Source organism: Paroedura picta, chromosome 1, assembly GCF_049243985.1.
Source record: "Paroedura picta isolate Pp20150507F chromosome 1, Ppicta_v3.0, whole genome shotgun sequence".
Taxonomy (NCBI): Eukaryota; Metazoa; Chordata; class Lepidosauria; order Squamata; family Gekkonidae; genus Paroedura; species Paroedura picta.
The window spans coordinates 198,205,827-198,277,604 of NC_135369.1; the positions used below are offsets into that span (position 1 = coordinate 198,205,827).

The 71,778-nt window shown below is 47.4% G+C and overlaps 1 protein-coding gene across 1 annotated transcript; it reads left to right on the plus strand.

The window, feature by feature from the left end:
* Nucleotides 1–15,626: 15,626 nt before the first annotated feature.
* Nucleotides 15,627–39,578, plus strand: LOC143826811 (serotriflin-like). Its single transcript, XM_077315909.1, has 6 exons — nt 15,627–16,037; nt 16,775–16,865; nt 19,074–19,219; nt 34,335–34,429; nt 38,221–38,309; nt 39,351–39,578. Exons 1-6 carry the CDS (start codon nt 15,627–15,629, stop codon nt 39,476–39,478), a joined length of 960 nt encoding a protein of 319 aa, XP_077172024.1. The 3' UTR covers nt 39,479–39,578.
* Nucleotides 39,579–71,778: the final 32,200 nt, after the last annotated feature.

Sequence of the window (71,778 nt, forward strand, 5' to 3'; positions counted from 1 at the left end):
AAATGACTTGATGACATTTAAGCCACAGACATGCAGAGACACATGCAGTGCTGCCATGTTTTTTTTATTATTATTATAATTTTATTATTTATTATTATATGAAGCATTTACAGAAAAATTAAGAAAAAAGCGACCAGCTGATATGGTTTGCCATCCTCTTTTTTTATTATAATTTTATTATTTATTATTATATGAAGCATTTACAGAAAAATTAAGAAAAAAGCGACCAGTTGATATGGTTTGCCATCCTCTTTTTTTTATTATTATAATTTTATTATTTATTATTATATGAAGCATTTACAGAAAAATTAAGAAAAAAGCGACTAGCTGATATGGTTTGCCATCCTCTTTTAACATACATATTCAGTTCCCATCACATATTATTCCTAATCTACCATTTTTCTTAGCAAAGTGATTGTTAATACATATGAGAATATGATCTATTATAAGAATATATTCTGTTATTATCTTAAATGATATAAGGTCAGTCCCCTTCATAAATTGGCCCTGACCTAAGTTACTGCTGCCGTCTTGTTAATACCTATGAAGTATAGTTTGTCATTCTCTTTTAGCATACATATTGGCATACATATTCAGTTCCCATCACATATTGATCCTGATCTAGAAGTTATTACCATCTTTCTTAACAGAGTAGTTGTTAATACATATGAGAGTATAATCTATTATAAGGATATATTCTATTATTGCCTTAGATGATATAAAGTCAGTTCCCTTCATATATTGGTCCTGTCCTAAAAGTTACTGCTGCTTTCTTCCCCACAGGAAATCAGGAGAGTACTCCACTGTTGTACTCATCCTTCAGGTGGTCGCATAAAATGAAATTGTGTTTTTTTCCATAGTAGAGTGTTTCTGATTGTCCTTCTGTCAGGGCCAAAGAAGTCTCTTACTTGATTCTTGCTTGCAGTCGCCTTTGAGTAGGCTCTGTATACTTTATCTATCTGGATCTCTTCCTCTGGTCACTCAGAAATATCTCCTGATAGCTTCCTGGGTGCTGTCGCTTTTGAATAGACTCTTTTTATTTTGCTGATCCAAATCACTTCCTGCTCTAAATAGACTTCCAGGTTTTCGGTGCTTTCCTTCCTTAAATCTGTTTTCCCAAGTTCTTCAAAGGTACTTTGAGTTTTTACATCTCTAGCTCTCTCCCTCTCCTGTTGATTAACTTCCAAACATTGAAGTTTCATTTGATTTATTGTTGGCTGAGCTGCGTCATCAGCTGGTCTCTCCAGACCATGGGCTCCGTCCAAAAGCTCCCCCTTAATCCCACGGATTTCCTTTTCCAGCTTATCGACTGCTTTCAGTATCTTTGAGTTTCCTTCGCATAACAAATGGAAAAGCTGTGCCTTAATTAATTCTTCCATAGTTCTAGGCAGTCACAAACTATAAACAGAAAGTCTCGTGAGGTCTCGCGGGAGCACGAGCGATCCCAAATTATCAGTTTGCCGATCTCCGTATCAAGTCAGTTTCCCCCACTGAACTTTCACCAACAAATGTTCAAAGCTCTCTCTTTGTTTGGTTAGTGGGTATAATTAGCTGGGAGTCTCTCACTCGACGAAAGAGGGAATTCACTTGTAAATTGGTTGAGGGGGGGGGGAGAGCTTGTGGGAAAAGAAAAGGAAAAGCCAGAAAGCTTTCAATCCTTACTGTTGTAAACTTCAGCTCCTGTCAGTCTGGTAAAAGATGGTCTGGGAAGAATGTAGGGTCAGCTGGTCGTTTCAAGCTTAGAGAGTTGTTTGCGACAAGGGCGCCATCGTGACCTTGAGCACACGCCGCTGTTGATCTGGAGAGTTTGGTCTCCCTACCTCCCCACGGATCTGTAGGACCCTCAGGATGCTGTTCCCGGTTCCTGGGGCGACCGGCGAGCAGATTTGCGTATCTGCTCAGGTTTGCCAGGTGCAGATGCTCCTGACCCTCGGCATGGCTTAAGAGCTGGATAGAAGTCCAGCAATTACGGCGCCATCTTCAGTCGACTCCAGTGCTGCCATGTTGATGCCAAATGGACCACTGGGTGAATAATGCATCAGAACTCTGGTGATTCCCCCCACCCCAGTGCATAATGCTGGAGAAACTCAAGTAACCTCAAAACTGCCTACAACGGCAGGAAGAGTTCCTCCACACAGCACTCATCATAGGGATAGACATAAACTGGAAAATTCTGGTTTGTTTTGAGGTTCGGGGTGTTCCCACTCAGGACCCCCAAATGCAATTGACATAGCAGTGTCAAAATGACCTGGCAGGGTTTGGGCTGGTCCTTTTCACTCCTCCCCCCACTTAGAAGTGTGGAGGGGAAGGAAATGGTGCCAAAATTCTGTTCCTGAAATGGCTTGATTTTGTAGCCATTTCAGCCTTACAGCAAGTCATATGTACCTGTGTACTGTGAAGCTGAAATGGCTGCCAACCATTAAGAACCTCCACTTTCCTATATTTGAAAGGTGGCAGGGAGAAAAGCAAAATGGAGGGTTTAAATAGCCTGTTCACTGAGCTCAACTGGAGAAATGATCAGGAGAGGCACCTCCTCCAAACCTGGATTCGGGGGGGGGGGGGGCATGTACCATCCGATTTTGTTGCAAACTGGTGCAAGTCCATCCCTACTCATGAAGTCTTTAGGACACTGAAGCCCACTCCAGCTGCCTCATAGTACCTCTAGTTCTCTCTCTCTCTATGGTTGTAGAACATATATGACATGGTTTTTAAAAAACAATTTCTTCACAAATCCATAAAGGTAAAGGTAAAGGTATCTCCTGTGCAAGCACCGGATCATGTCTGACTCTTGGGGTGACGCCCTCTAGCGTTTTCATGGCAGACTCAATACGGGGTAGTTTGCCAGTGCCTTCCCCAGTCATTACCGCTTACCTCCCAGTAAGCTGGGTACTCATTTTACCGACCTTGGAATGATGGAAGGCTGAGTCAACCTTGAGCCGGCTGCTGGGATTGAACTCCCAGCCTCATGGGCAAAGCTTTCAGACGGCTGCCTTACCACTCTGCGCCACAAGAGGCTCTATTTCACAAATCCATAATATGTCCCAATTAAGATGTGGTGTATTTGAGAACAAAATGTATTTGCAGACAAGGTTTAGGAGCCCCCCCCCCTGCACACATGCAAGTGCTAGCTGGTGAAAATGCAGAACAGTTGGAATGACCCATCCTTCCAAAGCAGGAAGTCCTCCTGATATATATACACTTCTCCCATGCAGATTAAGTTCAATTCTGGCTGCAACTCTTCAGAAGACGCAAGAGAAGCACGCTTGAGAGGTATTGTAGAACCCTTTTAACTGCAAATGACTAAAAGCCTCAATGTTAATTGGTTCATATTTCAAGGGACTTTGACTGGCTTTAAAACAGTCATTTAAATAAAAAACAATAATTTAGGTTTTTTGGGGGGATTAGAAAAATGACACTGAGGAAAGGGCATTTAATTCTCCCCACTATTGCTTATAGTCCTAACTGAGGAGGGGAATGAATCTATTTGTAGGGGGCTCAAACATGCTAAAGTCCTGCTTTGTCCTGCCCTCACACCCGACTCCCTCTCCCTTGTTCCCAGGGATGGGAAAGTCTTTTTAAAAATGGCTAACTGACTGGAGCAACGAATAGGCGGACATGCATGCAGGCAATGCCAGAAATAATAGAATGGTTTTTTTTTCAATGTTATAACACAAAGCGTGCCTCTTGAAAGTTTTCTCCCCCCCCCAAAAAAAATCAGGAATTACATTAATTTTTAGATGTATCAAAGGACTCATGATCCTTTAAGGGGTGACATTTAAAAAGCACTATGCATCTATGATTCCACAGGCATTGCAATGGAGAAGTTTGAATTTTAAAAAAAATTAGTGGGCTTTGTGGGATCTTTAAATTGTTGGAGAAAGGGGATTGGTTGCCTGAATTGATTGACAGGTGGAAACGAGTTGCGTATCAGGTGCTTTGCTTGTTTCCACCATTTCCAGCAACATATGTGGAGGGTGAGACGCATGAAAAGGTGGCAGACAAAGGCACGACAACAAAAAAGTGAGCAGGGGCTAGGAAGTATGAAAAATGTAGCACTTTGCCATTCAGCTAGCATAACGCTATTTTTATATATGTGCGGAAATACCCTGGATTTACCACCCTAAATCACGCATCCCATTGGTGAGCAACCAGTGAACAACCAGGGATAAGACCGTATGGAAGGGGTAACATGCAATAGTCTCAGCAGATCTGTCCCACCCTCCCCTCTCCATTTCCTGCTCCAAGTAATTTTTTTTAAATGGTGCAGTCCATGTTGCGACCGCAAACCTACATTTAAAGTGTCTTTTTGGGATCAGGTTTTCTAGAGGTAGGGAATGAGCTGACAAAGGGGAGGGGGTGATCCGGCAGCCTTCTCCCAATCATACAGGTGTTGGAGCGCTCTGTCTTAAAGCCAGTCATTAGCACAAAATGTCTTTTTGGGCTCCAGGGACCATGTTCAGTGTCTCAGAAATCCACCCAAACAGAAATAAACTGCAAAAGAACACGAATTCCCCCCCAAAAAGGGGGGGATGCTATATAGTTTGGGTGTTTCTCCATAGCAACAGGGCAGCGTTGATTTCTATTAAAAATGCATCTGTGTTCTGCCTTTTACAATATGATAACATTTATTGTATGTAGCCAAAGGCCATTACAAAGTACAATTAAAACAGTAGAATAAGGTATTTTTTTTAATTAATATTTTCGGGGTTGGGGTAGGAGAGAAAGTTTCTGTTCCCAAGAGAACTGCTGTGCTCTGATTGGTGGCTTGCTGTGACTGACAAGTCAAGGAGCGGAGGGAGATGTTTGGCTTGTTTTTCCTTGTAGTCTCGTCAGGAGTCAAAAAGCCCTGATGGGGCAAAGGGAAAATGTGAGAGGGGCCTCTCTGTGAGGAGGGCTACAAACACTAGGTTTACCATCCCGCGTTTGCAAGCAGGAAGCCACTCACGTTTTCCCCCTCTGTGCAGAAATGGTACGAGAAATACAATCATGTTCTATGCCTTCCAGCCATCTGTCTCTGTTTCCTTCAGAGAACATGCAAAATGCCATTGCAATACACCAACATGTTTTAACACTGGCTTTTTGGCCTTATCTTGCAAGATGCTTGTTCCCTTTTGACTTCCCCATTATTTAGTGTTAGTTTCTGCATGGAAAGGTATGCCAGTGCATGAGTGGCAATGTTAATTTTCTAAGCGGAAGTCTGCTGCATCAAGAGGGATTTTGCCCCAAATGCCATAAATCCTTTTGTTTTAAAGAAGCTCTATTGAGTATAGTGGACAATTATTCAAGGCCAGTTCAACAGTTTCTCATGAGCAGTGGCCTTCCGAAATGCCCTCGGTATGTCCAGATTGCAAGCTACCTTGGGTATGGAATACTCTGTCCTGCTCAGTTTACCCTGGCACATACAACAGAAATGGTGGATCATTCATGAGATCAATACCACCATCAAAAGTGAACACAAAGCAGAAGAGCTTCTTTGTACCCTGCTTTTCTCTACCCGAAGGAGTCTCAAAGTGGTTTACAATTGCCTTCTCTTCCTCTCCCACAACAGACACCCTGTGAGGGAGGTGAGGCTGAGGGAAATGTGACTGGCCCAGGGTCACCTAGTTGGCTGCACTGTGGAGAGGGGAATGAAACCCTGTTCTCCAGTTTAGAGGCTGCCATTCTTAACCACAACACCCAGCCAGCAAAAGAATGAAGGTGGGAATGTGTGCATCTTAGTATTAAAATGCTTTAAGGAACTGAAGAACCTAATCCTATTTACTGGTTGTTTTTCTCCCAAGATATGCTTCTTCTGACCTTACTCCTCTTCTTGACTGCTGTTCCAGACCCGTCTCTAGGACAGGTATGAGCCAAAGACTGCCTGCCTTCCTGCCTGCCTGCCTGCCTGCCTGCCTGCCTGCCCCTCTCTCTCTCTCCCCCTCCCCCCATCCATCCATCCATCCATCGATCTATCGATCTGTAGGGGATGGACTCTCACTGGGGTGCTGCTTCTTATGCAGAGCCATGCCTCCTGTGATTTGAACTCAATACCGGGGTCCTCCTACCTGCTGCTGTGCTATTTCTAAAATTCATTTATTTAATTTCTATACCAGGCTTTCACAACCAGAGTTTCATCAAACCCTGGGGTTTCTTGACAGCCCTGGAAGGGTTTCCTGAATGGGTGAGAGTTAACTAATTTTAACATATTTTTCAAATTTGTTAAATAATTATTGGGTTCTATGACCATGAATGGTCATGTCAACAACCCCCCCCCCCGCAAATGGCCAATGATGGTGGGAAGGGGAGTGGCCACAGGTGGGCATGTTCACAGCTCTGCTTCCCAACTATATTCTGCAGGATTGCCCCACTTCTGGGGTTTCTTGAAGTCTGAAGAATGTTTCAGGAGTTTCTCAATGGTTAAAAAGAGAGAGAAAGTCAGTTCTAGACTGCCCCTCTGTGCAAGGGGGCTCGGGATCATTTACAATAATAATAACACAGTAAATCTGACACAAGCCAAAGGATGATTGGAGAAGGGGGGAGGGAGTGTTCCTTTGAAAAGAACAACCCAAGAAGTCTGTCCAGGATTTTCGTCCTCCATATTCTTCTGCCCAGGCATTAAAATCATGGCCAAATACCCTCTTGACTGCCCAATAAATTAAAGAGGTGGGTACATGAGTCTTTTCAGTGGCAGCCCCATGACTGTGGAACACCCTCCCCAGCGAGGTGCAACTGTTGCACCTCTTGTTGTTGATCATCAGGAGGTAGCTTTAGACAGTTTTATTGAGGACTGCCTGCTTATGACTGATTTAGCTTTTATTATTGACAGTCCCAATGGGAGTTTTTAAATTGTGACTTTATAGGTTTCTGCCATTGTCGTTTATTCATATTGATGATGATAGCCCCTTTGAGTCCTGCAAGGGAGAAAGTGTTTTAAATAAATTAAATAAACGCAGAGGAAAATTATTTATTTTTATTCAGGTTTTTAAAAGGGTTGCCCCTGTTTGTAGCATGAAGGCAAGATAACTGATGTAAAGTGGGGGGAAATCATACAAAATGGGTGGCTGAAATCAGAAAAATCCTCTATGTCAGTGGTCCCCAACCTTTCTGAGGCTGGGGACCGGCAGGGCATTGGGCCGCGCCCACGGGCCATGCCCGCGCATTGGGCCGCAGCATGGCATTGTGCATGCGTGAATGCTCCATGCGCATGCGCAATGCGCGGCCCGCACGGGTGTGGCCCAGCCCTGATTCCCTCTCCCCGCCCTCCCGCAGTAAGAAACTCCCTGGGCCGCAAGCTTGCGGGCGGGGAGAGGGAGCCGCGGCCCGGCGCCATGGCCTTCGCGGCCCGGCGCCATGGCCTTCGCGGCCCGGCACCAGGCCACGGCCCGCAGGTTGGGGACCACTGCTCTATGTCAGCTGTTCCCAACCCCCGGTCCGTAGACCGGTCCCGGTCCGTGAGCCGCAGCTCCTCCTCGCCCTTCTCCAGGGCTGCTGCCTCGAGGGCTGCCCTGCCACTCTGCCACCATCTCACCTTTGGTGTTCTCCGGTGGCCGCCATGGCTGGGGCTCCCCCTCAGTATGGTACTGCACAGCTGCTGCTGGCAGCAACCCCCAGTGAGCAGCGGGAATTCAGGGATGGCGGCGGGAAAGCAAGCGAAGCAGGGGCTCAGGTGGCAGCGGCGACATCCCTCAGCAAAAGACTACCCCCCCCCCGAGCTTCAGTAAAATTGTCAAGCGTTGACCGATCCCCAGTGATAAAAAGGTTGGGGACCACTGGCCTATGTGACTTCAGTCCTGATGTTGACAGCCTCAAAACTAAGGAAACGAAAGGGACTCTGTGAATTTTGCAGTGTTATACATTCAACCATCAATCAGACCTATGTCTTTTAGGGTGTCACCAAAGAGACATGCCTGCTCAACATGTCTTCCCTCAGTTTTTTTGCAAAGTGGTGTTTGTACGAAAATGCCAGTCATTAATGGTTCTAAGGATGACTGAGAAACATGATAGCTGGCATCTTTTGTAAAAACATTTATTTATGTCTGCATTATTTGACTGGTGATTTATGTCTCTGTGGAGAAATGGAGCAGCAGTCTATGTGAGAGAAAGCATGCACAAAAAGCTAATGGAGGAACAGCTGAAATTGTTGGAGTGAGAGCACTACATCATACTGTGTATAGGTGTTATTGCCTTGTCTCTCTTTGTCCGGGAGCTGCCCTCTGACCCCTCCTCTCTCCCGCTTTGTCCTCTCCCTCTTTCTGCATAAACTTCCATGGAGACACAACCTCTCTGTAGATATATTGCTGTCATACTCTCATGGACCAGCCTCAATTCTTTGACGCTCGGCCTTCCTTATGGTCCAGCTTTTGCAGCCATACATTGCAACTGGAAATACCATAGCCTTGACTACACGCACTTTTATTGGCAGGGTGATGTCTCTGCTTTTTAGGATGCTGTCTAGATTTGCCATAGCTTTCCTCCCCAGGAGCAAGCGTCTTTTAATTTCTTTGCTGCAGTCCCCATCTGCAGTGATCTTGGAGCCCAGGAAAATAAAATCTGTCACTACCTCCATTTCATCCCCATCTATTTGCCGGGAATTGAGAGGGCCGGATACCACGATCTTTGTTTTCTTGATGTTGAGTTTCAAGCCAACTTTTGTACTCTCCTCCTTCACCCGCATCAACAGGCTCTTTAGTTCGTCTTTGCTTTTTGCCATTAGAGTAGTATCATCTGCATATCTGAAGTTGTTGATATTTCTCCCTGCAATCTTGATCCCAATTTGTGACTCATCTAACCCTGCCTTTCTCATTATGTGCTCTGCATACAAGTTAAATAGGCAAGGCGACAATATACAGCCTTGCCGAACTCCTTTCTCAATTTTGAACCAATCAGTGATTCCATGTTCAGTTCTCACTGTTGCTTCTTGACCTGCATATAGGTTTCTCAAGAGACAGATAAGATGCTCTGGTATTCCCATCTTTTTAAGAACTTGCCACAATTTGTTGTGTTCCACATAATCAAAGGCTTTAGCATAGTCAATGAAAATAAAAGTTCCTCTGGAACTCCCTAGCTTTCTTCATGATCCAGCGTATGTTGACAATTTGATCTCTAGTTCCTCTGCCTCTTCTAAATCCTGCCTGTACTTCTGGAAGTTCTCGGTCCACATATTGCTGGAGCCTAGCTTGTAGGATTTGCTAGCATGAGAAATGAGTGCAATGGTGCGGTAGTTTGAACATTCTTTGGCATTGCCCTTCTTTGGGATTTGAATGTAAACTGACCTTTTCCAATCCTGTGGCCAATCCTGTCCTGAGTTTTCCAAATTTGCTGGCATATTGAGTGTAGCACTTTTACTGCATCGTCTTTTAAGATTTTGAATAGTCCAATTGGAATGCTGTCACCTCCACTAGCTTTATTGTTGCTCAGACTTCCTAAGGCCCATTTGACTTCACATTCCAGGATGTCTGGATCCAGGTCAGTGACTACCCCATCGTGGTTATAAGGGATGTTAAGGTCTCTCTTGTATAGTTCTTCTGTATGATTTTGCCACCTTTTTAAAATCTCTTTTGCTTCTGTTAGGTCCCTACCATTTTGGTCCTTTATCATACCCATCTTTGCATGAAATGTTCCCTTCATATCTCCAATTTTTTTGAAGAGATCTCTGGTCCTAATTCTATTGTTTTCTTCTATTTGTTGGCACTGTTCATTTAAGAAGGCATTCTTATCTCTTCTTGCTATTCTCTGGAATTCTGCATTCAATTGGGTGTATCTTTCTCTTTCTACCTTGCCTTTCACTTCCCTTCTCTCCTCAGCTATTTGTAAAGCTTCCTCGGACAGCCATTTTGCTTTCTTGCATTTCTTTTTCTTTGGGATGGTTTTAATTGCTACCTCTTGTACAATGTTGCGAACCTCCATTCATAGTTCTTCAGGCATTCTGTCTATTAGATCGAATTCCTTAAATCTATTTGTCAGCTCTACTGTATATTCATTAGGGATATGATTTAGTTCATACCTGAGTGGCCTAGTGCTTTCCCTCCTTTCTTCAATTTGATCCTAAATTTTGCAACAAGAAGCTGATGATCTGAACCATAATCGTCTCCTGGTCCTGTTTTTACTGACTGTATAGAACTTCTCCATCTTTGGCTGCAGAGCACATAGTCAATCTGATTTCTGTGTTAATCATCTGGTGTTGCCCATGTGTAGAGTCGTCTCTTGGGTTGTTGGAAAGAGTGTTTGCTATGACCATTGTATTCTCTTGACAAAATTCTACCAGCCTGTGCCCTGCTTAACTTTGTACTCCAAGGCCAAACTTGCCTGTTATCCCGGTTATCTTTTGGCTTCCTACTTTAGCATTCCAATCCCCCATGATGATAAGCACATAATTTTTTTTTGCATTGCTTCTAGAAGGTGTTGTAGGGCTTCATAGAACTGGTCAACTTCATCCTCTTCAGCAGCAGTGGTTGGGGCATAGACCTGGATTACTGTGATGTTGAATGGTTTGCCTTGGATTCGAATTCAGATCATTCTTTCATTTTGGGCATTGTATCCCAAGACATCTTTTCCTACTCTCTTATTGATTATGAAGGCTACTCCATTTCTTCTGAGAGATTCTTGCCCACAGTAGTATACCTGATGGTCATCTGAATTAAATTCACCCATTCCTGTCCATTATAGTTCACTAATTCCTAAAATGTCGATGTTCAGTCTTGTCAACTCTTGTTTGACCATGTTCAACTTGCCTTGATTCATGGATCTGACGTTCCAGGTTCCTATGGAATAAAAGTCTTTACACCATTGGACTGTCTTTTCACCACCAGTTCCCTCAACAACTGAGCATCCTTTCAGCTTTGGCCCAGTTGCTTCATTCATTCTGGTGCTACTTGTACTAATCATCTGCTCATCCCCAGTAGCATATTGGACACCTTCCAACCTGAGGGGCTCATCTTCCGGTGTCATATAGTTTTGCTTTTTGAACCTGTCCATAGAGTTTTCATGGCAAAGATACTGGAGTGGTTTGCCATTTCCTTCTCCAGTGGATCACCTTTGTCAGAGCTCTCGGCTATGACCTGTCCATCTTGGGTGGCCCTGCATGGCATAGCTCATAGCTTCACTGAGTTACGCAAGCCCCTTCACCATGACAAGGCAGCAATCCTTGAAGGGGCTGATAGGGATAGCACTCTTTAAATTCAGTTTCTCTCCTTTCAACTGCAACCTGAGTGAGAACTGGATCTATTGAATAACTGCCAGTTTACATTTTTGCAATATACTTCTTGGGGAGAAGACCTCTTTCACCAGGTGATTGGTTGAGGTCATCTACCACCTCTGGTTTCCTCGTGCCAGCTGTTGAGCTGGCACTAATCTATAAGTTCTACCAGTCTATCTGGGCACACAGGTTAGCCAGATAGTTTGGTTGAGGAAGGAAGGAGGGTTAAGGGTTATGGATTTTTAGTATTGTTTTAAATTGTATGTTTGTGACTTGTTGAGAACTGCCACGGGCTGGCTGGTTTCAGGAATGCGGCGTATAAGTTCAGTAAATAACGAATAAAACAAAGTTTCTATGCTGAAGCCGGCAGTAGTAAACCGCCTCTGAACATTATGTGCCTTGGAAACCCCATGAGGTGTCTCCATAAGCTGCCTTCAACTCAGTGGCCCTTTCCATTTCAAACAGTTTCAAGTATAGGGTAGTATATGCATTAGGCTTACTATGAAGAGAAGTGATTTGGTGTCAAAAATCAAGAGGATATCTCTTTTAAAATCTTCAGGAGGACGAGGAGGAGGAAGAAGAAGAAGAAGAAGAAGAAGAAGAGGAAGAAATCGGACCAAGTGGCCTTTCCCCAAAGGTTCAGAAGTTAATTGTGGATAAACACAATGAAATGAGGAGGAATGTGAAGCCGACGGCCAGCAATATGCTGAAAATGGTAAGATTCAAATATTAAGTTTTGGATATTGTTGATTTTCTTTCACTGTGACCAGTTCAGCATTGCAAAGTACCTGGAGATTTTGGGGGTGGTGCCTAGGCATGGTGGGGCTTTGGAGAGGGGAGGGGAGGAACCTCTGCATGGTACAATTACATCGAGTCCACCCTCCAAAGCAACTGTTTTCTCCAAGGGACCTGATTTCTGTAGTCTGAAGGTCAGTTGTAAAGCAGGAAGTCTCCAAGCCCCACCTGGAGATTGGCAAGCCTGCTTAAGAACATGAGAACAGCTCTGCTGGATCAGCCCAGTGGCCCATCTAGTCCAGCATCCTTCCTCAAACCATGACCAACCCGTTCCTCTGGCTGACTAATAACAGGGCATGGAGATCTGAGATCTCCCCCTGATGTTGCCTCCTGACTGGGATTCAGAGGTTTAGTGCCTCTGAATATGGAGGTTCCCCTCAGTCACCATGGCTAGTTGCCACTGATAGACCTTTCCTCTATGTCACAAATTTTCACTTCTCCCAACACAGATCTCTTCCATGTGGCCTGATTTGCTCCTTTTTAGAGAGAGCAATTTTGTCAATGCAACAACCAATACTTAAGAACAGAGTAGCTCAAAAATGGGCATCTAGGACTTCTTTTTCTATCCCAGGCCCCCTAAGATAGGCTGCCAGCTGAGCCAATCACTGACCATGGTTTCTTAAATGCCACCAACCACACAATCACTTAGTGCAGGGTTTCTCAACCCTGGGGTTTCTTGACAGCCCTGGAAGGGTTTCCTGAACGAGTGGGAGTTAATTGATTTTAAATATATTTAAAAAAACGTTTATTGGATGATATGACCATCCTGCACCCTGATTGGCCCTATTTCTTGGACAGCCGGACACGTCCCACCCCCCAGGCTGTTTCACAAATATATAGAGGAACCAGGGATAAGGGTTATATTTTTATACCCGCCCTTTCCTAGGCAGCCTTGGGTGGCTATCATCAGAGTTTAAAAATGTTGAATTACAAATAAATCGCAGAGAGGATGGGATGTTCCAGGTAAATAAAAACTCCTATGAACTCAAAGGCATAAGTGGCTCAGAATTTCAAGTGTAGTTAGCTTTACAGGAAAGTAGACAGTGAGAATTTAGGGAAAACTAAGTGTTCCACTTTTATTAGACAATGACTTGCCCTTGCAGAAAACAACAGGGACTGCAGTTGCCAGGAGGAGGTCTCAGGCTTCAGAAGGGCAGACAACACCAGCCAAGCAACCAAGTGGATTCTGGGGCCATGTGCATTCCTTTTAAAGGGGTGCATGAGAGGGGGGAAGAGCTTTCCCTTCAGACTAACTGCCTAGAGATGAGCTGTTCTTCCAGGGGCTTCTCAGACTCCACATGGAGGCTGGCTTCCTTAACCTCAGGGGGATACAATGCTACACAGTCACCCCTCCAAAGTAGCCATTTTTGCCTGCAGAGCTGGTCTGTAAGATGAGCAGCAATTCCAGGCCCCACCTGGAGGTTGGCTGTCCCTGGTGTGAACATATTCCTTGAAGTCTGAAAGTGGGGCCTCAAAATTGTGCAATGCCCCCACAGCTACCTAGCACCCCTGACCTGTTTTAGGTCAAGAAAACATTGCAGAGATGTAAGGTTGCCAGATTGGTGTAGATTCATCTTCTGGAATTCCACACTACCTAGATGTGCATAAAATAAAGCGGCATATAAGAACCAACTCTTCTTCTTCTTCTTCTTCTTCTTCTTCTTCTTCTTCTTCTTCTTCTTCTTCTTCTTTCTTCTTCTTCTTCTTCTTCTTCTATAATAATAATAATAACAATAACAACAGCAACAACAATATTATAAAATTATGCAGTAAAACATTAATCCATTATGCATTTCATTGAAGTTTAAAATTGTACTAAAAATGCCCCCTCATTGTAGCTAAAGACTCACTTGGGCCTCTTATGCATGGCGGCAACTACCCCGTGCTGCCACCATGCCATTGCGGTGGGGCACGATGCCCCGCCTTTTGCCATTTATGCATGGGAGCGGGGCATGCTGGGTTGCCCCGGCATAGCGCCCGCTTTACGCCAGGGCCAGGAGGGCCAGATCGCTGCTGGCAGAGTAAGCAAAGCGGCAAGGGGGGGAGGGGCCAGGAGAGGGGGGACAGGCCCCCTCCACGTGCACTGGTGGTGGCAGGGAGTCACCCCTGCCAGCTCCATGGCTACACAGAGCCCACAGGGGCATGCGGTATCCCTGAAGGGACACCGCAGGTCGGGGCTGGGCGGGCCAAAAGACCCGGTGCTGGCGCTTATGCACAGCGCCGGCCCGCCTCAGCCCCTGCCAGCCCCCGGCGTACCCAGGAATCTGCGAAAGTTCCCATGTTTGCTTAACGCAGGCCTTCTTTAGCCCTGGGCCGGGATGTGCCCACGCTGGCGGTGGCGGCGAGCATTATTGGGGATTTTCTCCGAAGCGCTGCCACCACCAGCACAGGCATTATGGCCCGTGCATAATGGGCCTTGGGGAGGACGGGGAGGTTTTATTGGTTCTCTTGCCAATGCTCATTTCCTGCCACTCTCAGCCATAGGCCTGGTGGAACAGCTCCCTCTTGAAGGCCCTCTGGATTCTTTACAGTCCCGCAGGGCCCTGATCTCACTTGGCAGAGTGTTCCACCAGGCAGGGCTCAAAAATCTCTGGCCCTGCTCTAGGCCAGTTTCCCTTCCTTGGAGCCAGGGACCCTGAGCAAGTTTTGATCAAGCCTCAGGAGAAGTTTCTCTTTCCCTGGCTCTCTGCCTGACATAGCATTTTTGTTCTTGAAAGTTTTCTTGTTAGGCCCCATAGTCCTCTGAAAAGATGTAGTTCATGCAGGAATGAACTGATTAATTTTGTAGGGGTGGATGCACGTGTGTAAGAGAGTGAGACAGAGAGCCTTTGCACATGTGTTTCCCTTCCCTGGCCTTGCACCTCTGGTTCCTGAATTCCTTCTGTTCTCTGGTTTCTTCAGTCCTGACAGTGGCCTCATCAGAGCATCCCCCCCCCCCCTATTTTGACCCTCATTATATTGGGTTAATTAAAATTTTTCTAGAATCATGATTTGGTGCTTGACCAATAAGAATATGAGAGAAGAAAAAAATCTTTATCCATCATCTGTGGAATAAGACAGGCAGCGGTCAGAAAGCTCCTAAAATTTAAAATGCAACCAGTGTGTCTGTATGTGTGTGTGTATTTTCCCCCAAAAAACATTACCACCTTTCTTGGCATTGCTGGGAGGGCAGGGAATAAACCGCAAAATAAATAAAGCCATAGTGGTTAGGAGAAGCAGCTTCTAATCTGGTGAGCCCGGTTTGATTCCGCGCTCTTATAAAAGAACTAGGAATTAAGCCCGCTGTGCTGTCAATACAGCGGGCGCTAGCTGCGGGAGCCTGGGGTCGTGGGCGGGTGTGCAGGGTGGTTGTTGAAGTGAGATTCACCAGCAATATTAAGAGACACACAAACACACCCCAGACTTAAAGGTGCCCCGGATTCAAACCGTGTACAATTGCCTGAGGAAAACACAGTGGCCACCGGAATCACCTATCAGTTGCAGGGAGACAAATGGCAAATAGCCAATGTATCTGTTGTGACACCTCTGTGAATGGCAGGCAACCTTTGGGAGGGATCCAGGAGAGGGGGCTGAGTCTGCAGAGTTGGCATCAGAAGCCACACTCACACACACGCACACTGACACACGGAGGGGCGTGGGCGGGTGGGCTCGGCCTGGCATGCACGGGGCCCACCGTTGGGCGTGGGCAGACTTACCCCCGGGAGCCTGGCTGGCAGCGGGAGTGGTCAGGGTGTGCGGCGGGGCGACGGCGGCGATCCTGGCGGTGGGCGGCCATGTGCTGGGGCTGGCGGCATCGGGGCTCGGTGGCGGAGCAGGTCGGCAGCAGTTTTGGCTGGTGGGCAGCCATCTTGGCGTCAGCCACGTGGTCCTGGGGCTGCGCAGCTATCTGGCGGGGCACAGGCGGCGAGACCTAGGTGTTCCGTCAGCAGAGCGGCTCAGTGACGGAGCGACTCAGCAGCGGAGCGGCCCAGCGGCAGAGCGGCCTGGTGGTGATCTGGCCATTGGTGTGGCCTTCTTTGTAGCAGAGCGGCAGCAGCAGCGGCGAAGCCCGGGGCCAGCCGGGCAAACGGCGAGTTGTAAGTGGGGGGGGTGGCCGGGGTCGGGAGGGTGCGGCCAGCGGAGGATGGGGAGGCAGAGGGAGGGTAGGGGTGAGTCCCGTCGTTGGTAAGGGCAGTCACTGGGTGCAGGGAAAGTAGTTTTCCCGGAGCCCAGCGGCATGGGGCGATCCTCCTCCCTGGCAGCCATCTGGCGAGGATGGCGGCTTGGGAGGACTGGAGTGTGTGGCATGGCGTTCGGGGGACGGGCCAAGTGTCCAATAGGGCCAAGTCTCCCAATTGGACACTTAGCCCTGGATTGCCACTCGGAGGAGCGAATCAGGAGCCGCGAAGCGGCATCTGATTCGCTCCTCCGAGTTTTTATCCCGGACAGAGCCCGCCCTAACTTCTCCCCACCAGCCCTTACTGTTTTATTTAGGCGCCGTGGGACATTTAAAGATAAGTCAGCTCTTCTCCTTCTACTACTCACCTCACAGCACTTAATACATGTTAGGTGTTATGTTCTGGAATTAGAATGCTAACTTTGATGAAATGCATTCTTGGTTCCCTGACTCCCAACCTGGCAGGGATCAGTAAACAGTTTGAATGGCAAACTGTGCTGATTTCAGCAAGAAAGGCATGTCGAAAATTTGCTCATGGCGATCAATATAAAATTGCAGAATTCACACTCAGCTCAAGCATCCGTGTGCCCAATCAATTATGATCTCAATCTAATGTGATTTACATTTCTGTTTTTCTTTGCTCTCGTGAGAGCTGGAATGAGACAATTGGTGAGAACGCAAGAATATGGGCTGAGAAGTGCGAATCACGAAGCAGTCCTTTGAAGGACCGTACATTTGGTGGTAAGTGAAGTTAAATAAGAGGCACCAAAATATACAAATATAGAATATGGAACCAGCATGGTGTAGTGAAGAACAATGGCTTTTAATCTGGCAAGCCAGGTTTGACTCCTCTGCATCTGGCCATGTGGGTGACCTTGGGCCAGTTAGATAGTGCTGTTCTTACAGACCAGTTGTGTCAGAGCTCTCTCAGCCTCACCTACCTCACAGGGACCGTTTATGCACTGGGAAATTCACTGCCCCAGCTCCTGTGCAGGAGCACAAATAGGAAGTGGATGAGGTGCACCAGGCCAAATGCTCCCCTGTGTGGGGGCATGAATAGGTGGGGCAACCTGCCATGACTAAAACTCCAGTCTGCAGCACAGCATGAAACCTCCAGTGCATAAACGGTCAGGGAAGGGAAGGTAATTGTAATCAACTTTGAGACTCTTTTGGGCAGTGAAATGTGGGGTATAAAAACCAACTCTTTTCTTCTTCCATTCAAGAGTCTTTGATGCCTGTATGTGAACTGTGTTTTCTTCAAGTATATATTTTTATTTATTTAGAAGGATATGAGGAAAGGAAAAAGAAACACTATGTTTCTTATATACTACAAAACTATTAAGAAGAAAAAATAATCATAGAGCTTACATCTAACAATACATATCCTGTTCTTTCCTATCATCTAGTAGTTACAAACTATATACTGCATTGCCCCCATAGTTAACATATACAATCTGAATACTGCTTTTAAAAACATCTTATTCTTCTATTCAATATAGTATCATATTGTCTTCTGAATTCCAATGTTGATTTGTTGTGTATGAAATATTAAGTTTTGCCATTGTTCTGTAATCCATCAACTTATTTAACTATGATGATTCTTTTTTCTGCCTTGACACTTACAGATTGTTATGGCTCCAAGCCAGCTACAAAACCCACACAACTTTCAAAACCATAATCTAGCAAATCATGATAATGTACAAATGACCATCAATAACATAAAGGATCCTAGCAATAGCTATCATATATTTTACAAGCTCATTATACATGTTAATATTATTTGATACCATATTTAATACCATATTTAATAACATTTAATAACATACCATATTTAATAACATACATTTTGGATCCAGCATTTTCTAGCTTTCTGGCAGGTCCACCACATATGGCAGAATAATGCATTTATATTTTGACATTTACATGTCACACATTATAGCTCTTATTAATCCTTGCAATATCTTGAGGGGCAATGTACCATCTAAAAACATTTTGTACCAATTTTCTTTTAACATCTGACATTTCAGTAAATTTCAACTAATTGACCCACAATCCCTCCCATTGATCTAAATTTATACTCTCTGATATAATCTTTCATTTGGTCTTGTTCGGGTGACCTGTGTTTCTTGCACAGCCAAACCGCATGTCATGTGTGGGAGTTCCCATAAGGTTGTATCCTCCCAGTGGGACCTACAGCTCTCTTAGAATTACAACTGAACAAACTATAGAGATCAGATCCTATGAATGAAATGGCTACTCTGAGAGCCAAGGTAGTACGGTGGTTAAAAGAAACATTTATTGTGTGATATGACCATATATGTTCAAGTTGGCCCCCCTCCCAAATGGCCAGAGATGGGCCTAGAGAGGGGGAGGAGAGGGGTTCCTGGTACGCAGTTATGCTTCCCAACTGTATTCTGAATGACCGCACCACTTCTGGGGATTTTCAAATCCTGAATAATGTTTCATGGGTTTCTCAATGGTAAAAAAAAGTTGAGAATGGTGAGTGGAGACTTATGAAGGACTTTCTAATGAGAGTTCCAAAAAGGATCCCATAGCTAAATTGCTTTTCCCCTTTACAAACTGATCACTCATCTCTGATCATTGACCTGCTTGGATCAAGTGGTCCCACCTCAACCTACCTCTCATCTGTTCATACTGGCAAACTATGGAAGATACTTTTGATTGATTTTTATTTGGGGTGATTTTAACATGCACCTACCATGTTCTAATCTAGACAGCATGTGAAGGTGTCTAGATGACACAGAACTCTATTTTCTTAATAATACATAAGCTTAACTAATATTATATGAATTTTGTTTAGACATATTAAGCTGTTTATTTAGGATGTTAGTGGCAATCAAATTTCTTCATGGATGCAAGTCCTTCATGGCTCTTGAGTATGGTTATGAGTATGAGCACTTAGTAACAACTACATTTCTGCTCTTGTAGACACAGTCTGTGGTGAGAGCATATTCCAGACGGATTACCTCTTCGCCTGGTCAGAGGTACTTAACTACTGGCAGAATAAAAGTCACCATTTCAAGTATGGCTTTGGAGCCACTGACACTGAGCAAAGCATCTACGGCTATACGCAGGTATGAACATGAATGTACTCGGCCTCTGGGAAGTAATCTGAAACATCGATCCTTTCTATCGATGCTCCATTTACCAATCCAGTTTTATCCATTGTAGAATTAGTAAATGAGTAAAATAATAGGAAAGATGTGTAGACGGAAGGGGAGACCACCAATGGGCACTCTGAAGGAAAAAAATTATCTCCACAGTCAATTGTTTTTAAAGTTTCGAATAGGGAATCCCAGTAAACGTTGTCAAATGCTTTCTCTGCATCAAGAAAGATAAAAGCTGCATTCAGTTTTTGCTGACGCACATATTCTGCTATATTTAATACAAAACATATGTTGTTCCTCACTAACATTTTTAGCGTAAAACTTGTTTGATCTTGGTCTATGTCGCCAATGCACTTTTTCAGTCTCTCCGCTAAGATTTTTGAAAAAATTTATAATCCACATTTAGTAAAGAGATTGGCCTATAAGAGGTGATATTCTGTCTCCCCCTTTTTTGTGAATCAGCGTTATTGATGCTTGTTGCCAGGATTTTGGTAAGGACTTACCAAACTAATCTATAACCTAATATACCAATTGAAGCAAATGAGATTACATATCCCATCTTCTTGTAGTATGTTGCATTCAGTCCATCGGGTCCGAGAGCTCTTTATGCTTTTGTCGCAATTATGGCATTGTTAATTTTTTGCATGGTGATTCTTTGGTTTAAGATCTTCCTGTGATGGTCCGTGAATTTCTTTTAACAATAGTCTTTGAAGAAAACTTGTAGGCTCCTTATTCTGTTCCACTTTTTCATATATACCTTGTAAAAATTTAGCAAGACCTAAGTGGATGTCTGCTTCTTTAGTATAGTTTTGTTCCTCAAATTTTAGTTTGGATATATTGTACTTTAAAAAGTTCTTTGAGAGCTTCTTTGCCAACCACTTCCTTGGTTTATCTGCCCTTTCAAAATTTTTCTGCTTGAGGTAGTCAAGCTTCTTCCTCATTTCTTCCACCTCTATGTTGTCTCTTTGTATCCTCAGTAATTTTATTTGCTTTGTTAACTTCCTTGTTGCTGCTGATGTTGAAATTCCAGTTGTTGTAACTTTTCTTTATCCTCAGTTAGTCTTTTTTCCTTTCTTATTCTTGCCCTTGTGTTTAAGCGAATAAGTATACCTCTTATGAAGGCTTTACTGGCATCCCACGCAGTAGCCAAGGAAACATCTGGTATTATATTTAACTGGAAAAACTCTTGTAGACTTGATTCACATATCTGTTGGGTTTTTGGATCATCTATAAGGTAATCTCTCATTCTACACCTCCTCATTCTGACTTGTTTTACGGATAAAGTTGCAATGGTTTATCTGCATAGATGTTTGGTAATATCTCTGAATATGACAATTTCGAAAGCATTTCTTCCAGTTGGTAAGATGACTTCTAGTGCAAATGAGATTCTCCAGCAATATCTAATATTTTGAACAATTAGGATCTATCGGAGGAAATGAAATTCAGCCCTTTTTTTGGAGTGATTCTGGAAGATGCTAACTTCTTGATCTTCAAGGGTAAAAGGATCTTCTCTGTGTTTCTGTTGGAAGGTGCCTTTAGCAGATTTAGATTCAAAGCTGACAAAAATGTCTCTAGGTTGGTTATTTCTTTTAGATGTTCTTGAGTTAACTCTGTATGCTTTTTCAATTTTTATCTCATTGTCTTCTAGGTATTCTCCTATTGCTGTTGTCAAATCTTTCTTCAGATCTTCTTTGCCAAATGATTCTGGTGCTCCCCTGATATGAATACTTCTCCCTCGCAATTCTGATTCCAACTGTTCAATTTTTTCTTCTTCTCCTGCTTTCCATTGTTGGAGTTCCACAATTTTGTCCATTTGTTTTGTATTTTCATCCATTAGGGTTTTGATCCCATCTATTCTATCTCTTGTGGCGCAGAGTGGTAAGGCAGCAGACATGCAGTCTGCAAGCTTTGCCCATGAGGCTGGGAGTTCAATCCCAGCAGCCGGCTCAAGGTTGACTCAGCCTTCCATCCTTCCGAGATCAGTAAAATGAGCACCCAGCTTGCTGGGGGGTAAACGGTAATGACTGGGTAAGGCACTGGCAAACCACCCCGTATTGAGTCTGCCATGAAAATGCTGGAGGGCGTCACCCCAAGGGTCAGACATGACCCAGTACTTTCACCTTTACCTTTTTAAAGATTAAAGAAAAACAAAATACTATCATGTTGTGATGATCATGTTGTAAAGAAGCATGACATATAAATTGAGTCTGCCATAAAAACGCTAGAGGGCGTTACCCCAAGGGTCAGACATGACTCGGTGCTTGCACAGGGGATACCTTTACCTTTTTTATTCTGATAATTCCTTGCTGTTTTGAATTTCTCTGGAGAGTTCCTTAGACCAGGAATTGTAGTCCATGGACATACGGAGGACCACAGGTTGACTACTCCTGCCTTAGACTGTTCTTTGAGGTGATGGGCTATTTTTGCCATATCTAAACCTTCTTCTTCAGAAGCCTCTGATTCCAGTTCTAAGTCTAGATGTTGAGGTTTTGGCTTATCTTTATCTTTATCTTTGATTATTTATTTATTTATTTTTTTGCTTTAGCAGCTGCTGCCATCTCCTTCTTTTTCTCCAAAATGCTGTCACATTAACTACAAATTTCTTTCTAGGTGATCATCAGGAGGTAACTTTAGACAGTTTTATTGAGGCCTGCCTGCATATGACTGATTTAGATTTTATTATTGACAGTCCCAATGGGAGTTTTTAAATTGTGACTTTATAGGTTTCTGTCATTGTTGTTAATTCATATTGATGATGATAGTCCTGCAAGGGAGAAAGTGTTTTAAATAAAATGAATAAACGCAGAGGAAAATTATTTATTTTTATTCAGGTTTTTAGAAAGGGTTGACCCTGTTTGGAGCATGAAGGCAAGATAACTGATGTAAAGTGGGAAAAATCATACAAACTGGGTGGCTGAAATCAGAAAAATCCTCTATGTCAGCTGTCCTCAACCCCCGGTCCGGGGACTGGGACCGGTCTGTAGATCAGTCGGTACCGGGCTGCAGCTTCTCCTTGCCCTTCTCCCGGGCTGCTGCCTCAGGGGCTGCCCTGCCACTCTGCCACCATCTCACCTTTGGTGTTCTCTGGTGGCCGCCATGGTTGGGGCTCCCCCTCAGGTCTTATTGCCTTGAAAGTCACATCTCTCTTTGTCTGGGAGCTGCCCTCTGACCCCTCCTCTCTCCTGCTTTGTCCTCTCCCTCTTTCTGCATAAACTTCCATGGAGACACAACATCACTTCTGTAGATATATTGCCGTCATACTCTCATGGACCAGCCTCAATTCTTTGACGCTTGGACTTCCTGATGGTCCAACATTTGCAGCCATACATTGCAACTGGGACTAAACACACTTTTATTGGCAGGGTGATGTCTCTGCTTTTTAGGATGCTGTCTAGATTTGCCATAGCTTTCCTCCCCAGGAGCAAGCGTCTTTTAATTTCTTTGCTGCAGTCCCCATCTGCAGTGATCTTGGAGCCCAGGAAAATAAAACCTGTCACTACCTCCATTTCATCCCCATCTATTTGCCAGGAATTGAGAGGGCCAGATGCCACGATCTTTGTTTTCTTGATGTTGAGTTTCAAGCCAACTTTTGTACTCTCCTCCCTCACTCGCATAAACAGGCTCTTTAGTTGATCTTTGCTTTCTGCCATTAGAGTGGTATCATCTGCATATCTGAAGTTGTTGATATTTCTCCCTGCAATCTTGATCCCAATTTGTGACTCATCTAACCCTGCCTTTCTCATTATGTGCTCCGCATACAAGTTAAATAGGCAAGGTGACAGTATACAGCCTTGCCAAACTCCTTTCTCAATTTTGAACCAATCAGTGATTCCATGCCTGGTTCTCACTGTTGCTTCTTGACAAGTTGTCTTTGGCAGTTTTCTCTCTTTTTTCAGACATATACATCAGATACCAAACGCAAGGACAATATCATAGTGTTTAGTAATACACAATTAAGAAAGTGCAGTTAGATAAGTGCCAACACCAATTCTAATTATACAATAGAATAATAGTAATAATGTCCAATTAATTACCCAGGGTATTCCCTGATTTGCCCTGCAGTGCCTCCTTAAAAATAAAGACAGTGTATAGGCTTGAGGGTTGAAGTATTCAAAGGAACTTCTTTGTGATTTTTTTGGGATGCCTCTGTTGATGCAGCCCAAGATTGCATTTGCCTTCTTTACTGCCACATCACACTGTCTGCTCATATTTAGCTTACAGTCCACAAGTGCCCCAAGATCACATTCACACACACTGTTCCCCAGAAGTGTATCTCCCATCCTGTATGCAACGTCCCAATGTGTCTCAGCTCCTCTTATTTCTCTGGTCACATATCAGAAGCATGTTGTCCGGCAGTAGAATACAGCTGATAAACTGACATTCATCTAGTGTCACATTCATACTAAGTGTCAAACGTACAGGAAACTCACAACAAACTTCTTAATAGAAAAGAGTTTATTGATTAGCACTACACGTAAGCGACTGAGAAGTCAAATCTGACCAGAGGCCAGATTTGCCCCAGCTTATCAATACATTTCTCCCGCCCAAAACTTGACAGTTCCCAAGGGAGGGGGCAGAAGAGAAAAGACATATGTGTAACATAAACAGGATTTCACTCTCACAGCCTTGAGGAGGTGACAACAACCCCGTGAGCCCACAACAAGATAAGGTTAGCATAACAACACTATTCATTTTTATAGCTAGCAAACTACAAGGCCTGGGCTAGCAGGCGCCACGTCCAATCAAGCAATATAACTGACATGGAGGAACTTAAGCTAATTTATGACAGAGATTCTACAATCCTGACATCCCTCCGCACTAAAAATAACTCTCCCCCCTAGCCTGCATCAACCGGGCGAGGGCAGTCCGGGAACGCTCGATGGAAAGCCCGGAGAAGGCGGGGTGCCTTCACGTTCCCAGCCTCAACCCACTCCTTGTCTCCTGAGGGGAAATCCTTCCAATCAACCAAATACTGGAGGCGACCCTTGTGTATACGAGAGTCCAAAATCTGGTTGACCTCATAGTGGGTGTCTTTATCGATGTAAATTGGCACAGGCGTATCTGGAGGGGGGTGCCACGCATCCGGGCCAGGAGCTCTTCGCAGCAGGCTGGAATGAAAAACCGGATGCACATTTCTGTAAGTTTTTGGCGAAGCCAGCTCCACAGTCACAGCATTAATCAGTTTCACAACCTTGAATGGCCCCACGTACTTTGGCCCAAGTTTCTTTGACTTCTGTTGGCACCGCAGGTTTTTTGTGGACAAATAGGCCAGGTCTCCTATTTTCCATACGGGCGCAGGTGCCCGTTTCTTATCTGCCTGGGTCTTATAGGCCTGTTTCACCTCTTTGAGGCTAGCAACGATTACTGGCCATCCTGCGCTAATAGTCTCTGCCCATTTACTGACCTCAGGACTTTCGGAGGAAGCAAGCTCCCAGGTGGGCGCAGCAACTAAGTCAGTACCGTACACAACCTTAAAGGGGGACACACCCGTCGAGGCATGGGCCCCATTATTATAGGCAAATTCAGCGAGTGGCAGGAGTGCAACCCAATCATCCTGCTGATGGTTGATAAAACAGCGTAAATATTGTTCCAGGATTTGATTAACCCTTTCGGTCTGGCCATTCGACTCCGGGTGATAGCCCGAGGTGAGGGCTTGCTCCACACCCAGCAGCCTCAAAAGCTCCCGCCAGAACTTGGCAACGAACTGGGGGCCCCGATCCGTCAGGACACGCCCCGGGATTCCATGTAGACGTAGTATGTGGTTTACGAATAAGGAAGCCAATTTGGCTGCTGAAGGCAGGCTTGCACAAGGAATGAAGTGAGCCTGCTTGGAAAAGGCATCAACTACCACCCAAATGATGGTTTTCCCCTGGCTGGGAGGCAGGTCCGTAATAAAGTCCATGGTGATATCAGTCCATGGGCGGGAGGGGGTGGGCTGGGGCTGCAATAATCCCTTCCTCTTTCCCCCCGCCGGTTTGGAAGCGATGCAAATGGGGCACCCCTGTACGTATTGTTCCACATCCTTGCGCAGGGTTGGCCACCAGTAATGTCTCCTGATCAGGTGCAGGGTTTTCACAAACCCAAAATGTCCAGCGGTCTTTGCATCGTGACAGAGTTTTAAAACGTCCCCGCGCGCCGCTGCTGGGACAAAAAGCCGCTCGCCTTTGAAAAATAACCCCCCTTTCTCGGTAAGATCTGGGCGGAGGGAGTGGAATTCAGAGTCCTGTGCCACCCCCTTCTGGACCCAACCCCCTGGGATGGACACTCCAGACTTTGTTTGGCTGCGCGTCACCGCGGCCATCCCCAGTTGGGCGGGAGTAAACACTGTGTCTACCAATGGGTCACGTTTGCTGTTGTACTGGGGCAGGCGCGACAGGGCATCCGCCAAAAAGTTCATTTTGCCCGGCAGATGCTTGAGGGAGAAGTTGAAACGAACAAAAAACTCCGCCCACCTCATCTGCTTCGCTGAGAGCGAGCAGGGCTGCTTGAGCGCCTGGAGGTTTTTATGGTCTGTCCAGACTACAAAGGGGACTGCGGACCCTTCCAACCAATGCCTCCAGGTGGATAAAGCTAATTTCACCGCAGCCGCCTCTTTTTCCCAAATGGCCCAGTTTCTTTCGGCCCCTGAGAATTTTTTTGACAAATAGGCCAGCGGATGTAACTTCCCATCCTCCCCCTCTTGTAGGATCACGGCCCCCATTGCCACATCCGAAGAATCTACTTGCACCGTGAATTGCTTAGTGGGGTCGGCATGGGCCAGCACCGGTTCAGAGGTAAACAGCAGTTTTAGCCTCTCGAATGCGCCCTGACATTGGGGGGTCCACTGGAGCGGCGCACCAGGGCGACTTGCGGTTTTTCCCCCTTGTTTAGTTTTTAACAGGTCAGTAAGAGGCAGTGCTACCTTGGCGAAACTGGGGATGAATGTTCTGTAGAAGTTAGCGAACCCCAAGAAACTTTGCAATTGCCTCCTAGTGCGGGGAGGTTCCCAAGCTAACAGATCCCGCACTTTGCCCGGGTCCATTTCAATTCCTGCCTGGGAAACTCTGAAACCCAGAAACTCTACCGCCTCCCGGTGGAACTCACATTTTGACAGTTTGGCGAACAATTGGTGCTTCCGCAGACGGCGGAGCACCTCACAGACCAATTTTGCATGACTCTCAACGTTTTCAGAATACACCAAAATATCATCAATGTACACCAACACCCCCTGATACAATAAATCGTGCATAATTTCATTGATCATATTCATGAACACGCCCGGAGCGCCGGCGAGGCCGAACGGCATTACCGTGTACTCAAATTGTCCCAGGGGGGTGTTAAAAGCAGTCAGATACTCATGTCCTTTTTTTATCCGAACCCGGTAATAGGCCTCCCTTAGATCAAGTTTCGTGAAAACCCGCGCCTTCCCCAAATGACCCAGTAAGTCCTTTATCAGAGGCAGCGGGTAGGCGTTGCAAGTAGAGACAGCATTCAGACCCCGGTAGTCCGTGCAAAGGCGCAGCGAACCGTCTTTCTTTTTCACGAAAAGAACCGGGGCCGCCAAAGGCGAGGTGGCCGGTCTGATGAAGCCCCGTGCCAGGTTTTTATCCAAGAACTCCCTGAGTTCGGCCATTTCCCTCGGACTCATGGAATAGAGTTTGGCTTTGGGGAGGGGCTCCCCTTTCTTTAACTCAATGGCACAGTCAGTCTTACGGTGCGGAGGAAGTTGGTTGCACTCAGCCTCCGCAAACACGTCCGCAAACCCCCGGTACTCCGGAGGGAGAGCCCCCGCCCCTACGGGCCCCAACGCTGCCACTACCCCTTTGCCCGGGAGAGGCTGCGGCCGAGCATGTTGCTTGCACTCAGGGGAGGTGAACTCCACAGTTCCTTCTTTCCACTTCACCATGGGGTCATGGTCCCTCAGCCAGTCCAGTCCCAACACGCATGGAAAAGCAGAGTGGGGCGCTACCAAGGGCTGGATCTGCTCCCAATGTTTTTTTATGTCCAAGTCCATGGGACGCGTCTTCACTGTGGCTTCCCCTCCAGGAGCGCACTTCCCATCTAGTTGGGTGATCGGCAAAGGCTCCCCCAACGGCACCTTACCCACCCCCAGAGTCTCGGCCAGCGCTGGGCTCACTAAGGATTGGGTGCACCCCGAATCTACAATGCAACGGATTCCCACCGTTTTCCCGGATTTGGGATTGGAGAGGGTGGCCGGTAGGAGTAGCAAGGGGGAATCACTCACCGCGCTCTTGCCCCTTTTAGCGGCCTGCTGGCGGTGCGCCTTTACAGCAGACCGTCTTCGTTTCCCGACAGCTCCTCTGCTTGCTCCTCGTCCTCCTGGCCGCTGCCTTCCTCTGAGTCGTCCACTGCCGTCACGGCGCCCCCCGGCACCAGTAGAGACTTGGCGCTTTTCTTCGGGGTGGCTTTCTTGGCAGGCTGGGCTTTAGACGGGGGGCTGCTAGTAGTTTTCACCGCGGTCACCGCTTTCGATGGGCATTGTGCAAGGAAATGACCAGCTTGGCCACAACCCAAACACAGCCCCTTTTCCATGCGGCGAGTGCGTTCCGTCGGCTCCAACTTCGTTTTCGGCTTGGCTTTTACCGGGGTGGAGGTTTTCGCTCCAGCCTTTCCTGCAAGCACTTGGACCATTGCGGCCCTCTCCAGGCGATTCTCCATCTCCCCAGCCAGTTGGACCCATCCGTCGACTGTAAGCGGGTCATCCAAAAGGAGGCATTTGTTGGCCAGGTCTGGCGAGAGGCCCCCCACGAACGCGAGCACGCGTTGGGGCTCGGTCCAGTCTGGCACCGAGGAGGACAGCTCCTTAAATTCTCTGGCGTACTCAACCACCGACAATTTCCCTTGTCGGTGGGCTCTGAGTTTCTTCTCCGCAGTTTCCCTCTCAAATGGTTCCACGTACATCTGGCGCATGGAACGCAGGAAGTGATTGTAGTTGCGGCTGGCTCGTGGGTTGTAACGGTACAAGTCCAGGAACCACTTTGCAGCCTTGCCCTCCAAGGCTTCTCCTACAAAACGCACGCGCTCGGCGTCATCATGAAAAGTGAACCCCATGTCCATCATGTAAGCCTGGAGATGCACCAGGAACGTAGGGAAAGCTGCGGGGTCCCCCGAAAACTTTGCCTTGAATTTGTAGGCGTTCCGCATTTCCACTCCCCTGAGGTGGGGAGGCAAGCGTCCCTGGCCCCAATCCGCCGGGGCCGGGATCCTTCCCCCACGGCCGCCACCTCGCCCCATTCCTGCCGCCGCTCTCGCATCCGCTGCCACTCTTGCCGCCTCCGCCGCTCGCGCGGCCGCCGCCGCCGCCGCCGCCGCCTCTCGTGCTGCCGCCGCTGCCGCTGCTTCGGCCCCCGCCACGTTCGCCGCCGCTGCCGCTGCTCCGTCCTCTCCTCCTGCGCCGTCAGCTCCGGCTCCTTCTCCGTCTCCGTCGCCTCCGGCATCCTCGCGTTCCTCGTCCGCGTTCTCCCTTTGCGCTCTCGCCCGGGCCGCCGCCTCGGCCTCGATCTCCCTCTGCGCTCTCTCTCGGGCCATCGCCTCGGCCTCCGCAGCTGCTTGCATCGTGGTCATCTCACGTTCCCGCAGGTTGAGCAGACCACCCGACCTCCGTCCGCTGGTGTCGTGCGCACCTCCACCGAGCACCTCCCTCAGAAGGCGTTGTGTTCGGCGCTGCTCCTCCGGGTCCAACCGACCCGAGAGGTCCTGCAGCCTGTTGGTCACCCTGTCCAACTTGTACTGCAGGTCCTGTGTCTCACCGACGGGCTCCAGCCCGTAGCTAGGCATTCCAAGATGATCCGGCCACTGCTCGTCCCCAGTTGGCCGGTCATACTTCGACAATCGCCTGCGTTCGGTGACATGCCGTTCCAAAAAGTCCTCGGGCCCAGGAGTTGCTCCTGACACGGCCCTGAGCATGCCCGAGCTGTACGGCCCCACACTGGCACCGTCGCCCTGGGAGAGGTCCCAATCCAGGCCCTCACCTTGCTCTGTGAAAGTATGTCCTTCGCCCTGCATGTTGGCAGGTGAAAGGAGTTGTGAGATTTGACTTAATGTCAAACGTACAGGAAACTCACAACAAACTTCTTAATAGAAAAGAGTTTATTGATTAGCACTACACGTAAGCGACTGAGAAGTCAAATCTGACCAGAGGCCAGATTTGCCCCAGCTTATCAATACATTTCTCCCGCCCAAAACTTGACAGTTCCCAAGGGAGGGGGCAGAAGAGAAAAGACATATGTGTAACATAAACAGGATTTCACTCTCACAGCCTTGAGGAGGTGACAACAACCCCGTGAGCCCACAACAAGATAAGGTTAGCATAACAACACTATTCATTTTTATAGCTAGCAAACTACAAGGCCTGGGCTAGCAGGCGCCAGGTCCAATCAAGCAATATAACTGACATGGAGGAACTTAAGCTAATTTATGACAGAGATTCTACAATCCTGACACTAAGACATAAACAGCCAAATACCATTCTGGAGCTTATTGGGAAAGAGATTGAAAATAAAATGGCTAATATAGTCATGCTCCTGTGTATGATTTGAATTCATTTGATGTGAATTAATTTAAAATCTACGTACCGTATATGTATGTTTCATTTGAAATTCTATGTACATGTCTATGATGTGAATTCAGTAGAAATCTATGTACAAATCTGTTCACCCCATCCAGAGGCATTCTTATGTGATTCTGGGCAGCAGTCTAGGTTAGGATCTCATTATCTCTGCACACCTCATGCTCCCTGCTTGAACCAAACAAGGGGCAAGTCTTGACTTACATGAGATGGGTGGAATCCAAGTGCCTGAACCATGTTAGAACTTGGAGGCTAAGCAGAGTCAGCCTTGGTTAATATTTGGATGGGAGACCACCAAGAAAATTCAGGGTTTCGACACAGGGGCAAACAGTGGAAAGCCACCCCGAGTGGCCCTATGAGGAGTAACTCTCCACACCCTTCCCCCTTCTGAGGTAAATTTCCCCTCCAAGAATGAAGCTCCCTATCCCACCTTGTCACTGTTCAGTCTCTTTGGTTTTGTTCAGCTCTCGGGCTACTAGGAAGGAGTAGTGCTACTGAGTCATTTTTACAAATAAAAGAGCTAGAATGAAGGAATCACTTTTTCAAAAATCAGCTGTTTTGCAGCTTCTAAGTCTTAATTCTAGGCTTTTAAGTTGTTCGCAGGCTTTAAACAATATCTTAAGGTTTCTTTTTAAATTGAGAGGTTTCTATCATTGTGTTTATCCCAAGACATATTAACTTTGCTTTGTCTTCTATAAAGTTCCTCCTGAACATTCCCTCCAGTTCATAGAAAGTAGATACTTTGAGCATGTACCACAATTTTCTCCCTTTCTCAGGTGATTGAAGTTTTACCTCACACACGTTTGTCTTTGGAAATACTCCCCTGATTTGTCTTCCCTAGAAGGTTTTGCCTCACATTTTGGCCTAATTTGGGACTTTTCACTGGACTTCCCAAATTATCTCTGCCAAATAACTCTCCTAGGTGCCAGAGACTGTGTGGATCAGCTCTCAATCGAAAATGCAGTACTCTCACTAGAGCAGTGGTTCTCAGCCTTCCTAATGCTGCGGCACCCTTTGGATTGCTGAGGCTGCTGCCCCCAAAGGGGATCATGGCATTAGGTGGCAGCCTCAGCAACCCCTGTGAAAAGGGTTGATTGATCCCTAAATGGGTCACGACCCCAAATTTGTCCTCGGAGAAGCTTTTCAGCTAAGGATTTGAATGAGACCTCTCAGTCTCAGACGGAATCCAGATGGAAGTCAAATTCCTTTTAGCCCACAGCCGGTATAACAGCTCTCACTCAGCTGCAGCTAGCCAATCACAGGGCTCAGAGCCTGTTGCCCTGTTTGTACAGTCTACCGATAGCTACTTAGAACCTCATTTTGTCGATGCTGTCCATCACAGGCAGCCTTCATAATCTGTTTAAGTAGCAGGTGGCTAGCAGGTGGCTAGCAAGCTGCTGCTAATGGATTTTGTTTACCTGTTCATACAAAGCTCCTGGGATCCCACAGGCAAAGTGGGTCTGAGCCATTTTTGAGGCATACTATTTTCACCCCTTCATTGTGCTTCTGAATTGCGGTCACGTGCTGTGTAAGATGTCTTCAGCGCTTCCTACAATGCCACTTCCCCCTACTGCCCTTTTTTGCCATACTGTTTTCTGCATCCTTCCCAACCCTGAATCTTCTAAACTGAGGTTTATAGTGCTAAACCAATAAAGCAGGGGTAGTCAAACCGCGGCCCTCCAGATGTCCATGGACTACAATTCCCAGGAGCCCCTGCCAGCGAATGCTCCTGGGAATTGTAGTCCATGGACATCTGGAGGGCCGCAGTTTGACTACCCCTGCAATAAAGCATTGAGATACCTTGACTCTGCTGAGAGGCTATATTGATTTAGTGCTATATTGGTTTAGTCCAACTTAGAACATTTGGGGGGGGGGGGATGAGGAAGGTCATGCCATGAAAAAGGGTGTGTGTGGTGGGGAAAATGGTGCAGTTTGAAATGGCCATAAGGCTTCAGAGATGGCTCATTAACTAGATGAAGTTTGCTGTTTGAAACCCGCATCCCTACATCACTGTACTCAGAACTGAACCAATGGACAACATCTGGTTTAGAACAAGAATGTGAAAGAGGCCCATGTCTTGAAAACTGTTGGAATTGCAATCAGCAAGTATTTTGGTGAAGTCAGCCCAGAAAGGCTGTTGTTAAGCTGTTGAAGAAGCTAAGCTGCATCTATGTGCTCACTAGTGACATCAAGTGGTCATTTATGAGGTTGCAGTGGGAAAATCCTAAATACATGTCTTATCATAGAATCATAGAATCATAGAGTTGGAAGGGGCCATACAGGCCATCTAGTCCAACCCCCTGCTCAACGCAGGATTAGCCCTAAGCATCCTAAAGCTTGGGGTCTTGGGGATTCCTTTATTTAAGATGGATTCCTGCCTATTTCATGCTTCAGGAAGAGGAGCTCTATGTGCTTGTGAAAGCAAGGAGCATCCACCATCGATGCCGGAATACAAGAGACAGCCCTCCAATGGCTGATCCCCTTCCTCCAGGATCGTAGACAGAGGGTTGCAATAGGAGACAAAACATCAGACCGTCGTCAACTTACTTGTGGAGTCCCACAAGGAGCGGTCCTCTCTCCTATCCTATTCAACATCTTTATGCGCTCGCTTGCACAACTGGGACGGAGGTTTGGGCTGGGTTGTCATCAATATGCCGATGACACCCAGCTCTTCCTCCTGATGGATGGCCGCCCTGACTCCCCCCCAGAAGCATTAGCCAGCTGCCTGGAAGCAGTGGCGAGATGGCTGAAGCAGAGTCGTCTGAAGCTCAATCCTTCAAACACAGAGGTCCTGTGGCTGGGTAGGAAGGGCCCATGCGAGGAAGCGCGCCTGCCTGCCCTGGATGGAGTACAGCTCTCTACGGCTGACTCTGCCAGGAACCTAGGCATGATTCTGGATGCTTCTCTTACAATGGAAGCCCAGATCACAAAGGTAGCGCGGCTGGCATTTTACCATCTCTGCCAAGCCAAACTACTAGCGCCCTACCTGGCCCCGGAACACCTAGCCACAGTGATCCATGCGACGGTCACCTCTAGACTGGACTTCTGTAACTCGCTCTATGCAGGCCTGCCCTTAGCCTTGACCCGGAAACTACAGCAGGTCCAAAACGCAGAGGCCAGGATCCTCACAGCGACACCGTGGAGGTCCCACATCTGGCCCATTCTCCACCAACTGCAGTGGTTGCCAGTTGAATTCCGGATCAGACTAAAGGTCCTGGTAATTATCTTCAAGGCCATTCGCGGTCAGGGCCCAGTGTACCTGAGGGACTGCCTCCCTGCCTATGCCCCCAAAAGAGCTCTGCGCTCCACTGCCACCAACCGGCTAATGGTCCCTGGCCCTAAAGAAGTCCGCCTGGTCTTGACCAGGGCCAGAGCATTCTCTGTCCTGGCCCCCACCTGGTGGAATGAGCTCCCGGAGGAGATCAGGGCCCTGACGGAGCTTAAACAGTTCCGCAGGGCCTGCAAACAGGAGCTCTTCCTCCAGGCATTTGGTTGAGACCAGGCACAACCAACAGCGAATGAAGGGCCCCTGCTCCCCCCTTCCTCCCAGAACTCCACCAGAGCGCTCTGGACCTGTTGTGGTATTGCAATGTTGCATCGTTAAACTATTTATTATATTGTTATACTGTTATCCTGTTATTAATTACTGTATGTTTTTAACGAAGACTGTTTCATGTATTGTTGATTAGTTTAATCTAAACCGCCCTGAGCCTTCGGGGAGGGCGGTATATAAATCTAAAAAAAAAATTACGCTCAGTTCCTTCCATCTGCTGATGTGTGGGCATGAAGCCTGGCATGTAAGCCAGCTGTAGGAGCATGCAGTGTATTCTATAACTACTTTTAAAGCTTTTGGCCTCTGCTTCAGTAAGGAGACGGAAGCAGATGAATACAATACATATTTGTAAATAATCTTTCCAGTAAAAATTACTCTCTTTTAACCTCAAATCTAGTCCCAAATGTTTCACAAATGCCTAAAAGCATAATATAGGAATATGATAACCATCCAAATTATAAAAGCACTTTTACCAGGAATTTAGAATTACCACTGTGTAGTATAGGCGTCTCCCGCCTCTTTGAGCCTGTGGGCACTTCTGGAGTTGGGACACAGTGTGGCAGCTGCACCCACTAAATGACTGCAACAAAATGGCTGCTGCAACAGGTGGAGCTAACCACTAAAAGCTTCTCATGGCTTACCCACTAAGTGAAGATCCTTGCATGGCAGCTGCTTCCAAAACAATGCCTGACAATCTGTGCAGCCAATCAAACCTCCAATCGGATGTTTTGCTGGTAAAAAAGCCACACCCTGGCCTCACCTACTTTCTAAAAGCAGTCGGTGGGCAACACAAAAGGTGTGGGGATGGTGTTTTGGCACAAAATCTACAAGATATTGGTTATGGAAAATACTGCTTCTCTGAAGGTGATTCAAGCAGAAATCATTATGACTTTAAAAATCAGCTGTTGAACTCTGCATCAAATGTACTCTGGATTTAATTGCAGGTTTTCTTACATTCATAGGCTGTTTGGTATAGGTCAAACGAGATTGGATGTAGCATTGCTCAGTGCCAAGATAAGGAGTTTGAGTTCATCTATATCTGCCAGTACTGCCCTGCGTAAGTATAATTTAGGTGTGCATGTATGTGGGGGGATTCTAGCTTTCCTGTTGGAGACTCAGTGACTGCTTTCAAAAACTATTATGATCTTGTCCAGATTTCATGAGGGATATGGAGGTGCAGGTTTTCATTCCTCCAGGCTAGAGGTGAAAAGACTCTGGGCAAGACTAACCACAGTTCTTTGGGAAAGACCACCCACCCATCACTTGTTTATTTATTTAGATTTTTATACCACCCTTCCATACAGCTCTGGGTGGTTTACATCGAGCATCACGGGGTAACTACATAGGACAGGTTGAGAAATAATGAATGAGCACCTTTAAGACCAACAAGGTTTTATTCAAGGTGTGAACTTTTGTATGCATGCACGCTTCTTCAGACTAGGAAATGGAAACCTTTCATTCAGCTCTGATATCTGCATTCCCTTACATTCCTCACAATCCCCTTTCCATTTTATGATATTTGTGGTAATAGAACTGCATAGTGGATTGTAATGTAACATAAGAAGGACAGGACTTACCCTGGTCGCCCTCTGATGCCACAGTGACGTCCAAGGGAGAGAGCGACGTCCTGCCGGCTCGGCACGGGCCTCAGAGTCCCATGTCACGTGGAGGGGGAGGTGCGCATGCCTATTTAAGGCTGCGCACGAGGTCTTCCGGCTTCTTCATGCCAGACAGCCACCGTCCCACCCCGTCCTAGTTTGGTTTTATCATGTTGTTACGCTTTGTTTAAATGGTCACAGCTGCGGTTTATGACCAGTAAGGAGCCTGTTGGTAGGGAGTCCTGTCTGTGTACAAGACTCCCGATAAGAGGGGGTCTCCTTAATGAGGCCAGCCACAAAAAGGGTGCAGCCTGCCCAGCTGGGAGGTCAGGGGCTGGGGAGTCCAGTGGAGGCGGATGCCAGCTGGCCCTCAGCAAGTCGCCTCCCAAGTGAATCTTCCGTGTCATGGCGTGACCTGCCCTCCCAGCGAGGAGTGAGGCAGGGCCCTCGAGGGCCATGGAAGTATAACATGTAATCAGCCGGACAGCTGGAGGCATTTCAGGCTTCCTTATCTGGTCTTTTGGGTGCCAACCCTCCGTTGAGGGGGCCATAAAGGCTGCAGCCATCCTACTACCAGCATGAGTCACATCTTCATTGGACAGTCACTGCTTGCTAGTCAATGAATACGAGCATGTAATGTAATTTAGAATGAAGGATTAGGATCCAATTCCCTGGGTTTAGGACAGGCAATCTCAGCACAGCTTGTTGCTTGGGGGGGAATACCTCTGTGCTTCAGCGGGGATGGATGGGGCTACTAACCGGTCTCCTTAAATTGCAACTGGGAGTATATCTGCCATTAATTGTTGATCTTTTTGAAAAAAAAACATAATAGCTTTTATTTTAAAGTAATATACAGCACATTACAGAACTACTGTTTCTTAAAAGCGTTAAGCTGCTATTTTATAATACAAAAATGAAGAAAAATATTTTTCTCAAAAACAACTTTTAAGATACGATATGATACGATAACATTTATTGTGTTTAGCCAAAGGCTATTACAAAACATAATTAAAAACAATATGGTACAAATATGGATAAAACAATATTTCTCCAATATTGCGTACATAAAATTGTAGACGAGGGCTACTGAGTTACAATTTAAAAGAAATACGGTGTATCAAGGTGGGGACACCTGTAAAACAGCTTTGGCTCAGATCTTCCTGGCAGCCAGAGCAAAAAGTGCCACCCTATATGAAATATAGGGGTCGACATCTGATAAAAGAGGCGACTTTTATCAAAATCAGAAGTGGGGTGTGAGTTTGGTAGTAACTTGGCAAGGAATTTGCCCCTCGGTTCAGAGTACAAGGGACAAGCCAAAACATAGTGGGGCAGGTCCTCCACAGATGAATTTCCACATGTACACAGGCGTTGGGCTTTGGGTATTTGGAGATATCGTCCAAAGAGCATTACAAATTTTAAGAAAAAAAGAGGAAAGAAAAAAAAAACATACTATTACATCTTTGTAATATCAAATCATATTCCACATGCTGGAGTTTATGTTTTTCTGCTACTTCAGACCAACATGAATACCCACCTGGGCTATCTACAAAGTTATTGTTGTGGGAAACAGCTGCCTGGGTTTCTCATATCCAACTTTGTCGCAAAAGCCTGAGACCTTCTATTCCACACTTAGAATCATAGAATCATAGAGTTGGTAGGGGCCAAACAGGCCATCTAGTCCAATCCCCTGCTCAATGCAGGATCAGCCCTAAGCATCCTAAAGCATCCAAGAAAAGTTTGTATCCAGCCTTTGCTTGAAGACTGCCAGTGAGGGGGAGCTCACCACCTCCTTAGGCAGCCTATTCCACTGCTGAACTACTCTGACTGTGAAATTTTTTTTTCCTGATAACTAGCCTATATCATTGTACTTGAAGTTTGAACCCATTACTGCGTGTCCTCTCCTCTGCAGCCAACAGAAACAGCCTTCTAGAATAGTTGTTGTTTTTTAACATCCTATGTCACTTGTCTTGGGAAGGAAGGGAGCACGGTATAGCCTGATCTCATCAAGTCCCGGAAGCTAAGCACAGTACTTGGAAGGGAGACCTCCATGGAAGCCTGTGTAGAAGAAGGCAGTGGCTAACCACCTCTGCTCTAAGATGCCTGAAAATTAGGGTTGCCAGCTCTGGGTTGGGAAATACCTGGAGACATTGGGGTGCAGATGGGAGTGGGCGGAATTTGAGGCAGAGAGGAACCTCAGTGGAGTAGAATGCTATGGAGTCCACCCACCAAAGCAGCCATTTCTCCAGGGGAACTGAGTCTGGAAATGGGAATTGTTCGTCTGGGGATTCCCTCACTCCCATCTGGGCATTGGCTTCCCTAATGAAAATCCTTTCTGCCCGTGTTGGGACTTATCTATTAAAACACAGTTTTTAGAACTTTTACCTAGGTGTTGGAAGTGCTGTCAAAGGGCTACCGGATTATGGCAACCCTGCAGGATTTTCAAAGCAAGAGAGGAACAGATGTTGTTTGCAATTACATGCCTCTGCATTGCGACCCTGTGATGGTCTCTCATCCAAATACTAAGCAGGGGCTGATTCTGCACTTACTTTGTTTATACCAGTGCGGATCCTGCTGAATTAAGATCGATTTGAACTCAGGTCTTCTTTGATTCCCCCCTACCCATTGAAATAGAAAGTGTTCTGCACTTGACTGGGGAAGCTCAGAATGGGGAGGGGTGCCAATTGCAGCAGGAGTCTCTTTCTTTTCTTGAACCGGGGGGGGGGGTGTTTCTTTTCTTGAAGGGGGGAGGAGGATTAGAGACAGCAGAGGAGGGAGAATAAATCCAAGAGGCAAATCTGCTGAGAGGGCTTCTGGAGCGCAGTCACTTTAAGACAAGCTTTGCAACCGGGAACAAGGAAGTCTTTGAACTAACACCCTGGCCAATCAGGGAAGACTCCTTTGCTCCCAGGCATGGAGAAGGGAGTTAATTAAAAAAAAGGAGCTGTCTACCCATTTACTCATGGCGGTCTTTCAAATATCCACTCCATGAATCAATTATGCTTGTTGGGAAAATTTAAAGTGCCCCAAATCAAAATGCAAATCAAATTCAATGTAGATTGGAGGGGTTCATTTGAACTGGGCCTGGGCAAAAAGCCCCATGCAGACTTCACCCCAGGCTGACTCTGCTTAGCTTCTGAAAATGACAAGATGGGGTTAGCCCGGGGCACCGAAGTCAACAACATGCTTTTATCTGATCTGTATGAGCTGTACTTGGGTGATAAAAATGTCCTCCATTGCTCTGTGGTTTCAGAGGGAATATTTTAGAACAAATAGAGACACCCTACAAAAGAGGCCCACCTTGTGGAGACTGCCCAAAGCACTGTGATGAAGGACTCTGCAGTAAGTTACTACTAATATAATCTGCTGCCCTGTAAAATTCTGATCCTTTTCACTGCTATCTGATGATAAATCCATTCAGAATCTCTTGCCATCGGAGTTCCCGCAAGGGGTCATTCACACAGAAGAACCATGTCCAAAGGGATCCAGTGTTTGTGACTGACTGCCAATAAAATCAGGAGGAAGTCATATGTGCAGAAAACCCCTGTATCAAGATATTATGGTTTGGGTGATTTCTCTGGAAACTGAGTTCTGTCACATAAAGAAGGGTGTATTCTAAACCCTGGAAGAATGAACCTCTTATGAGTCAGAACTCTACATATCCTTTCTTGGGAGGATCTTATGAATGGGGCTGCCAGGTTTCCCCTGGACACCTGTAGTCTCAACACTAGGGACGAGATAAGGCACCGGACAGCAGGTGGTTCTTGGAGCCTGGGAAAGCAGGAAGGGAAATGAGGGGGAAATTCTTTGGCAAGAGCACTGGAGAGAGTTCTGGGAGTTGGGCAAGCCAGTCCATATGAATATGTCTGAAGCTAGGAGGGTAAGTAAGAAAGAGCAGCCTAGTCTCTCTCCTCCAGAGCAAGAAGCAGCCAGCAAATATTGCTGATCAATAAGGATTAAAGATAGAGCCTCTTGTGGCGCAGAGTGGTAAGGCAGCAGACATGCAGTCTGAAAGCTCTGTCCATGAGGCTGGGAGTTCAATCCCAGCAGCCGGCTCAAGGTTGACTCAGCCTTCCATCCTTCCGAGGTCGGTAAAATGAGTACCCAGCTTGCTGGGGGGTAAACGGTAATGACTGGGGAAGGCACTGGCAAACCACCCCGTATTGAGTCTGCCATGAAAACGCTGGAGGGCGTCACCCCAAGGGTCAGACATGACTCGGTGCTTGCACAGGGGATACCTTTACCTTTACCTTTTTAAGGATTAAAGAAAAACAAAATACTATCATGTTATGATGATCATGTTGTAAAGAAGCATGACATATAAATATTTGGGCAGGTTTCTGTGTTTTGCATCTAACTTGGTTTGGCTTTGGTTTCTTTCAGCCAACCCCTGCAAGTATACGGATTTTTACAAAAACTGTGAAGATATGAAGAGCATAAGCAGCTGTAAGCGAATGAACAAGACTGGGAAATGCAATGCCACTTGTAGATGTAGAAACAGAATTAAATAATGTGTGCACGAACCACACATCTACACATCAACCTTGGGGCACTGTTGATAGCAGAAGAGAATGGAGATTTGGTATTAAACAAAAGTTGCATTTCTTGGCTCTAGAATGGTTCACGTTTCACTTTTTGTTTATTGTAGGGTGGTCAGAAAGGGCACTAGCATCAAAGTCCATTTAAAAGGGGGCTCTAAAGAGGGTGGCAAGTGGCTTCTTCTGAGAGCAGGGGCCCAGCCAGTGAACCAGGCCACCCTCCCCAGCTCCCCATCAGGAAGGAGGGCTCCTTTTGAGCAGGGCAGTCCATCTGGTGAATTGGTCCAGCACTGCTGAGTGTGGCCAGCAGGCATCCCCTGCTCCCCAGTGGACAGGACGCATCAGAATGGGGTGACGCAGGTACAGGAGTGGGTTGCTAGGGCCAGCACTGCACCAGCAGCACCATGGAGAGCAGCCAAGCAGTCTACCCCACTCCCCAGCAGGCAAAGGAGTTTTGAGAGTGCGGTGGTCCAGCTCTGGCTCTATGCCGGGGGCACTGCAGAGTGCAGCCATCTAATCTCCCCTGCTCCCCAGTGAGCAAGAGTCCTTGGAGTGAGGTAGCTTAGCCAGGCACTCCCAGAGCCAGTGCTGTGCCTGCAATGGAGCATGACTCACCAGGCTTTTGCCCACTTCCCCAGTTTACCTTTCTGCCAGCTCTTCTGCCTGCCTGCTAAGTGCCTGGAAGTGGCACGAAGAAGGAGGAGGAGGAGGAGGAAGAGAAGAAGAAAAATAAGAGTTGTTTCTTAGATGGCCAAAGGAGTCTCAGAGCAGCTTACATTCACCTTCCCTTTCCTCTCCCCACAACAGACACCCTGTGAGGGAGTTGAGGCTGAGGGGGCCCTGATATTACTGCTCAGTCAGACCAGCTTTATCAGTGCTGTGGCAAGCCCAAGGTCACCCAGCTGGTTGCATGTGGAGGAGAAGCGGGGAATCAAACCCGGCTCACCAGATTAGAAGCTGCCATTGGCTGCTGTATCATCAGCCCACCAACTGGGAATTATTAGAGTTACAGACAAGGCACTGTGAGATGACAGAATACAGTGTGGTTTGTTTCAACCAGGGATCACCAACATTTTGAACCTGCAAGACTCTTTGAGATTCTTGTGAGGCTGGTGGGTACAGCCACAAGATGGGTGCTACAAAATGGCTGCCACAGGAAATGGAGGTTGCCGCCAAACGGTTGCCAGAGCATTCCTTTAGTCACACAGTGAACATTCATGTCCTGTGCGGGCAGCTGCTCCAAAAGCAATGTTGTTGTTTTTTTTTTAAATCTGCACAGTCAATCACATCTCTAGTAGACCATCAAAATGTTTTCTGCTCACTTTCTGAAAATGCTTGCCAAGTACCAGTCTGTGGGAACCATGGCATTTGTGGGCATCACATTGGGGACTCATGATTTAAACCCCAGTTTGATGCACAATCCTGGATTACTTTATCAGTATCAAAACCTTGAACCTGATCCTGAACTCTAGTGGCGACCAATGCAGCTACTGGAGGGCAGGTTCAAGATGAGCCCTCCATGGAGTCCTCATAAGGACCTGAGCAGTGGTGTTTTATACCAGTTGTAATCTCTGGGTCACCCCACATAGAGTGAGTTACAATAATACATTGTATAGATCATTGTGGCTAGATCTTCCAGGGCCAGGTAGGGTGCTAGTAGCCTTGCCTTGTGCAGATGGTAGAACACACGTGAGCTACTTGGTGATTTGTGCCTTCATTCCTGACAGTGCATAAAGTGGTTAGTTGCACTCCATCAAGGCAAGGGAGACACATGTCCTCTCTGGGATCCTTCTTCCTCAGCTACAGAATCTCTGTCTGAGGGATGAATTCCAGGAGGCTCCGCCACAGCCATCCGATCACAGCTTCCAGACATCTGGCCACTTAAGTCTGGGGGTGTATCCAGCCAGTCACCTATCAACAGAGTCAGATGTCATCAGAATACTGGTGGCACCTAGCACATATCTCCAGACAAGCTGTGCAAGAGGGCACACACTGATGTTAAATAACATTGGGGAGAGAATCATGCCATAAGGGACTGGACAGTAGCATGGCTGCTCTTTGCTGATGGCTCCCCTCTGTTCCTGATCATGAAGAAGAAGAAGAAGAAGAAGAGTTGGTTCTTATATGCCGCTTTTCCCTACCCGAAGGAGGCTCAAAGCGGCTTACAGTCGCCTTCCCGTTCCTCTCCCCACAACAGACACCCTGTGGGGTGGGTGAGGCTGAGAGAGCGCTGATATCACTGCTCGGTCAGAACAGTTTTATCAGTGCCGTGGCGAGCCCAAGGTCACCCAGCTGGCTGCATGTGGGGGAGCGCAGAATCGAACCCGGCATGCCAGATTAGAAGTCCGCACTCCTAACCACTACACCAAACTGCAGAAAGGCAATCAGCTACTGCAAGGATGACTTCCGTATCCCTGTGTTGGCAAGGCAGCAAGCCAAAAGCTTGTGATCGACTATGTCAAATGCTACCATGGGATCAAATTATATAAGCAATGTTGACCCACCTTGATCCAGTTGCCTACAGAAGTCATCTGTGAGGGTGCCCGAATCTGTTTCCACTCCATGGCCAAAACAGAACCCAGACGGGAATGGGTTCAGGACCATTGCTTTCTTTGGGAAAGCTTGCAGTTAATCTGCGGCTGCCTTACCCAGAAATGCTAAATGAGACACCGGATGGGGTCTCATAATTCAAGTGAATTTTTTCCAGTAACAGCCAAACCACTGCTTTCTTGAGACCTCCGGGAATGTCCGTGAAGATAGAGACTGATTTACAATCTCTTAGAGAGGCCTCCAGACCCTCTTGTTGGTGCTTTAAGGAGCCATATTGGACGGGGGTCAAGGGAACACACGGTTGGCCTCGCCAAAGCTAGCACCATATCACTGGCAGGCAAAATCGGAGGTTCCGGTGGAAGGAGGAAGGAGAAGGATGCTAATCTCACCTTCAGCTCTACAGGTTTTTAAACTTTTAATATTAGTGCCTAATATAATGGAATGGAATAATGGAATGGAATAATGGAATGTGAAGTCAAATGGGCCTTAGGAAGTCTGAGCAACAATAAAGCTAGTGGTGGTGACAGCATTCCAGTTGAACTATTCAAAATCTTAAAGGACGATGCAGTAAAAGTGCTACACTCAATATGCCAGCAAATTTGGAAAACTCAACAATGGCCACAGGATTGGAAAAGGTCAGTTTACATTCCAATCCCAAAGAAGGGCAATGCCAAAGAATGTTCAAACTACCGCACCATTGCACTAATTTCTCATGCTAGCAAAGTTATGCTCAAAATCCTACAAGCTAGGCTCCAGCAATATGTGGAACGAGAACTTCCAGAAGTACAGGCAGGATTTCGAAGAGGCAGAGGAACTAGAGATCAAATTGCCAACATACGCCGGATCATGGAGAAAGCTAGGGAGTACCAGAAGAACGTCTACTTCTGCTTCATTGACTATGCTAAAGCCTTTGATTGTGTGGAGCACAACAAATTGTGGCAAGTTCTTAAAGAGATGGGAATACCAGAGCATCTTATTTGTCTCTTGAGAAATTTATATGTAGGTCAAGAAGCAACAGTGAGAACTGAACATGGAATCACTGACTGGTTCAAAATTGAGAAAGGAGTTCGGCAAGGCTGTATACTGTCGCCTTGCCTATTTAACTTGTATGCAGAGCACATCATGAGAAATGCGGGATTAGAGGAGTCACAAATTGGGATCAAGATTGCAGGGAGAAATATCAACAACCTCAGATATGCAGATGATACCACTCTAATGGCAGAAAGTGAAGAGGAACTAAAGAGCCTGTTGATGCGGGTGAAGGAGGAGAGTGCAAAAGTTGGCTTGAAACTCAACATCAAGAAAACAAAGATCATGGCATCCGGCCCTCTCAATTCATGGCAAATAGATGGGGAAGAAATGGAGATAGTGACAGATTTTATTTTCCTGGGCTCCAAGATCACTGCAGATGGGGACTGCAGCAAAGAAATTAAAAGACGCTTGCTCCTGGGGAGGAAAGCTATGGCAAATCTAGACAGCATCCTAAAAAGCAGAGACATCACCCTGCCAACAAAAGTGCGTTTAGTCAAGGCTATGGTCTTCCCAGTTGCAATGTATGGCTGCGAGAGTTGGACCATAAGGAAGGCCGAGCGTCAAAGAATTGAGGCTTTTGAACTCTGGTGCTGGAGAAGACTCTTGCGAGTCCCTTGGACTGCAAGGCGAACAAACCGGTCAGTCCTAGAGGAGATCAACCCTGACTGCTCTTTAGAAGGCCAGATGCTGAGGATGAAACTCAAATACTTTGGCCACCTCATGAGAAGGAAGGACTCCCTGGAGAAGAGCCTAATGCTGGGAGCGATCGAGGGCAAAAGAAGAAGGGGACGACAGAGAATGAGGTGGCTGGATGGAGTCACTGAAGCAGTAGGTGCAAACTTAAATGGACTCCGGGGAATGGTAGAGGACAGGAAGGCCTGGAGGATCATTGTCCATGGGGTCGCGATGGGTCGGACACGACTTCGCACATAACAACAACAAATATTAGTGCCTAACATTTAATTACCAGCCAGCAGAAAACTAATCCTACTATATTTCCCAGTGCAAAGGGCCAGCTGCCAAATTAAGTTAAAAACAGAATATGGGAACTGGGAAGAGAACATAAGGAAGATAGCGAGGAACTAAACGGCCTTCCGGCTTGCAAGCAAACCAAAATAAAGGGGGTTTTTCCAACAGAGACTTCGGTTTCTTACAACATGCCAGTCACTAACTATTTTGCCCCGCTTACTGATAGCACAGATAAAGTTCAAAAGAGTATAGTGGAGGAGTTAACTAAGGTGAATAAACATAAAGTTGGAAGAATCGAAGGGGAAGCTGCTATGAATGAACTATTTGGGGCAAACGAGGAAAAAGTTTCAAGCGACAACTTTTACAGACAACTATGAGGTATTGAAAAACATCATTCAGACTCTGGTATTACAAGACACTAAAGTGTGCTTGACTACTGGAAACCACAAAGATCTTCCCAAGTTAGCCTTACCGCAGAACTCAATTATTGTTCAACTGGCTGAGCCTCCTACAACATCTAAGGAAGAGATCTTGTCCTTACTGACAGAGGGAACTCAAAAAGAAAAACAACTCCCAACAGGTGAACGGAAGCCCCCCAGGCTGGACTCTGTTGCACTGAATGGGTGTGTCTTCAGCGATCCAACAGGCCAACCAGAGTTGATTACATCTGAATGACTACCCAGGACAGAGAACCCCTAAAGACAGACTTGCTAGAAATTCTTTCCTGGAATATCATGGGATGGTTTCCATGCTTAGCAAACCATTCTGAAATCCCTTTCTACAGGTGGGATTTCGACATCACAGTTGTCCAGTTGTCTGCTGACTTCGAACTGAATGGTTATCATTCTTTCAAAGTGGAAGCCACCCCAGGCAAGGGACCTGGCAGACCAAAAGGGGGGCTGGGCACTCTCATAGCAACTCACCTGAACTGTAAATGTATTGAGAAACCCTGCTTAGGTCTATCTGCCATGGCAGTGGTCCTCTGTTGGGACTGGGGTAAAATACTTATCATAAATGCCTACCATCCGCCCCATCAAAGTAATGCATAAACTACTAGTTACTGGTCTGAGCTAGATATATATCTTCTCCTCTCTTTCTCCAGCTGATTCCCTTTGTACAGTCTGCCCACTTCTGTCTCAAATCCATATAGTAAAGGTGAAGATATCCCCTGTGCAATCACCGAGTCATGTCTGACCCTTGGAGTGATACTTACTAGTGTTTTCTTGGCAGACTGAATACAGGGTGGTTTGCCAGTGCCTTCCCAAGTCATTACCGTTTTACCCCCCAGCAAATCCTTATACTCTACCTCAATTAATTCCACCAAACATGTAGGTTGCCGAGCTAGATGGTCACCTCAGATTGACAGCAACCTAAAAGCCATGCTAGCATCCCTAGATCTTCAAGCCTATCGCTCAGCTTTTGCTGGTTTGGATCAGAATTTTATTCTAAAATTTAAATCTGAGTTATCAGATGGAACTAAAAAAAGAAGGGGGGAAACCCTGTAGGCCTTCCAAACCCTGGTTTGATAAATTTTGTGTAACTACCAAAAAACTTATCTCCACGTACCACATATATATTAGCACAGGAGGCTCTGATAGACAGGATACCTACACCCAAAAGAAAGCATTCAAACTTCTAGTAACCAAGAAGAAAAAAGAATATACTAAAGTACAATGGAGACAACTCTTCCAGGCTGTGAAAGATAAAGATTCATCCAGTTTCTGGCAGTTCCCTATGCTTATCTAAACTGGACATATTTATTCCCCCAGAAAAATGGGTAGCTTTTTTTTCAGAAATATGTACAAAGACAACACATGGACCACTATGCCCTCCTACATTATAGAGCTTGACAAAGTGCCAAGCTGGCCCCCAGTCTCTCACACAGAAATTGAGTCACTCATTGGTCAGCTTAAAAGAGTAGATGCTATTCTCCCTGAATTTATAAAGGAGAATCAGAACTGGTGGGTCCCATTTTTAGCCTCCCTCTTCACGCTCCTAGATAAGACTGAAGAGTGGACCACGGCGGTAGTGGTCCCCTTTTCAAAAAAAGGTAAAAGAGTCGACCCTGCATGCTATAGACTAAGTGTTGTTACAGTTTACTAAGTGTTGTTAGCAAACTCTATGCTAGGCACCTTGAGGATAAGCTCACGACATGGTTTGACCAAGAGAATATTATTGCAGAGGAACAGGCAGGGTTTGTGGATCTCAAGGCTGCCTTTGAGTCCATCTCTTGCCCACGACTCTGGGCAAAGCTCGAAGCATCCACAGTGGACAGAAGGCTTTATTTCCTTATCAGAGCCTTGCATGATCGTATCATCTCCAGGGTCAGGTGCAGCAGGAATGGACATTCAACAGAACCCATTAATTCAACTAGGGGAGTGAGACAGCGTTGTATACTGGCCCCACTGCTATTCATATTTTACATAAATAATATGGTTATTTCATCCGCCAAAACTAGTACAACGGCACGTCCCCTTGTGACTCTACGCAGACGATGCCGCACTACTATCCAGAACTCCACTTGGGCTGAGGAGAGCCTTAGTTAAGCGTGCCGTATACTGTGAAGAAGAGAAACTGATAATTAATCATCAGAGAACCAAAATAATGGCTTTCAGTACTTTCGAAAAAACTAGAAAGTGGCATATAAACAACCACAATATAGAACTGGTAAAATGTTTTAAATACCTTGGAATGGTTCTGCAGGAAATAGCTCACAAATTGCCCATAGTAACCATCTAGCTGGCATAGGAACCAGATCTGCACACAACATTCGTAAGTTCCTATAGAATCATAGAATCATAGAATCATAGAGTTGGAAGGGGCCATACAGGCCATCTAGTCCAACCCCCTGCTCAACGCAGGATCAGCCCTAAGCACCCTAAAGCATCCAAGAAAAGTGTGTATCCAACCTTTGCTTGAAGACTGCCAGTGAGGGGGAGCTCACCACCTCCTTAGGCAGCCTATTCCACTGCTGAACTACTCTGACTGTGAAAAACTTTTTCCTGATAACTAGCCTAAATCATTGTACTTGAAGTTTAAACCCATTACTGCGTGTCCTCTCCTCTGCAGCCAACAGAAACAGCATCCTGCTATCATGTCCCCTCTCAACCTCCTTTTCTCCAAGCTGAACATTCCCAAGTCCCTCAACCTATCTTCATAGGGCTTGGTCCCTTGGCCCCAGATCATCTTAGTCGCTCTCCTCTGTACCCTTTCAATTTTATCGACGTCCTTCTTGAAGTGAGGCCTCCAGAACTGCACACAGTACTCCAGGTGTGGTCTGACCAGTGCCATATGCAATGGGACTATGACATCTTGTGATTTTGATGTGATGCCTCTGTTGATACAGCCCAAAATGGCATTTGCCTTTTTTACCGCTGCATCACACTGCCTGCTCATGTTTAGTTTACAATCCACAAGTACCCCAAGGTCTTGTTCACACACAGTGCTACCTAGAAGCGTATCCCCCATCCAGTAGGCATGCTTTTCATTTTTCTGACCCAGATGTAGAACTTTACACTTATCTTTATTAAATTGCATCTTGTTCTCATTTGCCCATTTTTCCATTGTGTTCAGATCTCGTTGAACTCTGTCTCTATCTTCCGGAGTATTTGCCAGTCCTCCCAATTTGGTGTCATCTGCAAACTTGATGAGTAGTCCCTCCACCCACTCATCTAGATCATTAATAAATATGTTAAAAAGTACCGGGCCGAGCACCGAGCCCTGAGGTACCCCGCTACTCACCTCTCTCCAGTCTGATGAAACACCATTGACAACAACTCTTTGAGTGTGGTTCTCTAACCAATTCCCTATCCACCTGACTATCTGAAAATCCAGATTGCAGTCCTTCAACTTATCCATCAGAACATCATGGGGAACCTTGTCAAAAGCTTTACTAAAATCCAAGTAAATGACATCAACCGAATTTCCCCGATCCAGCAAACCTGTTACTTGGTCAAAAAAAGAAACTAGGTTGGTCTGGCAGGACCTGTTGGAGACAAATCCATGCTGACTTCCTTGGATCACCAAATTGTCCTCCAGATGTTTGCAGATCGCTCCCTTTAATATCTGCTCCATTATCTTCCCCACAACAGAGGTCAGACTCACTGGTCTGTAGTTTCCCGGGTCATCCTTCCTCCCTTTTTTGAAGATCGGAATAACATTTGCTCTCTTCCAGTCCTCCGGGACATCTCCAGTCCTTAAAGAGGTTCCGAAGATGATGGACAAGGGCTGTGCAAGTTCTCTGGAGTTTATTAAAGTTTGTCTCTGAGTTTATTAAAGTTTGCCCTACGAGAATCCAACATCTGCGTCTGGCTACAAGCTTCCTTGGCTCCCCATCTCAAAAAGAATTCTATGAGGACATGGTCACTTCCCCCTAGGGTCCCCACCTCCTTCACCTCATCCACCAACTCTTGCCTGTTGGTCAGTATTAAGTCCAGTATGGCTGAACCTCTTGTGGGTTCATCTACCATTTGATAAATGAAAGTGTCAGCCAGGCAGGTCAGAAACTTGCAGGTCAGAAAGTTGCCCTTAAAGTCTATCAGGCCAAGACTCTAGCCCAACTGCTTTACGGCACATACCTAGGCCCCCCACCCACCTGCTTTACCCCAGTCGAACGAGTACAAACCAAATTCCTGAGAACAGTTTTATAAGTTCCAAGGTGTCTGTCAAACTCCCTGGTACGGTTGGAGACTGGAATGCTGAAAGTTGAGGCGAGGGTTTTAATTTCCTCTCTCCATCTCTGGCTAAAGCTGATTTTCAGCCCCAGTGGTCTACTACCCTTCATTTTAGAGTATAGTTTTCAATCTAGCTGGTTAGTGGTAGTTAGATGTAAGACTGAAGGCTTTTCCTCACATGCTTAACTTTTGGCAGATATGGACTCAGCTAAAAAAAAAAAAAAGATAAAACAAAGAATTCAAGATATTGAGCGGCAAGCGGACCTTTCTAGTTCCCCCATCTTTAGGTCACCACTCAGTAACAGATATATTCTTTTTCCTGCCTCATATCTTTTTACTCTGGACAGTAACACTCACAGAAGAGCCTTTACCCTGGCTAGATGCATGGCACTACCCTCAGCAGTACTGAAAGGGAGGTATACAAGGATCCCCTTCCCTAAGAAAACATGCCCCAGTAATTCTGGCCAGGTAGAAGACCGTGAACACATTTTTATGTGCTGTCCTTTCTATGACGAGGCCCGAGCTGAGTTCATCCATCCCTTTGACTGGCACGATGCACTTGGCCAATAAAGACTTGAGTCGGCTTTTGCGTAAACAGGCCACACCTTTATTATCCATAACAAACGCGGGTTGGCCTGGCACGAGGTGTGAGTATTTCCAGCGCAGTCATCCGACTGCTGCCACAGGCCCAAGGGGCGCCCTGGGTCCCCCTTCCCCCCAGTCGGAAGAGGCAAGTCATGGTTGCTGGGCATCCGCCGCATGCCCCCATCCCCTGCCTCTTGGCTCCGAGCCCCTGGCCTTCCCAGCTGGGTAAGGCCACGCTCGGTATCACCGATCTCTTAAGGAGACCCCCACCGCAGGTCCCAGTCTGCAAACTGGTTCCTGTGACATATACTCTACCTCGTGCCCCCTATTCCGCCATAGAACGAGATCATAGAATCATAGAATCATAGAATCATAGAGTTGGAAGGGGCCATACAGGCCATCTAGTCCAACCCCCTGCTCAATGCAGGATTAGCCCTAAGCATCCTAAAGCATCCAAGAAAAGTGTGTATCCAACCTTTGCTTGAAGACTGCCAGTGAGGGGGAGCTCACCACCTCCTTAGGCAGCCTATTCCACTGCTGAACTACTCTGACTGTGAAAAACTTTTTCCTGATATCTAGCCTATATCGTTGTACTTGAAGTTTAAACCCATTACTGCGTGTCCTCTCCTCTGCAGCCAGCAGAAATAGCATCCTGCCCTCCTCCAAGTGACAACCTTTCAAATACTTAAAGAGGGCTATCATGTTCCCTCTCAACCTCCTTTTCTCCAGGCTGAACATTCCCAAGTCCCTCAACCTATCTTCATAGGGCTTGGTCCCTTGGCCCCAGATCATCTTCGTCGCTCTCCTCTGTACCCTTTCAATTTTATCTACGTCCTTCTTGAAGTGAGGCCTCCAGAACTGCACACAGTACTCCAGTACTCTACTGAGAACTCTACTGAGCTCAGACAACTGAGAGCACGTGGAGAGAGCTACTGGGGAGAGTTGCTGCTGACCAGGTGAGGCTATTGTTCTGCCTGGGTGAGGTGATTGCTGGGTAATTGTTGGGAGGATTAAAAAGGGCTACTCCTCACCAAGGGCGAGAGACAAAGGGCTCTTGGCCTGTGGCTCTTAGCCTGGGGTTCTTGGCCGAGCAATTAGAATCAGTATATCAATAGATTATATTTCCCTAGTACTTCCACTGCCTAGACATTACAATGGACCTCCAGGACACTCATCCCATCATCTGCAGTGAGTGTGACATGATTGCCTTCCTGCCAGAAGACAAGATGGACTACAGCTGCCCCAAGTGAAAGCTGGTAAGACTTTTGGAGGAAAAGATTAGGGCACTAGAAAACAGAATTATTACTCTGACCCAAAGTAAGAAAGGGGAGGAGTTCGTAGTCCAGAGCTCTGCAACATGGAATAAAGAGAATAAAGAGAATACAACCAGTCCTGAAGAGGACAAGGAGATTGACCACAATAGGGAGCCTCTGCAGGCAATTCGGAAAAAGACTGAACGGCGAAGGGCGAGACAGTTCTCGGGGCCTTTGGAGCTCCAGAATAGATTTCAGGCCCTTGCAGAGGAGGTGCAAGGGTCAACAAGGGAAGAGGTCCCAAAACAAACTCTAAGACAAAGGGAAGAGGCCACGGGGACAGAAGGAAATGGAGTTGAGAAGAAAAAAAAAAGGAGAGTACTGGTAATTGGAGACTCCCTGCTAAGAGGAATGGATCGCCATGTGGCTGGGCCCGACCCCCTAACCCGAGAGGTGTGTTGCTTGCCAGAGGCGAAAATTAAAGATGTTTCAGAAAGGCTGCCCAAACTCCTCAAATCTACAGATCGCTACCCATTTGTGATGGTCCATGTGGGAACGAATGACATGTCCCTGAATACCATCGCTCCTATTAAAAAAGACTATCAAGATCTGGGGAGGAAGCTCAAGCAAATGGGGGCACAAGTCGTATTCTCTTCAATCTTGCCTGTCAAGGGAAGAGGAATGCGTCGGGAGAGGAAGATAATGGAGGTGAATCACTGGCTGCGTAGTTGGTGCCGGCAGGAGAGATTTGGTTTCTGGGACCATGGGATAGGCTTTCTTGAGGAAGGCCTACTAGCACCTGATGGACTGCACTTATCGAAACTGGGGAAGAATGTGTTTGGCAGGAACCTGGGGAGATTCATCAGGAGAGCTTTAAACTAAAGCCACTAGGGGAAGGAGACGATCAACATAGGGAGTGTATGGAAGGAAAACTATCGGAGGCAGCCCAACCGGCAAGGCCAGCTCATAGGGAACCAAAAGTAAAAGGATTCAGATGTCTTTATATTAACGCCCAAAGCATGGGCAATAAAAAGGAAGAGCTGGAACTTCTCATGCTGATGGAAAGGTATGATCTAGTAGGCATCACAGAAACCTGGTGGAATGATTCTCATGACTGGAATGTAATGGTGGATGGATATGAATTGTTCAGAAAAAACAGAATAGATCGAAGAGGTGGAGGAGTGGCACTGTATGTGAGGAAAGGGCTTATCTGTCAGGAAATTCTAGTGAAGGAGAGCATATCTACAGTGGAAAGCATCTGGGTGAAAATAAGCGAGGGGAAAACAAACAGTGTGGTGGTTGGTGTCTGCTACCGACCGCCTGACCAACGAGAGGATGTGGATGCTGCACTTTGTGAGCAGCTTGAGAAAATATCTAAATGGCAGGACCTTGTCATCATGGGTGACTTCAATTTCCCAGATGTGTGCTGGGAAACAAACTCTGCGAAGCGTCCTCAGTGATGCAAGTTTCTGACCTGCCTGGCTGACAATTTCATTTATCAAATGGTAGATGAACCTACAAGAGGTTCAGCCATACTGGACTTAATACTGACCAACAGGCAAGAGTTGGTGGATGAGGTGAAGGAGGTGGCGACCCTAGGGGGAAGTGACCATGTCCTCATAGAATTCCTTTTGAGATGGGGAGCCAAGGAAGCTTGTAGCCAGACGCGGATGTTGGATTTTCATAGGGCAAACTTTAATAAACTCAGAGACATGATGCGTGTCATACCATGGACGAGAATGCTGGAAGGGAAGGGAGCATGTGAAGGGTGGGCGGTACTCAAAAAAGAGCTATTGCATGCTCAATCAATGACTATCCCAGAAATACGAAAACACTGCAGGAGCTCTAAGAAGCCTATTTGGATGAACAGAGAACTTCAAGAGGAACTAAGAAAGAAAAGGAAAATGTTCAGGAAAAGGAGGAAAGGACAGAGCTCTAAATAAGAGTACCTACAGATTTTGGCTTGGCAGGGGGCCGCAGTCGACGGGGCCGATGGGGAGGCCGGAAAGACGCGACGACGCTCCTCTAGCTGGGAGCGTCGTCGCCTGGAATCCTCGTCAGTGGCGGGAGGGGCCAGGCGCTTTATAAGCGCCATGCGGCCAGCGGGCGGCTCTCTTCGCCGCTGCGGGGGCTGAGGACGGAGGTGGACGCTTCGGGCTCTTTGCTGGCAGCTAGCGCATCACAGCGGCCTGCAACGGGCGGGAGCCCATCGACGGAAGCGGCGCCGGGGCGAGCGGCAGCTGGGAGGCGTTCCGGGTTCGGGGAACCCTCACGGCGGCATGGCTGGGTGGCGGAAGGGAGCCAGGCGCGGCGAGGGACCCCAGGACAGGCCCGGGAGCCTGCGAGGCGCGGCGGAGGAAGCTGGAGGCAGGGGCCGCAGCCGGGCCAGCACTCTACGGGCCAGGGAGGCCTGGGCCGCGGCTGTCCCCAGGGGGAAGTCCCGTGTGGGTGGACGGGGAGCCGGATCGGGATGGGGGCGAGCCCGGGAGCCCATGGGGAGGGCCTCTTCCCCATCAGGTCGCGATCTCTGGCGAGGGGCCTTGGCACCAGGCCTGAGTCACCCCCGGCCCGGAGTGGGTCCCGGACAGGGGGGCAGAGGGGGACTAAGAGGGGCAAGCAGGCCTCGGCTGGCCAGGGACCCCCGTCTTCCAGCGGTTCCCCCAGCCCCCGCAGGGCCCGGGGCAGGGCCGGGGCGGGGGTGTTGAGGAGGAGTGGGCCTGGACGGGCTACAGTGAAGGGCCGGGCTGGGACCGGGGCCCTCAGGCAGGCAGTCACCCTCCCCTGCCACCAGGGGGAGACAGCAAAGGCATCGAGGCCTGGCGGATGCCGCACCCCTTGCCACCCCTAAGTGGGCCAGTGGCCGGTCTGGCAAGGCCGCGGCTTTGCCGCCGGAGGATGCCGCCTACTGGCGGGGGTATTCCGCGGCACTGGCACACATGGCAGGTGGGAGCCATAGTGGTGCATCTGGTTCCAGTCATGCGTCGAATGTTACCGGGTCCGGGGATTTAACTGTTTCCAGTCATTCCCCAGGTGGCAGCACAGAACATTGGGAGCAGTCCAGGCGGGAGCGCCTGCGCAAAAAGGAGTGGAGGAGCAGGTGACCGCAGAGCCCCTCATCTGGTGAGTCGTCTTCTTGGGAAGGAGATGAGGATCTGCGGGAAGGCTGGTACTGGCTCGAGGGGGCCTAGATGCCGGGCCTTCCACGCTGGCTGAAGCGTCGGGAGAATGCCTTGCGCCTCTTGGATGAGGCCGGGATAACCGGAGACGATCGGTGGCCTCCGGTATGGTACACGGCGACTGATTCTCCTCCAGGCATCCATCTACCCTCCAAAATCCATGAGCGGGCCCTGGAAGGGTTCTTTGTGGATGTGTTCGCCATGCTGTGGGGTCAGGGAAAGGCCAAGGGTTGAGTTGCCAAGGGTCCTGCGGAGCTTGGCCCCTACTCCGATCAAATTGGGGCCCCTTCCCTGTATCCCCCCATACAGGGAAGCGGAAGGAGCCTCGCAGGAGAGCCAAACCTGCTGAGAGGTCCTTTGATAATTGGTTGTGTGGCCTTGCGGAATACATGGCGCTGGTCACGGCGGCTTACCCGGAACGAGGGTGGCACTCGTGGAAGTACCTGGCGCATGTACTGGAGGCACGGAACCTTGCGGGGGATGAAGCAGCCCTCGAATATGATAGGGAGTTTCGCGAATTGGCCTCCCACAACCCCCTGGCCCACTGGGACTTGAAACACCACGATATGTGGTTGGTTCAAGTGGACCCCAGCGTACGGCAGCAGAAGGAACAAGGGAAACTCCCCGCGCCCAGCAGGAAGCTTGCGGGCTTCATCTGCTGGGATTATAATAGGATGGGGTGCAAGCGGCGGCGGTGCCGCTTCGAGCATAAATGCGAAGGCTGCGGTGGGGCGCACTCTCTGCCAGCGGGCACCCAGGGGGGAGGGGGCCCGCCCTTTCGAGGAACCCGGCTCGCCGGTAAGAAGGATGGCGGGTCGGGTGCAGCAGGTTCCTCTACTGCGGGGAAGGCATCGTGAGTTGCCAAGGGTCCTGCGGAGCTTGGCCCCTACTCCGATCAAATTGGGGCCCCTTATGGATTGGTTGGAACGTTACCCCAAAAAGGGGGAGGCCATTTATTTGGCGAAGGGGTTCACAGATGGCTTCCGTATCCCTTACACGGGGGAGCGTGTAGCCACCTCTTGCGGGAATTTGAGATCGGCCAGGGAATTCCCTGAGATCGTCACAGCTAAATTGCAGAAGGAATGTGAAGCTGGGCGAATGGCGGGGCCTTTTGTCGACCCCCCCACTGGAGCGCCTTCGGTTCTTGCCCTTGGGGGTTGTCCCCAAGAAGGCTGCTAGCCAGTTCTGGCTGATCCACCACTTATCTTATCCCCATGGTGGTTCGGTCAATGATGCCATCCCCCCAGCATTGTGCTCAGTTCGGTATACCTCATTCGACAAGGCGGTGGCCATGGTGTGTACCTGTGGACACGGAGCCCTTTTGGCTAAGAGCGACATTCAGTCGGTGTTCCGGTTGCTTCCCATCCACCTGGAGGACTTCGACCTGCTGGGAATCAAGTTTGGAGACCACTGGTATGTGGATAAGTCCATGCCAATGGGGTGTTCCATAGCTTGTGCTGCGTTTGAGGCTTTCAGTTCCTTCTTAGAATGGGCCACCAAGCGGAAGGGCCATTTTAGCGAAATGGCCCTTTACTTAGATGATTTTATTTTTGCGGGCCCGGGGGGAACGAACAAGTGTGCTGAGCGCCTGGGGTTTTCCAGTCAATGGCTGGCGAACTTGGGGTTCCTCTGGCTCTAGACAAAACCGAGGGCCCCGATACCAGGCTGACTTATCAGGGCATTCAGTTAGACACGGTGGCTGGGACATCCAGCTTGCCGGGGGACAAGCTGGAGACCCTTTGCGGTATTATCCGCAGCGTGCTTGGGAAAAAGAAATGCACGTTGTGGGACATGCAAGTCCTGCTCGGCCACTTGAACTTTGCTTGCAAAGTGTTATCCCCTGGCAGGGCATTTTGTGCTCGCTTGACGCATGCGATACGGGGTGTCACCAAACCACACCATCGCCTGCGCATTTCAGGAGGGATGCGGGAGGACCTCTTGGTCTGGGAGGAGTTTTTGTCTCGCTTCAATGGCGTGGCCATCAGGCAGACGGACCTGCACCTGGGACCGGACCTTCAGGTTCACTCAGACGCAGCAGGAGGAACTGGGTTTGGGGTCCTTTTCAGAGATCACTGGTGTGCTCAAGCATGGCCCCCCAGCTGGTCAGCTGAGGTTCGGCGTGACTTGACCTTCCTGGAATTCTTCCCGATTCTGGTCGCTGTTGTGATTTGGCGGGAGGAATTCCGGGACAAGAAGGTCCGGTTCTGGTGCGATAACCAGGCTGCGGTCCGCATCCTGAACAGGCAGACGGCCAAGTCACCTCGAGTCATGCGCCTCGTGCGCCGCTTGGTCCTCGTTTGCTTGGAAGCGAATATAACCTTCCATGCGCGTCATGTTGCAGGTGTGCAAAATACGTTGGCTGACAGTTTATCTCGATTGCAGGTCGAAAAATTTTGATTGCTCGCCCCTCAGGCCTGCCAGGAACCGGACGATTTTCCAAAGAGCCTCTGGGCCCTTGGAGCCGTGTGATATGGGACGGCGTGCTCGGGTCGGTCGCTTCTTCGACAAGGCGGAGCTATGAAGGGGCTGCTCGGGATTTCTTGACTTTTGCAAAGAGCACCGGATGGACGGGCCGATGGTCGAGCAGACCCTCCTTAGTTATTTGGCTCACTTGAAGAGCCATGGGTTGTCGCACAAATCGCTGCGAGTCACAATGGCTGGGTTGACCTTTTTCAGCAAGGCCCACGGGTCTTGGGACCCTAGTTCGTCCTTTTTGGCCAAGCGGGCGATACAGGGTTGGGGCAGGCTCACCGGTCCGGGTCCAAACACCAGGCGGCCCATCACATGGGACGTTCTTGTACGGATCCTTCAACAGTTGGACGGAGTTTGCACTTCGGCATACGAGGAAGCCCTCTTTCGGGCGGCCTTTTTGGTGGCTTGCCATGGAGCCTTACGTTGCGGGGAGTTGGTGGCTTCTTCAAGAACCGCAAGGAGCTCTCCTGCCCTACGCTCCGAGGACGTGCAATTCTCAGCACGGGGTGTGCAACTCTGGCTTCAGCGTTCTAAGACCGATCAGAGGGGCAGGGGGGCACCCGTTTTCTTACGGGGGGGAGGACAGCGTCGGACCTGTCCGGTGGTAAGCCTGAGACGGTACTTGGCGGTCCGCCCTTCTGCCCCGGGGTTGTTATTTGTTCACAAGGACGGGACGAACCTTTCCCGGTTCCAATTTGCAGCGGTGCTGAAGCTCTGTTTGAAGGGGGCTGGTTTCCACCCCAAATGGTTTGGCACCCACTCCTTTCGTATTGGGGCAGCCACCCAGGCATTCCAGGATGGAGTGGAGGTGGGGGATATCATGAGGCTGGGGAGATGGCGGTCGAAAGCCGTTCGGTTGTATGTTCGTATGGGTTGCAACTATTAACTTATGGCTCGTTACAGGTTTGTGCCCAGTACAGCCCACTGCCTTAGTCGTGGGGCACAACATCGTCTTTTGGTCAGGACGATATGCATTGGCCTCTGGCTGGGAGAAGCGGCAGAACTTGGATGGCCTTCTTCGGGTCCGGTGGTCCGGGCATCGGGGAATGAAGTGGCAGGCGCTGCTGGAAGTAGTCTCCCGTGAAGTCTTCCTGAGGGGAGCCCCGGCGGTCCTGCTGATTCAGCTGGGAGAGAATGACCTACCACTGGTGTCTGGTTTGCAGCTTTGGAGGATGATTTTTGAAGACCTACGTCTGCTGAGGCGGAGGCTTCCTCAGACCTACATGGTGTGGTCTGAGATGCTGGATCGCAAGTTCTGGAGGTCGGCTTCTCGGCCGGAGAAGGTTCATGTGGCCAAGGAGAAGGTCAACAGAGCTGTCCAGAAGCTGATGGCCGAATTGGGTGGGGCTGTTATTAAGCACCCGGCTATCACGTACAAGGATGTTTCAGTTTTCCGGAGTGATGGTGTACATCTCTCCGAAAGGGGAGTGGAGTTCTGGTTGAATGGTTTGGCCTCCGCCCTTCTGTTGTGGGGTCGGGGTAATGCGGGGTTGGAGGGAACGAGCTCTGAGGGATGATGAACCCACAAGAGGTTCAGCCATACTGGACTTAATACTGACCAACAGGCAAAAGTTGGTGGATGAGGTGAAGGAGGTGGGGACCCTAGGGGGAAGTGACCATGTCCTCATAGAATTCCTTTTGAGATGGGGAGCCAAGGAAGCTTGTAGCCAGATGCGGATGTTGGATTTTCGTAGGGCAAACTTTAATAAACTCAGAGACATGATGAGTGTCATACCATGGACGAGAATGCTGGAAGGGAAGGGAGCATGTGAAGGGTGGGCGCTCCTCAAACAAGAGCTATTGCATGCTCAATCAATGACTATTCCAGAAATACGAAAACACTGCAGGAGCTCTAAGAAGCCTATTTGGATGAACAGAGAACTTCAAGAGGAACTAAGAAAGAAAAGGAAAATATTCAGGAAATGGGAGGAAGGACAGAGCTCTAAAGAAGAGTACCTACAGGTTACTAGGCACTGTAGATCAATCATCAGAAAGGCCAAAGCTGAGAGTGAGCTAAGATTGGCCAGGGAAGCCCATTGTAACAAGAAAAGATTTTTCAGTTATGTGAGGAGCAAACGTAAAGTCAAAGAGGCAATAGGCCCACTGTTGGGTGCAGATGGACAAACTCTAACGGAAGATGCAGAGAAAGCAGAAAGGCTTAGTGACTATTTTACATCTGTTTTTTTCCCACAGGTCAAAGTGTTTAGGCACATCTAGAGATGGCCATAGCCAAAGGACAGTGTCTCTGTCTCTATCTTCCGGAGTATTTTCCAGTCCTCCCAACTTGGTGTCATCCGCAAACTTGATGAGTAGTCCCTCCACCCCCTCATCTAGATCATTAATAAATATGTTAAAAAGTACCAGGCCGAGCACCGAGACCTGAGGTACCCCGCTACTCACCTCTCTCCAGTCTGATGAAACACCATTGACAACAACTCTTTGAGTGCGGTTCTCTAACCAATTCCCTATCCACCTATTTGAAAATCCAGATTGCAGTCCTTCAATTTATCCATCAGAACATCGTGGGGAACCTTATCAAAAGCTTTACTAAAATCCAAGTAAACGACATCAACCGAATTTCCATGATCCAGCAAACCTATTACTTGGTCAAAAAAGGAAAACAGGTTGGTCTGACAGGACCTGTTGGAGACAAATCTATGCTGACTTCCTTGGACCACCCAATTGTCCTCCAGATATTTGCAGATCGCTCCCTTTAATATCTGCTCCATTATCTTCCCCACAACAGAGGTCAGATTCACTGGTCTGTAGTTTCCCGGGTCTTCCTTCCTCCCTTTTTTGAAGATCGGAATAACATTTGCTCTCTTCCAGTCCTCTGGGTCATCTGCAGTCCTTAAAGAGGTCCCGAAGATGATGGACAAGGGTTCTGCAAGTTCTCCGGAAAGTTCTTTGAGCACTCCCGGGTGCATTTCATCCGGCCCAGGGGATTTGAACTCATCCAGTGCAGCTAAATGCCTCTTGACAACCTCTCTATCCATGTCAACCTGCCACCCAGACTGCTATCTCTAGATGTGCCTAAACCCTTTGACCTGTGGGAAAAAACAGATGTAAAATAGGCGCTAGGCCTTTCTGCTTTCTCTGCATCTTCTATTAGAGTTTGTCCATCTGCACCCAACAGGTGGCCTATTGCCTCCTTTACATTTGCTCCTCACATAACTGAAAAATCTTTTCTTGTTACACTGGGCTTCCCTGGCCAATCTTAGCTCACTTTCAGCTTTGGCCTTTCTGACGATTGATCTACAGTGCCTAGTAACCTGTAGGTACTCTTCTTTAGAGCTCTGTCCTTCCCTCCATTTCCTGAACATTTTCCTTTTCTTTCTTAGTTCCTCTTGAAGTTCTCTGCTCATCACAGACTCTCATCCAGTAGAGTCTGTGATAAAGGATCTTCAATGTGTCTTTGTCTCTGTTCAATGAGTCTTGGGCCACATTGGCTGCTGTAGTAATTCTGTTCAATAAAGTCTGTCTTTTGGATCCTAACTCTGCCTAGACCTTGGAAGATCCTTTATCACAGACTCTACTCGCTGGCAGAGACCATTATCCCCCTGTTAATCCTCGGTACCAGATGCCTCACCCCCACCATGGCAGCGGCATCGGGAGAGGACTCAGGGAAGGATCTCTCTGACCGACCACCTGGCTGAGGTAGATGAGTAGAAGATGGTCTTTAACACCCCCCTGGGCCAATTTGAATACCTCATTATGCCGTTCAGGTTAAGCGGCTCACCTGCATCTCCGCAGTGGGGATTCAGATGGACCCTGCCAAGGTTCAGGCTGTGGTGGAGTGGTAGGTCCCTCGTACCTGCTAGCAGCAGGCCTTCTTAGGCTTTGTTAACTTTTACCATGACTTCCTGCTGTGCTACTCCTGAGTAATTCTTCCCCTCATCAATGTCCTAAAGTCGATAGGGAAGGGCGAAAAGGAATGCGGGCTCTGCCCTCTGCTTTCCACCCTCCGCCCTCTGCCCTCCCTTGGTTACAGAGTATATGAAACAAGCAGGAGGAACTAGTAGTCGTAATAGAGGAAGGGGGCTATGACCTAATAGGAATCACGGAAACTTGGTAGGATAATACTCACAATGGGAATACTAAAATTGAGGGGTACAATCTATTCAGAAGGGACAGACAAGAAAAGAAGGGGGGAGGTGTCACAATATATGTTAGGAATCTTGTGAAGAAATACAGGTACCTGAGCATTAAAGTTTAGTTTAGTGTATTTGGGTAAATATAAAAGGAGCAGGAAATGAGAGTGGTATTATTGTGGGTTTCTGCTATAGACCACCAAGCCAGTCAGAGGATTTGAATGAGATACTGCTAGACCAAATTACACGTTTTCAAAAAAAGGGGGAAACAGTGGTCATGGGTGACTTCAATTACCCAGATATCTGTTGGAAGACCAAATCTGCTAAAAATGCAAACTCGGTTAAATTCTTAACTTGTCTTGCCGACAGCTTCATTTCCCAGAAAGTAGAGAGGGGAACCAGGGGGCTCTGCTATTTTAGACTTGATTCTCATCAATAGGGAAAAACTGGTAGATGAGGTGGAAGTAGTGGGTACATTTGGTAGCAGTGACCATGAGCTTTTGGAATTTTCAATCGTGGGAAAGAGAAAACCTTTACATAGTTGGATGTATAAACTGGACTTCAGGAAAGCTGATTTTCACAGACTTAAAGGTATGCTGCGTCGAGTCCCATGGTCAGAAAGGCTTACAGAGATGGGAGTCCAAGAGGGCTGGGAGTTTCTTAAAAGTGAAATACTGAAGGCTCAATCACAAACAATTCCCTTGAGAAGAAAAGATGGAAGGAGCCTAAGGAAGCCAAGTTGGCTCCATAAGCAGTTGTCAAAAAGATATGAGGAATAAAAAAAATCATTTAGGAAATGGAAGGAAGATCTTATTACCAAGGATGAGTATAAACAAATAACCAATAATTGTAGGGGGAGTGTTAGAAAAGCTAAAGCTCAATATGAGCTTAGGCTAGCAAGAAATGCTAAACATAGCAAAAAAGGCTTTTTTAGTTATATTTCAAGCAAGAAAAAGAATAGGGACACCATAGGACCACTGCAAGGACAAGAAAGTGAAATTATAATAGACGATGAAGAGAGGGCTGAACTGCTTAACTCCTATTTCTCCTCAGTATTCTCTTGTGAGGGAAATAGTGATCAACGTGGCAAAAATGTAACTGTTGGAGCAGTCCACAAACACCTAGTTTCTTTAAATGAAACAAAGTCTTCTGGGCCAGATGAACTGCATCCAACGGTACTAAAAGAACTTGCAGATGTCATCTCTGAACCTCTGTCCATTATTTTTGACACTTCTTGGACAACAGGTGAGGTGCCAGATGATTGGAGGCGGACAAATGTTGTCCCCATCTTCAAGATAGGGAAAAAGGAGGATCTTGGTAATTATCGACCCGTCAGCTTAACATCTGTAGCTGCCAAAATATTGGAACAAATAATCAAACACTCGGTCCTTGAGCAGCTGGAACTGAGAGCTATGATTTCTAAGAATCAGCACAGGTTTCACAAGAGCAAGTCATGTCAGACAAACCTTATCTCTTTTTCTGAGAAAGTGACTACCTTGCTGGATCAGGGGAATGCCGTGGACATAGTTTATCTGGATTTCAGTAAAGCTTTTGATAAGGTTCCACATGATATTCTTGTTGAAAAGTTGGTAAAATGCGGTATGGATCCTAATTCTGTCAGGTGGATCAGTAACTGGTTGACAAATCGTACCCAGAGAGTACTTGTTAATGGTCAGCATCTTCTTGGAAAAGAGTGACAAGTGGAGTACCCCAAGGATCTGTCCTGGGGCCTGTGTTGTTCAACATATTTATAAATGATTTGGGTGAGGGATTAGAGGGGATACTTATTAAATTTGCAGATGATACTAAACTGGGAGGGGTAGCAAACACAACTGAAAACAGCAACAGAATACAGGATGATCATGATAGGCTCGAGAAGTGGGCTAAACTGAATAAAATGAAGTTCAATAGAGACAAATGTAAAGTTCTGAATTTAGGTAGGAAAAACCAAATACACCAATATAAGATGGGGGAGACTTCTTGGCAGTAGCATGTGCGCAAAGGATCTAGGAGTCTTAGTAGACCATACATTGAATATGAGTCAGCAGTGTGACTTTGTGGCTAAAAAGGCAAATGGGATTTTGGGCTGTAGCAATCGGAGTATCGTGCCTAGATCACGGGAGGTGATGGTATCACTTTACTGTGCTCTGGTTCGGCCTCACTTGTTCAGTTTTGGGCACGCCAATTGAAGAGGGATGTTGACAAACTGGAACATGTTCAAAGGAGCGCAGCGAGGATGGTGAGAGGTTTGGAAACCAAGACATATGAAGAAAGCCTGGAGGAGCTTGGTCTGTTTAGCCTGGAGAGGAGACGACTGAGAGGGGATCTGATAACCATCTTCAAGTATTTAAAAGGCTGCCATATGGAGGATGGAGCAGAATTGTTCTCTCTTGCCCCAGAGGGACAGACCAGAACGAATGGGATGAAATTAATTAAAAAAAAATCTAAACATCCAGAAGAAGTTCCTGACAGTTAGAGCAGTTTCTCAGTGGAACAGGTTTCCTCAGGAGGTGGTGGGTTCTCCATCTTTGGAAATTTTTAAACAGAGAGACAGAAAGGCTGATTCTGTGAAGGCTCAAGGTGGTGGCAGGTTACAGTAGATGAGCGATTGGGATGTGAGTGTCCTGCATAGTGCAGGGGGTTGGACTAGATGACACATGAGGTCCCTTCCAACATTATTCTATGATTCTATGATTCTATGATTCTATGATTCTATGATTCTATGATTCTATGATTCTATGATTGGAGGTTCCCAAATGCCCCTGGGAGGTCATTTCCATGGATTTCATCTTCGATCTGCCAACCAGCACAGGAAAGACTGTGACTTGTGTTGTGGTGGACCTGTTCCCTAAACAGGCACACTTCGTTCCCTGCACCGGGCTCCCCTTAGCCCCTAAGTTAGCAGAGATATTTATCGCCCATGTGGTACATCTCCACAGGTTCCCACGTTGAGAAAAAAAAAAAGGAGAGTACTGGTAATTGGAGACTCCCTGCTAAGAGGAATGGATCGCCATGTGGCTGGGCCCGACCCCCTTAGAGGTGTATTGCTTGCCAGGGGCGAAAATTAAAGATGTTTCAGAAAGGCTGCCCAAACTCCTCAAATCTACGAATCACTACCTATTTGTGATGGTTCATGTGGGAACGAATGACGTCCCTGAATACCATCGATCCTATTAAAAAAGACTATCAAGATCTGGGGGGCAAGCTCAAGCAAATGGGGGCACAAGTGGTATTCTCTTCAATCTTGCCTGTCAAGGGAAGAGGAATGCATCGGGAGAGGAAGATAATGGAGGTGAATCAGTGGCTGCGTAGTTGGTGCCGGCAGGAGAGATTTGGTTTCTAGGACCATGGGATAGGCTTTCTTGAGGAAGGCCTACTAGCACCTGATGGACTGCCCTTATCAAAACTGGGGAAGAATGTGTTTGGCAGGAACCTGGGGAGATTCATCAGGAGAGTTTTAAACTAAAGCCACAAGGGGAAGGAGACAATCAACATAGGGAGTGTATGGAAGGAGAACGATCAGGGGCAGCCCAACCGGCAAGGCCAGCTCATAGGGAACCAAAAGTAAAAGGATTCAGATGTCTTTATACTAACGCCCGAAGCATGGGCAATAAAAAGGAAGAGCTGGAACTTCTCAGGCTGATGGAAAGGTATGATCTAGTAGGCATCACAGAAACTTGGTGGAATGATTCTCATGACTGGAATGTAATGGTGGATGGATATGAACTGTTCAGAAAAAACAGAATAGATCGAAGAGGTGGAGGAGTGGCACTGTATGTGAGGAAAGGGCTTACCTGTCAGGAAATTCTAGTGAAGGAGAGCATATCTACAGAGGAAAGCATCTGGGTGAAAATAAGTGAGGGGAAAACAGTGTGGTGGTTGGTGTCTGCTACCGACCACCTGACCAACGAGAGGATGTGGATGCTGCACTTTGTGAGCAGCTTGAGAAAATATCCAAGCGGCAGGACCTTGTCATCATGGGTGACTTCAATTTCCCAGATGTGTGCTGGGAAACAAACTCTGCGAAGCGTCCTCAGTCCTGCAACTTTCTGACCTGCCTGGCTGACAATTTCATTTATCAAATGGTAGATGAACCCACAAGAGGTTCAGCCATACTGGACTTAATACTGACCAACAGGCAAGAGTTGGTGGATGAGGTGAAGGAGGTGGGGACCCTAGGGGGAAGTGACCATGTCCTCATAGAATTCCTTTTGAGGTGGGGAGCCAAGGAAGCTTGTAGCCAGACGCGGATGTTGGATTTTCGTAGGGCAAACTTTAATAAACTCAGAGACATGATGAGTGTCATACAATGGACGAGAATGCTGGAAGGGAAGGGAAGGGAGGATGTGGGCGCTACTCAAACAAGAGCTATTGCATGCTCAATCAATGACTATCCCAGAAAGACGAAAACACTGCAAGAGATCTAAGAAGCCTATTTGGATGAACAGAGAACTTCAACAGGAACTAAGAAAGAAAAGGAAAATGTTATAGAATCATAGAATCATAGAGTTGGAAGGGGCCATACAGGCCATCTAGTCCAACCCCTTGCTCAATGCAGGATTAGCCCTAAGCATCCTAAAGCATCCAAGAAAAGTGTGTATCCAACCTTTGCTTGAAGACTGCCAGTGAGGGGGAGCTCACCACCTCCTTAGGCAGCCTATTCCACTGCTGAACTACTCTGACTGTGAAAATTTTTTTCCTGATATCTAGCCTATATCGTTGTACTTGAAGTTTATACCCATTACTGCGTGTCCTCTCCTCTGCAGCCAACAGAAACAGCATCTTGCCCTCCTCCAAGTGACAACCTTTCAAATACTTAAAGAGAGCTATCATGTCCCCTCTCAACCTCCTTTTCTCCAGGCTGAACATTCCCAAGTCCCTCAACCTATCTTCATAGGGCTTGGTCCCTTGGCCCCAGATCATCTTCGTCGCTCTCCTCTGTACCCTTTCAATTTTATCTACGTCCTTCTTGAAGTGAGGCCTCCAGAACTGCACACAGTACTCCAGGTGTGGTCTGACCAGTGCCGTATACAATGGGACTATGACATCTTGTGATTTTGATGTGATGCCTCTGTTGATACAGCCCAAAATGGCATTTGCCTTTTTTACCGCTGCATCACACTGCCTGCTCATGTTTAGTTTACAATCCACAAGTACCCCAAGGTCTCGTTCACACACAGTGTTACCTAGAAGCGTATCCCCCATCCAGTAGGCATGCTTTTCATTTTTCTGACCCAGATGCAGAACTTTACACTTATCTTTATTAAATTGCATCTTGTTCTCATTTGCCCATTTTTCCATTGTGTTCAGATCTCGTTGAACTCTGTCTCTATCTTCCAGAGTATTTGCCAGTCCTCCCAATTTGGTGTCATCTGCAAAAGTTCAGGAAATAGAGGGAAGGATAGAGCTCTGAAGAAGAGTACCTACAGGTTACTAGGCACTGTAGATCAATCATCAGAAAGGCCAAAGATGAGACTGAGCTAAGATTGGCCAGGGAAGCCCATTGTAATAAGAAAAGATTTTTCAGTTATTTGAGGAGCAAACGTAAAGTAAAGAAGGCAATAGGCCCACTGTTGGGTGCAAATGGACAAACTCTAACGGAAGATGCAGAGAAAGCAGAAAGGCTTAGTGCCTATTTTACATTTTTTTTCCCCACAAGTCAAAGTGTTTAGGCACATCTAGAGATGGCTGTAGCCAACAGATAGTGTCTGGGTGGCAGATTAACATGGATAGAGAGGTTGTCGAGAGGCATTTAGCTGCACTGGATGAGTTCAAATCCCCTGGTTCGTATGAAATGCGCCCGAGAGTGCTCAAAGAACTTTCCAGAGAACTTGCACAGCCCTTGTCCATCATCTTCAGAACCTCTTTAAGGACTGGAGATGTCCCGGAGGACTGGAAGAGAGCAAACGTTATTCCGATCTTCAAAAAAGGGAGGAAGGATGACCCGGGAAACTACAGACCAGTGAGTCTGACCTCTGTTGTGGGGAAGATAATGGAGCAGATATTAAAGGGAGCAATCCACAAGTACCTTGGGGTACTTGTGGATTGTAAACTAAACATGAGCAGGCAGTGTGATGCAGCGGTAAAAAAGGCAAATGCCATTTTGGGCTGTATCAACAGAGGCATCACATCAAAATCACAAGATGTCATAGTCCCATTGTATACGGCACTGGTCAGACCACACCTGGAGTACTGTGTGCAGTTCTGGAGGCCTCACTTCAAGAAGGACGTAGATAAAATTGAAAGGGTACAGAGGAGAGCGACGAAGATGATCTGGGGCCAAGGGACCAAGCCCTATGAAGATAGGTTGAGGGACTTGGGAATGTTCAGCCTGGAGAAAAGGAGGTTGAGAGGGGACATGATAGCCCTCTTTAAGTATTTGAAAGGTTGTCACTTGGAGGAGGGCAGGATGCTGTTTCTGCTGGCTGCAGAGGAGAGGACACGCAGTAATGGGTTTAAACTTCAAGTACAACGATATAGGCTAGATATCAGGAAAAGGTTTTTCACAGTCAGAGTAGTTCAGCAGTGGAATAGGCTGCCTAAGGAGGTGGTGAGCTCCCCCTCACTGGAAGTCTTCAAGCAAAGGTTGGATACACACTTTTCTTGGATGCTTTAGGATGCTTAGGGCTAATCCTGCATTGAGCAGGGGGTTGGACTAGATGGCCTGTATGGCCCCTTCCAACTCTATGATTCTATGATTCTATGATTCAATCTGCGAACATCTGGAGGACAATTTGGTGATCCAAGGAAGTCAGCATGGATTTGTCTCCAACAGCTCCTGTCAGACCAACCTGGTTTCCTTCTTTGACCAAGTAACAGGTTTGCTGGATTGGGGAAATTCGGTTGATGGCATTTACTTGGATTTCAGTAAAGTTTTTGACAAGGTTCCCCATGATGTTCTGATGGATAAGTTGAAGGACTGCAATCTGGATGTTCAGATAGTTACGTGGATAGGGAATTGGTTAGAGAACCACACTCTAAGAGTTGTTGTCAATGGTGTTTCATCAAACTGGAGAGGGGTGAGTAGTGGGGTACCTCAGGGCTCGGTGCTCGGCCCGATACTTTTTAACATATTTATTAATGATCTAGATGAGGGGGTGGAGGGACTACTCATCAAGTTTGCAGATGACACCAAATTGGGAGGACTTGCAAATACTCCGGAAGATAGAGACAGAGTTCAACGAGATCTGAACACAATGGAAAAATGGGCAAATGAGAACAAGATGCAATTTAATAAAGATAAGTGTAAAGTTCTGCATCTGGGTCAGAAAAATGAAAAGCATGCCTACTGGATGGGGGATACGCTTCTAGGTAACACTGTGTGTGAACAAGACCTTGGGGTACTTGTGGATTGTAAACTAAACATGAGCAGGCAATGTGATGCAGCGGTAAAAAAGGCAAATGCCATTTTGGGCTGTATCAACAGAGGCATCACATCAAAATCACAAGATGTCATAGTCCCATTGTATACGGCACTGGTCAGACCACACCTGGAGTACTGTGTGCAGTTCTGGAGGCCTCACTTCAAGAAGGACGTAGATAAAATTGAAAGGGTACAGAGGAGAGCGACGAAGATGATCTGGGGCCAAGGGACCAAGCCCTATGAAGATAGGTTGAGGGACTTGGGAATGTTCAGCCTGGAGAAAAGGAGGTTGAGAGGGGACATGATAGCCCTCTTTAAGTATTTGAAAGGTTGTCACTTGGAGGAGGGCAGGATGCTGTTTCTGTTGGCTGCAGAGGAGAGGACACACAGTCATGGGTTTAAACTTCAAGTACAACGATATAGGCTAGATATCAGGAAAAAGTTTTTCACAGCCAGAGTAGTTCAGCAGTGGAATAGGCTGCCTAAGGATGTGGTGAGCTCCCCCTCACTGGCAGTCTTCAAGCAAAGGTTGGATACACACTTTTCTTGGATGCTTTAAGATGCTTAGGGCTGATCCTGCGTTGAGCAGGGGGTTGGACTAGATGGCCTGTATGGCCCCTTCCAACTCTATGATTCTATGATTCTAAGATTCCAGTGACCGTGGAAGTCAGTTCATTGCCAAATTTTGGAAAGCTCTCATTGACCTGCCTGGGGTTTCCTGGGGTCAGCACTGCCTATCACTTGGCCACCAATGGCCAAACAGAGCAGGTGAACCAGATTCTAGAGCAGTATCTGCGATGTTTCCTAAATTACCACCAGGACGATTGGACCCAACTGCTTTGGCTGGCAAAGTATGCTTACAATAACGTAGAACACGTCAGCATGGGCCATGCTCCTTTTGAAGTAGTCTAAGGCTATGCCCCCCCCCCTTTTCCCAGTTTCACGAAACCTCCTGGCGAGGCTGCATCCCTCCCCCCAGAGGTCAATGATTGGGTTGCACAAGTGCAGGAAATCTGGGGGGAGGTGTCTGAGGCTCTAGACAAAGCAAAAGCTGACTTTAAAAGGTGAGCCGACCGGAAGCGCCAGCCGGCCCCAAGTACTTGGTGGGAGATATGGTGCTTATTTTCACTAAACACTTAAAAAAAACCGGTGCCCCAGTAAAAAAAAACTTAGTTACACCTTTGTGGGTCCCTTCAAGGTGGTGGGGATTATAAATGAGGTTGCGATAAAGGTTGAGCTGCCTACAAAAGGGTGCATCCGGTGTTCCATGTCAGTTTGCTAAAGCTGTGGTCCCCAACCTTTTTATCACCGGGGATGGGTCAACACTTTACAATTTTACTGAGCCCCGGGGGGGGGGTAGTCTTTTACGAAGGGACGTCGCTGCCACCGCCTGAGCCCCTGCTCCACTTGCTTTCCTGCCAGCGCCTCTGACTTACCGCCATCCACTGGGGGGCATTGCCAGCAGCAGCTGCACAGTGCCATGCTGAGGGGGAGCCCCAGCTATGGCAGCCGCCAGAGAGCACCAAAGGTGAGCTGGTGGCAGAGTGGCAGGGCAGCCCCTGAGGCAGCAGCCAGGAAGGAGGACGAGGAGGAGCCGTGGCCTGATACCAACTGATCCACAGACCGGTCCCTGTCCCTAGACTGGGGGTTGGGGACAGCTGTGCCAACCCTGGACAAATGGCACCCCACTCAGCCCCCCCCCCACCTCCAGTGATGGTGGAGGACAAAACCCATTATGAACTGTCTGACTTTGTTGATTCTAGGCTACTGCAGAAGCGACTGTTAGTTTAGATCAAATGCTGGGCCATCTGGCTAGCCTGGGAATCTTTTGCAAATATATCTTTCCCACCATTTCAAATCCCCTCTCCCCTGTTTGGTCCCCTCTATAAGTACACTCCTATATTCAATGTATCTTTGTTTCTCCAAAGACGATTGTTCAATGAGTCTTGGCCCACATTGGCTGCTGTAGTAGATCTGTTCAATAAAGTTTTTCTTTTGGATCCTTACTATGCCTGGACCTTGGAAGTTCTTTTATCACAGACTCTACTCGCTAACCTCTGCCTGATTCCTGACAAATAGCAGCAGCCCAGAAGTTAGCAATGTGGGGAGTTGTCCATCTGTTTCTGTTGTTAAGTTTCTTAAATTTAATGAGGATAAATGGAGTCCATCTAGAATTGGCTGTATTAAATTGCCTCTGATAGACCAGACAGTGCAATAATACATGTTCTGTCATTTCTGTCTGGCCACTAGCTCATGCACAGTTTCTGTGATGGAGAAATTTTCTTGTAGCAGAGAGATTGAGACTCCTTATCCCTGCATAAATCCTTCTGAACCTGCTGTCCGAGCCCTTGCCTTCGCTGCCTGATAGCCAGTCACCACCAGAAAAAAAATCATGTGGGCAGGGGAAAAAATGAATTTACCACAGTCTTGGCTTGATTATTGTGCTGCAGGAGGCGGGAGAAGCTGTCAGCTAGGAAGTTCTGCTTCCCAGGCAGGTTGACTGAGCATGAATGAGAATTGGGAAAGGAATTCCACCCACCAGACCTGCTTTGGCGACAACTTACAAGGCTATTTCAGGATCTACAGGTTTTTATGGTCAGTCTAGACCTCAAAAGGCTTAGCTCCCCTCTCCATGCTGATAGGGCCATTTTTATGGTTGCATCCTCCTTTCCCCAAATAGCCCAGCTTAGTTCTCTGTGGCTGAATTTTTGAGACAAATAGGCACAAGATTGCAAGCAACCCTTGTCCCCCATCTGGAGTCAGATTGACCCCATCATCACGTCACTTGAATTGACTTTTAGCATGAAAGGCTCTGCTGGGTTGGCGCGCCTGAGTAACAGCTCAGAGGCAAACAGCTGCTTTAACTCCTTGAATGCCCTTTGACACTTAGGTGTCCACTGCAGAGGTGCACTTGGCTGTTTTTCCCCAGCCACCACCACCCTTTCATTTTCAGCAGGTCAGTCAGGGCAGGGCTACTATGGAGAAATTAGCCAAGAAGTCCCAATAGAAGTTGGCAAAGCATAGGAAACTTTGTAGCTGTCACCATGTGCATGGAGGAGCCCAACCCAGGACATCACACACCTTTGTAGAGTCCATTTCCCACCCCTGCCAGGACACATGGCACCCCAGAAAATTCAAGCATTCCTTGTAGAACTCACACTAAGAAAATTTGGCATTGAGGTGATTTTTCAACAGGTGGTGCAACATCTCCCATACGAACTGGACATACTCCTCCTTGTGTCTGAATAGATTAAAACATCATCTAATGAAACCAGGACCCCTTGTATAGCAGATAATGCAGCACCTCATTTAGCAAGTTCATTAACACCCCGGGTGCCCTGCTGAGTCCAAACAGCATCACCAGGTACTCAAACTGCCCCAGAGGGGTGTTAAAGACTGTCAGGTACTCCTGCCCATCCTTAATTCAGACCCTGGAATATGCCTCCCAGAGATCTAATTTTGTAAAGATTCAACCTGAGCCCAGTTGCCTGAGGAGGTCCTTCATGAGTGGCATGGCATGTGGAGATTGCGTTGAGCTCCTAATAGACTGTGCATAAACACATTGTACCACCCTTCATTTTTACAAAGAGAGCATACGTGGTCTTACTCTACATGTTTGACCTAATATATCCATGGGTCAGATTTTTGTCCAGGAACTTCCACAGCTCCCCTATCTCCCCAGGACTCATAGATTATATTTTCACATTCAGAAGGGGCTCCCCCGTCTTCTGATGAGGAGGAATTTTGTCACATTCCTTCTCCTCAAACAGCTCATACAAATCCTGATAATCCTTAGGCAATGTATCTTCTATCTTGCAGGCCAAGTCCACCCACTCAGTTTCCCTCAGGATTGGGAAGAGTTCCCAGACAGCGCATGGAAGAGGTGGGCTTTCTCTGTGGCAGTACCAGAAGAAGAGTTGGTTCTTATATGCCACTTTTCTCAAAGAGCCTCAAAAAATCACTTTCCCTTTCTGCTCCCCACAACAGACCCTGTGAGAGAGGTGAGGCTGAGAGAGCCTTGATATTACTGCTCGGTCAGAACAGCTCTGTCAACAAACGTTATTCCGATCTTCAAAAAAGGGAGGAAGGATGACCTGGGAAACTACAGA

What these genes read in the sequence shown, in the direction of transcription:
- LOC143826811 (XM_077315909.1), top strand. Translation starts at nt 15,627, where the DNA reads ATGCACGGGGCCCACCGTTGGGCGTGGGCAGACTTACCCCCGGGAGCC. An exon ending in GAAGGACCGTACATTTGGTG is followed by an intron (nt 16,866 to 19,073) that starts GTAAGTGAAGTT and finishes CTGCTCTTGTAG; the next exon opens with ACACAGTCTGTGGTGAGAGC. An exon ending in GCATCTACGGCTATACGCAG is followed by an intron (nt 19,220 to 34,334) that starts GTATGAACATGA and finishes TTACATTCATAG; the next exon opens with GCTGTTTGGTATAGGTCAAA.